The 67428-nt window shown below is 54.5% G+C and overlaps 6 protein-coding genes across 9 annotated transcripts in view; 4 read left to right on the top strand and 2 right to left on the bottom strand.

Moving 5' to 3' along the window:
• Positions 1 to 13347, top strand: part of CLTCL1 (clathrin heavy chain like 1) — a 76866-nt gene extending 63519 nt beyond the window's left edge. Inside the window, exons 23-31 of one of the 2 annotated variants that reach the window (XM_081801605.1) lie at positions 102 to 269; positions 351 to 500; positions 4158 to 4289; positions 4892 to 5002; positions 5287 to 5457; positions 8757 to 8978; positions 11961 to 12036; positions 12552 to 12591; positions 12808 to 12897. In XM_081801605.1, coding sequence (XP_081657731.1) covers positions 102 to 269; positions 351 to 500; positions 4158 to 4289; positions 4892 to 5002; positions 5287 to 5457; positions 8757 to 8978; positions 11961 to 12036; positions 12552 to 12571 — 1050 coding nt within the window. In that variant the 3' untranslated portion in view covers positions 12572 to 12591; positions 12808 to 12897. Of the gene's footprint in view, positions 1 to 101; positions 270 to 350; positions 501 to 4157; positions 4290 to 4891; positions 5003 to 5286; positions 5458 to 8756; positions 8979 to 11960; positions 12037 to 12551; positions 12592 to 12807 lie in introns of both variants that reach the window. The other variant, XM_081801604.1, reaches the window with a different exon arrangement.
• Positions 13348 to 13945: 598 nt separating this feature from the next.
• SLC25A1 (solute carrier family 25 member 1) lies at positions 13946 to 17342 on the top strand. 2 transcript variants are annotated; one of them, XM_081801606.1, is made up of 9 exons: positions 13946 to 14146; positions 14492 to 14599; positions 14763 to 14862; positions 14946 to 15084; positions 15590 to 15674; positions 15848 to 15952; positions 16158 to 16273; positions 16356 to 16429; positions 16555 to 17342. In XM_081801606.1, exons 1-9 carry the CDS (start codon positions 14062 to 14064, stop codon positions 16724 to 16726), a joined length of 984 nt encoding a protein of 327 aa, XP_081657732.1. In that variant the 5' UTR covers positions 13946 to 14061; the 3' UTR covers positions 16727 to 17342. The 2 variants fall into 2 exon arrangements, with proteins under 2 accessions (XP_081657732.1, XP_006745044.1); XM_006744981.2 differs by having other exon boundaries at positions 13948 to 14146; positions 16612 to 17342.
• Positions 17343 to 43079: 25737 nt separating this feature from the next.
• GSC2 (goosecoid homeobox 2) lies at positions 43080 to 44549 on the top strand. Its single transcript, XM_081802553.1, has 3 exons — positions 43080 to 43335; positions 43438 to 43697; positions 44282 to 44549. Exons 1-3 carry the CDS (start codon positions 43080 to 43082, stop codon positions 44384 to 44386), a joined length of 621 nt encoding a protein of 206 aa, XP_081658679.1. The 3' UTR covers positions 44387 to 44549.
• Positions 44550 to 47902: 3353 nt separating this feature from the next.
• On the top strand, positions 47903 to 57806 carry ESS2 (ess-2 spliceosome associated protein). 2 transcript variants are annotated; one of them, XM_031040930.2, is made up of 10 exons: positions 47904 to 48071; positions 49070 to 49238; positions 49329 to 49430; positions 51899 to 52068; positions 52181 to 52298; positions 52575 to 52708; positions 53535 to 53637; positions 54602 to 54711; positions 56708 to 56823; positions 57292 to 57806. In XM_031040930.2, the coding sequence occupies exons 1-10, from the start codon at positions 47937 to 47939 to the stop codon at positions 57569 to 57571; spliced, it is 1437 nt and encodes a 478-aa protein (XP_030896790.1). In that variant the 5' UTR covers positions 47904 to 47936; the 3' UTR covers positions 57572 to 57806. The 2 variants fall into 2 exon arrangements, with proteins under 2 accessions (XP_030896791.1, XP_030896790.1); XM_031040931.2 differs by lacking the exon at positions 51899 to 52068 and having other exon boundaries at positions 47903 to 48071; positions 52215 to 52298.
• Positions 57807 to 59680: 1874 nt separating this feature from the next.
• On the bottom strand, positions 59681 to 60766 carry TSSK2 (testis specific serine kinase 2). Its single transcript, XM_006744983.2, has one exon. The coding sequence runs from the start codon at positions 60764 to 60766 to the stop codon at positions 59681 to 59683; it is 1086 nt and encodes a 361-aa protein (XP_006745046.1).
• A 4863-nt stretch (positions 60767 to 65629) lies between these two features.
• Positions 65630 to 66733, bottom strand: TSSK1B (testis specific serine kinase 1B). Its single transcript, XM_006744984.3, has one exon. The coding sequence runs from the start codon at positions 66731 to 66733 to the stop codon at positions 65630 to 65632; it is 1104 nt and encodes a 367-aa protein (XP_006745047.1).
• Positions 66734 to 67428: the final 695 nt, after the last annotated feature.

Raw genomic sequence — 67428 nt, 5'->3', positions numbered from 1 at the left:
CACGTCAGGCGGGCTGGAACCAGAGTGCATAACCGAGAGAGCAGGGCTGGCCACCCCGGGTGTGTTTGCCCCTACCTCAAGCATGTCTGTTCATCTGTCAGGATCGGGGCTACTTTGAGGAACTGATCTCTCTGCTGGAGGGAGCCCTGGGCCTGGAGCGGGCCCACATGGGCATGTTCACAGAGCTGGCCATCCTCTACTCCAAATTCAAGCCTCAGAAGATGCCAGAGCACCTGGAGCTCTTCTGGTCCCGAGTCAACATCCCAAAGGTAATCTAGCCCTCTTTGAGGTTCTGGCTGCCGTGTGCATGTGGGCACAAGCCCAGCCCTCGGCCTTGGCTACCCTCCCAGGTGCTGAGAGCTGCAGAGCAGGCGCACCTCTGGGCAGAGCTGGTGTTCCTCTATGACAAGTATGAAGAGTACGACAATGCCGTCCTTACCATGATCAATCACCCTACTGACGCCTGGAGGGAAGGGCAGTTCAAGGATGTCATTACCAAGGTAAGAGGGTGCCTGAGCACCAGCTCCTGTCTGCCTCTGCCCAGCCTAGCCTAGGGGCGGGCAGGATGAATGCCAGTGTGTGCGCCCCAGGGTGTGTTTGTGTTTGCCTTCATCTTGTGAGGGTCTCACTGCCCTCTGTGGAGGTCATGGTGATTCTGCGCAAAGGGAATGGATGCTTAGGAAGGGTAGTGACTGGCCTCGGCCCCAAAGCCAGGCTACAGGCGGGGCAGGGCCTAGGACCACTCTCCCTACCTCACTCCCCCACAGGGTCCTGAACAGCCAGACCCTGGTGTTTGCTCTTCCTTCTGCCCTATCAGATTGGGACCCACCTCCAGACCCCGTCTATACCATTTCCTGTTGTACTGTTTCATATTTTCTACCATCTGGCATATTTTTTCTTCACGTCTCTGCCCCTAAAACTGCTAGCCCCAGAGGAGCACGGACACCTGTGGAGGTGGATTCATGAACCCGGATCTGCTGGCCTCTGGGTCCCCACCCTTCCTCGGAGCATCCACCCTCCAGTAGTCTAGTTGGGCTAAACCAGGGTGCTGAACTATTCCACCAGCTGCCAAATACTGTTAGAAGGTGTCAGGTCTGGGTGCAGGCACTGAGCAGGCCTCTGCTGTTTTGTTTCTTGGCTCAGCGTGGGCCCAGCTTCCAAGCTTCTCCTCCTCTGTGAGCCCTGTGTATTTGAAGGTGAGGGGATGAAGCTTTCTGTCATCAGTCCCGGGTCTTTTGCTTTGAGTGTCCTCGTTTTGTCGCAGTGGCCTTACATGAATAACTTGTCCACAGGTCTCTCCCATTTGCTGTATGTCAGTGAAAGATAGCATTTTGACTGTGTGTTGGTCCTGTTGCTCCCAGGAGGGATGGCGGGGGGGCATTGGCTCCTCACCATCTGGGTCAGGGAGTTGTCTACCTTCTGTTCTACATATGGCCGCTGAGGGCAGGTGTGGGTGACGGGTGGGGTACCTAGCCAGGTCTCAGCGTCTGAGGTCACACACATCAGTGCTATTTAGTGTGGTGGTATGTGAAATCGGTGGCCTTCTGCAGACATCCCACCCTATACAGGTCTACAGGTTGCTGATGGAAGAGTGGGCAGATTTCACGTTCCTGTGCCCCCAGCACACAAGAAAAACATGCTGGAAAACCCATACTTGATCAATTCTAGGCATGCTTTTTTCACATTGAACTCAAATGATATCGGGGTGCATTTTAAAGTTGATGACATGCCATGGTTGAGGTGGCAGTGCTTTTTGTTTCTTAGTGGTGTCTGGGGCGTTATAAGCTGTCCAGGCAGCTGATGTGGCCCATGACCCGAGTGCAGTCTACCTTGATGGTGGTCAGGATCAGAAGATTCCTGAGGAGAGGTGGAAGTCAGCATGACATCTTGGGTCCGAGGTCACATGCTCGCAGACAAGACCATGTCTTTTTTTTTTTTTTTTTTTAAGACTTTATTTGAGAGAGAGTGAGAAAGCACAAGCAGGAGAGGAGGAGGGACGGGGAGAAGCAGACTCCCCGCTGAGCAGAGAGCCCGATGTGGGGCTCAATCCCAGGACCCTGGGACCATGACCTGAGCCGAAGGTAGACGCTTAACGACTGAGCCACCCAGGTGCCCCGACAAGACCATTTCTTGTGGCAAAACAGTGTTCATGCAGCTGACAGCTGAGTTCTGTTCTTGATGCCTCTGCCTCTCTGCTATGTGAGAGACCCTTGTCAGTTTGCATGTGGAGGAGGGTTGTAGAGGACACCTACCTGGTGTGGTGGCTGGTGTAGTGGCCTGGCAGAGAGGCCTTGGCACACAACAGGACTCTGGGCACACAACAGGAGAGCTTTAGAATCATCTGGCCACAGGACTGAGTGGTGGAGGGCCAGGCAGGGGTGACACAGACCTGGGTTGCATCTCAGCCATTTGCTGTCTCTGTCACTGTGAGCTAGTGTCATCACTGTGAACCTCAGTGACCCCATCCATAAAATGGACATGTTTCCTGCCTGCCAAGTGAGCAGCAGCAAGTGCCTGGCCTACAGTAGGTGCTTCTCACAGGTAGTGCAGTAACTGTCAGGAGCCAGAGCACCCTCACTGGTCACCCTTGAGCTCATGACAGAATCTTTGAGCCTGTTTCTCTTCTTCAAAACAGGAATAATGCCCCGTCCCTAGTCTTGGGGCAGCGGTGGCCGTCCTTACCTACTGCACAAGTGGGTATGACCTTGTTGGTGCTCCTCTCCTGGTGCTTGGCTCCACAAGAGGGTGCCACACAGACGCCAATGCCCTAGATGGGAGCAGTGGATGCTTCAGAGAGTGCCACATGTCACCAGATCAGTGGCTCAGCCCAACACAACACATGTCTGTGGACCCACCCACCCAGAGTGGTTGGACCTGCTCATGTCCAGCTTCATAGTCACTGCAGTGAGGGAATGGAGCCTGGCCAGTTGTGCTCTGCCTTAAGCTGTCTCAGCAGAGGGATGTGGAGCACTCTGGCCATGCTTTAGTGAAGGCAGCAATGACTTGTTCCAAAGGCGGGGAAAGCGGGTTATCCAGTGTGCCCCTGCCCTTCTACCCCACCTTACGTCCCCACTGCCCTTTCTGCTTGTTAGACATCTAGTCTGGCTAGACATCTAGTCTGATTGGGTCCAGATACCATTAAGTAAAAGGGCCTGGCTGGAAGATTAGCAGGTTCCAGAGTTCTAAAGCAAGTGTGCCCAGGGGAAGGGGGGGGGGCACCGACAGGGACAGCACCAGGGACCCCGAGGCCAGTCTAGGTCAAAATCTGTGGTGACAGTGAGTGCTCTGCTCTGAGAGGGGCAAATCCAAGCCAGGGACTGGAGAGGAGGATAAAGTCAGTAACCAAAAAGAGTACCAGTAATGAGGGGGGCTGTGGGTAGTCCTCTTCCTCTGCCATGTGGTCTGCAGATGTCACTGGGCCCACATTGCTGCTGGCTTACTTGGACCTAGTGTTACTAGAAAGCTCCTACTGTGCCCACCCCCTCCACCCAGCATGACTCTAATGTTGCTACATTTTGTGTGCACCCTTGGACCTCTGCGTGCTCCCTTGGACATGCTGATCACCACAGACCTGGCACACGTCCCTTTGGAGGTAGGAACCACCTTGTTCTCCTCTGAACACCAGGCCCCACTATCAGCAGGCCTAGGAGGGTGGCCTTCCTAGAGACACAGGGTCAGCCTGGAACGACTCAGCCCTCTGCATACCATGGTGTCTTGTCTGAGAGCAGTGAAAACATAATAGGATGTGTTATGGATTTGCTTACAGCTCAGGGTGAGCTTCCAGGGAGGATTGGGGGAATCTTGCTTGGATAAAACCATGTTTTGATGTTCAGGTTTATCCTGGCCTGTTACCCCGCATTCATTCACTCAACAGATACTACCTGAGCATCGACCCTGCATCAGATACTAGGGCGAGGCAGGAAACAAAGGCCTGCCTTTTAGGTCACTGAGGAGAAAAATGTCAGAGGTGGGAAGGGGGGCGTGTTGGGAGGGAGTGTTTGGTCTTGAAAGGGGCAGTCACAACAGGCCTCACTAATAAAGTGCATTTGGGCAAAAACTGGAAGGAGTTATGGTGGAGTGTGCTGCATTTGAGACAGGTGGGTGGGGCAGCCTGGGGATTGACAGGAGCCAACCCTTAGCTCTGTCTCCACCCATAGGTTGCCAATGTGGAGCTCTACTATAAAGCCCTGCAGTTCTATTTGGATTACAAACCTCTGCTCATCAACGACCTGTTGCTTGTGCTGGCGCCCCGGCTAGACCACACCCGGACTGTTGGCTTCTTTGCAAAGGTGAGTCAGCCAGCATCCCAGAGCCAGAGAAGGGTATTGGGCCAAGGTCATCTGAGTGTAATTTCTTAATAAATAATTTATTTTTATTTTTGTTAAAAGATTTTATTTATTTCTTTTTAAAGGTTTTATTTATTTGAGAGAGAGAGAGAACACAAGTAGGGGGAGCAGCAGAGGGAGAGGGAGAAGCAGGCTCCCCACTGAGCAGGGAGCCTAACGTGGGGCTCGATCCCAGGACCCCAGGATCATGACCTGAGCCGAAGGCAGACACTTAATCCACTGAGCCGCCCAGGCACCCCATTCCTTAATAAGTAGTTTTTTAAATTGATCCCCAGCAAATGTAAAGATTAAATGTATCAAACTGCTTTAGGTTTCAGATACAGCTTTGTCTTTCAGCCAAAATATCCATAGACGAAATTGGCATTTACTCAGTAACCCAGACAGCCCTTCATGTGTTAGTATGTGTAGGGCATATCAGTTGTGGCTGCCCGGAAGGAGACCTGGAGCTAGGCTGTACACTTTGGCCCATCAGTGTGTCACAGTGCCCCCAGCTCAGTGCCCTGATGACTTGCCTGAGTGCCCTAACCATTCTCCTGACTTGTCAGGCAGGCCAGTTGCCCCTAGTGAAGCCTTACCTGCGGTCAGTCCAGAGCCACAACAACAAGAGTGTGAATGAGGCCCTCAACCACCTACTGACGGAAGAGGAGGATTACCAGGTGGGTGTGGGGGAAGGAGCCCTATCAGAGGGCAGTGACCTCCCTTTGCCCCAGGGACCCCTGCAGCCAGTGTTGGGCACTCAGGGACTGGAGAGCCCCTCCTCGTACCCGCCCCCTTCTCCGAGGGCTGACCTTGCACAGGAGGGGTTGTGGGCCCCACAAGGCACCAGAGGTAGATGAAGAGGGGCCTTTCTGAGGCCATGGTGGCAGCAGCTGCCAATGACTGATTCCTGGTTGTCCGCTCCACTGTGTCCCTCACCCACGGAAAGGCCGGGTCTTCCTAGGGTTTGAGGGCATCCATCGATGCCTACAACAACTTTGACAACATCGCCCTGGCACAGCGGTTAGAGAAGCACCAGCTGATTGAGTTCAGGCGTATTGCGGCTTATCTGTACAAGGGCAACAAGCGGTGGGCCCAGAGCGTGGAGCTCTGCAAGAAGGACCATCTCTACAAGGTGGGTTTCCCGGTGCCCCACGCGCTCCTGTGTGCTTCCTGATGTTTTGGGGGTAGGGGCTGGTGAGATGGCCACAACCCCCTATCAGGAGATACTTATGGTGGGGACAAGGAGGATGAAGTAAAGGGGGACCTGTTTGTAGAACACAGGGTGAAGATCATTATCTGTCGTTAACACTGAGCTTCTTCACAGTTACTTGGATCAGAAGACTAGCTCCTATGGAGTTGAATCTTTCCCAGCAGGTGTTTGTGACTCTCACTCTCCCTGAACAGAGTGTGGCAGCATTCACTTGGCACCTACTTTACTTTCTATTGATCAAGATATAGGGAATAAAAACACCAAAGTGAAAATCCCATTCACAATACTTGTTTCTGCCATTGAGCAGTGGCTCAGTACCACCCTCAGGTCTTGATCCAGATCTGGGCATCTGCTGGCCAGGGTGGGCTGCTTGGAGAGATCCCAGGCCCTTTAAGGCATTACCTTCGCTCCACCTGGCCTCAGCATCTCCCCAGTGGGGTAAAGTGCAGTTGCATGAGAGGGCCGTTGTAATGTGCAGTGTGGCTAAGCTGATTTCCAAGGGTTCCTCGTGCCATGAGCCTCTGGGGAGCCTTTTCTCAGGCCATGAGCTTGACCTAAAAGGTGTTACTCCCAGAACTGTCCTTGGCATTCCTGAGTTTCTTTCTCAGAAGAGGACAGGCGTCTCTCTCTCACGGCACATGAGCCGAGGCCAGAGAAGCCTGGACATCAGGGACACGTCAAGCTTCATCCCGATTGTTACCTCCAGTTTGGGACTGTTATGTGACATGTCCTCCCTTTTAGTGACAGTGCTCATGGTCCTTCCTGGGGTGCTAACAGAGGGAACTCTGAGACAGTTTGTCAGGGTCCTCAGGCACTGGCACTGGGAGGTGGCAGTGGGGCTCCAACACACCAGAGGGAAACTGCCCCTGGCTAGGGGTTCCCAGTTGTCCCATCCTGCCAGTGTACACACCAGGGTCTTGAGTGCACGGCCCCTTATCGCTCGGGCAATGAGTGAGTGAGTGAGCAGTGCTGTGAGAACTGCCAGAAGGCCACCTGTCCCCTTCTAACCAGCAATCCCACTCAGAGCAACGTGTGCAAGAAAGAATCCACAAGGACAAAGCCACACACAGAAAGCCATGGGCATACTTTCCAGTGCCCTGGTTTTCAGTGAGGGCGACTCTGACCCCCAGGAAATGTTTGGTTGTCACAGCTCGTGGTGCGGTGCTTCATCTAGTAGGTGAAGGCCAGGGTGGTGCTAAAGAGCCCACGATGCACAGCACCCCCCAACACACACACACGTGTCAGCCATGCCTTGGTAGCAGAGCCCACCCTGCATGGAAGTCCTGGGAGAGTGGACGGTCATAGTGTGCCACCTGGAGGGGTTGGTGAGTAGCCACTGCTGGCTTCTGGGACAGTCATAAAGCAATAAGAAGCATGCTTTCCAGATTGCAGAGGTTGGGTGTAAAAGCACAGTGGGCTCTTGGCTGTCAGGGGTAACCACTTTAAGGTGTGTTCACTCTACCTGAGGAGCCAGTGGTGTAGAGGGCGTGGTAACTGCATGTGGGAAGCTGGGATTGTTGAGGAACCAGCGGGACAAGTGGGGCATTGAGGGAATGTGTTAGGGCATGGGAAGGTCAGGGCTAGGGGCCCATACATAGGTGTGTGAACAGGCAGTAGGTTCGTGGACCCCTCATGCCCACAAGTGAAGAACAGGAGCCTGCAGAGATACAGTCGCAGGCTGGGGACAGTGAAGGACAGGGCGAGGGCCTGGAGCAGGGCCGTGGAAAGTGCTGGCAGTGGTTTGGGAGGGAGGTTGAGGAATGGGGACGAGGTAGATGCCCCAGTAGTGACATGGGTCAGGTGTGGTGACAAGAAGTGGGAAGGTGTGGGAGAATCTCAGATTCAAGCTTGGTTCCAGGATGCAGGGGGTGGGCGCAGACTGAGAGAGCATCTGTGGGCCTCATTGCATCTGAATCCTCTAGGAAACTGCCATTGGACAGTTGGAGCACAATGGTTCTGGAAACGTCCACTTTCTGATGATGGCAATTGAGTCTGTAAGAGTTCATGAGACAGTCCCCGGGCCTGTGAAGGAAGAGAAGTGCCCACTTTTAGGTGCACATTGAAGATGAACCAACCAAGGGTGGGCCGCCCTGCTGGACTGGAGGACATGCGGGAAGAGTGCCGAGCAGTGACGGCATTGGTGTCAGAGGTCCAGGGAGACCTGAAGGTGTCCTGGAGCTTTCACTTGAGCCTCCACTGACTTTGCCCTCTCCCCTCCCCCTGCCATTAAAAGGACAGGTGCCTTTGTAGGAACAGCGTGGGGATGAGGCAGGACTCAGCAGAAGCAACAGGCAGGTGGGAGAGGATCCTTTCAGGAGCAGGGACAAGAGCGGCCTCCACAGAGCTGGCTTATAGGACGTTGGGTCCCACGTGGGAGTCTCATGTTGGAGGACTGAGCAGGAGAGGAGCCAGGACCACAACAGCAGGCAGCAATTAGGGGCAACCAGAATGCCTTTGAGACTGGTTGTGCCTCTCAGCCGAGAGGCCTCATCTTCGGGCTTCAGTCTCGTGTCTGGAAGCCCAGGTTGTCCAGGGCTGCGGAGGGCTGCTGGAGGGTCCGGGAGAGCTGGCTGACCACGCACTGGCAGTTTAGGCCGTTTGCTTCTCACCGTTGTGGCTAGAAAATCGAAATCACTAATTTACTGATGACTACTCACTGGGTGGGTATGATTCTTTATGTTTTAGACAAATCTGCAAATATGAAAGTAGCGATCAGGGATTTTGGAGGGGACTTTTTGTCAGGAAGAATGGGCAGATTGCTGTTTCTTGAGCACTGGCTGGGTCCCTTGTAGCTGCTGCATGTTGAGTTGGAAGGATAGCGCTGGCTGTTGAGCCAAGCACAGTGACTCTGACCTTTACATCAGGCCCTGCTAGCTCTGTTACCATCCCCCAGGCAGTCCCATGCACTCCCTCTGCATGCCAGTCTGGCTGCAAGACCAGAGCCCGTCTCCCAGGGTGCCTGCACCTGTGTGTGTCACCTCCCTCTTGGCATTTCAGCAGGTCTGTGAGAGCCTGCTGCCAGGAGCACACTGTGCCCTCCACAGCCCTCCTGGAGGTGGTACTCCGTCCTACCGGAGGGCAGCTGAGCCACAGAGACCCCTCTGCAGGCGAGGATGGCCTTCACGGAGCCTGGCACTGTTGCGTGTCCTACCGACCCAGAAAGTGCCTCCCGGCAGCGCCAGGTAGGGCAGACCTGAGCTGTGCGTCTGCCTTGGTTGCAGGACGCCATGCAGCATGCTGCAGAGTCCAGGGATGCTGAGCTGGCTGAGAAGTTGCTGCAGTGGTTCCTGGAGGAAGGCAAGCAGGAGTGCTTCGCGGCCTCTCTCTTCACCTGCTACGACCTGCTTCCCCCGGATGTAGTGCTGGAGCTGGCCTGGAGACACAACCTCGTGGACCTGGCCATGCCCTACTTCATCCAGGTGATGAGGGAGTACCTTAGCAAAGTAAGTACGAGTTCTGCCCTGGCTCCCTTGCTGCCACGTAGCACGGCTGTGGCTCTAGCCCATGCGTGCAGAGGCCCCGTGGTGGCCAGTGGCCTGTGGGGGACCAGCCCAGGTTGGCCAGCCAGCCCCACCCACCCTGCAGAGTGGCCTCATGCCTTCCCAGTGGTTTGCTGCCCGACATTAACCTATTCTAGAAAATCACCTTGGGGAGCTCTGCGCAGAACTGAGCCCGTCCCCTTGCATTTGCTGTCCCCACGCTGCTAGGGGGCACAACAGCTGTGCTCGCCCACAGCCGAGGGCTCTTGTGCTCTGAGAACAGCGAGGCAGCAGGTAGCAGAGCTCCAGCGCACGGCCCGTGGGCTCCGTCCCTGTGCAGTCAGTTCACCTCTCAGGGCGCCTCTGGTGGAGTTCGGGTTGCATTTGTTGGCAGACCTGTCATGGTAACCCCCCTTTTGCTGAGCACTTAGTAGGAATGGTAACACCTGGACAGGTAGGTAGTCATCCACTCTACAGCTGTAGTCACAGGTTTGGGTCCAAAGCTGACAGGTGAAGACATGGGCTCAGACCCACATCTCGCTGGCCTCAGGGCCATACTCATGTCTCAGTAACTGTTGCTTCTACCACTCCAGATATCACTTGGTGGCCCTAGCATCCTACTCTTTCTTTGCAGGTTGATGAGCTGTTGAACGAGGTGGGAGTGTCTGAATTTAACTCTCCGTGTGTGTTGAAGCCCTAGGAGTTCTGGTCAGGGGCCTAATTGAGGCACCATCCAGAGACCCTTGTCACCTAGTCTGGTTTGTTTCTAAGGCTGCAGAAAAGCTGCCACTCAGCAGCACCTACTGGCCCATCCAGCCATACACCTAATGTTCTTCCAGGCACATGGAGGGCCCACAATGCTAAGAAGCCCCTAGGCTGAGGGTCTCTTTCAGTGGTGTGAGGGGAGGGGCCTGCAGGGGTTAGTGTGGTTAGAGAAGAAATAAGAAGTGCACAGGTGGGGGGTGTCTGGCACTGCCAGCTTTGGCCTGTGAGGGCTTGCTCTTTCTGCCACCTGCAGTGCCTCCTGGGAGCTGCCCAGCCCCTGTCAAGGACTGTTCCATGGGTCATTCAAGACCATCTCCCTGCTACAGGAGGAGGGACTGCCAGAGTGTGTCCTAGTCCCATTCACACAGCACATCTGAGTGGGAGGTGTCCCGAGGTTCTTCAGGGGACAGGAGAGGGGCAGTCCTGGCCATGTGGCCTGATCTGCAGGCTACTAGGGTACATAGACTGGTTGGATTTACAAGAGTCCCTGGTTCCTCAACCACAGTGGATAGCAGCTCCCTAAAGGAAGTGTCTGTGCTGTGTGGAGCTTGTCTTCAGTACCTGTCCCATGGTTTCTGCTTTTCCCATCCCTAAATTGTCTTAGCCATAGTCTATCTGCTGTGCCCCTGCATAAAGAAGGGTACATATGGCTTGAATATCTTCCTAGAGTTGAGGCCCATGGGTTAATGTAAGAGGAACTCACATCGCTCAGACCTTCATTGCTGCAGGTGTTGGGACCTCCAGGGGGCCTCGAGGACTAGGGGGGGAAACACACTCCCTCTCTGTGATGAATGATGAAGGTCATCCTGGCAGCCATGTCAGTACTGCAGCTGCATAGCTACTTCAGGGTGGATCAGTGTGCTTGGGCTACAGCTGCCTTCCTGCTGGAAGGACCTGCTCCCTAACCCAGGGTCCCCAGACACCTCCCCTAGTCCTAGGACGAAGGCAGGGGCTACCACGGCTCCCAGCATCGCTGCTGCTCCACATGCCTGCACCAGCACCAGACCCGATGCCTATCATGTTGGGGATAGGGTGGGCTCAATAGAGGTTTCTTAGGCAGTGGTAGGATGTGGGCTGGTCCTTAGCTGGCCTGGGGCCCAACAGACTAGACTGCTGTGAGGTCAAGAGGCCCAGACAAGAAGGCCACAGCCCCTTCCTGCCTGGAGAACCAGGCCCAGGGCCTCTTGATTCATTTGGGAAGCTTGAGGACCGTCCCTCTGAGAAAAACCCGCATCCCTGAGCCCCCTGGCTCTCTCAGTGGAGGATGCAGGCCTAGCTTAGACCTCAGCTTGGGTGGGAGCCAGCTGAAGGAAGAGAGTACGGATTGCGAGGCCACTGCACTGTCTTGCTCCTTCCTCACCTCAGCTCTTGTCCCAAGGAGGGAAGGGGAGAGGAGTGCAGAGGGCCAGTAACAGGGCTGCTTCTGCTAGGGTTCTGGTGCCTGACCTGATCTCTCCCTGGCCCGAGTGCACACAGGGCACATAATTTTTTCTTCTTTCTGACTCAAGTCCTTGTTTTGGTGGGGCCAGAGCAGGGGGCGGGGGGTGTCCCAGACACACAGTTGCTATCGCCACCACTAGGACAGTGCTGTCTGCCCCTCAGGCCCCTGACACCACCTTGCTCTGTTCCCTCCCCATCTGAGTGTCTGCCCCAGCCTGTGGGTACTGCATGGGGTAGCCCTTGGTGAAGCCTTGAGGAAGAGCAAGGAGACAGCCTGTCCTCAGATGGCTGTCGCTGCCCCCATCTCTGAGGTGGCGCATCCGCTCTGCCAGGTGGGATGTCCCAGATGTCAGGTGACTGGTCTCCTCAGGAAGGGTGGGCAGCGTGGACTGGCTAGATGTAGGAAGTGCTCCGCCGTCTTGGCGGTGCACCTGTATCCAGAGGAGGGCCAGCCCCGTGAGCTGGGCTGCACGTGCAGCCTGCAGTCACCGGCCGTGCTCTGCTGCCCCGGGCCGCCAGGGGCCCGCATGAAAAGTACCGGGCTGGAACAGTGGGAGGGTCACCAGGGCCCCCTTGGGCACTCCATGTCTACCCAGTTATAGAGGCTTCACCTTCCTGTGGAGCAGGGCAGTAGTCACTGGTACAGCGTCTGCCCTCCAACCAGCCCCCGCCCTGACTTTCCTGGAGGCTGTGTGCTGCCTCCTGTCCGGCAGGCACTCCAGCGCTCTCACCTCTTGGCAGGTAGACAGACTGGACGCTTCGGAGAGCCTGCGCAAGCGAGAGGAGCATGTGGTGGAGCCCGCCCCTCTCCTATTTGGTAGGTGGCATCCCCTTACCCCTAGGGAGGGGTGAGTAAGGAAGGTCATTCACATTGCCCTTCCCTGGCTGGGCTTCAGATCAGAGAGGGAACGGACAGGGTGGGGCACGGAAGGACCACAACGGCTGCTGGGTGTGGAGAAGGTCAGTGGACCCAGGAATGTTGAAGAGACACGGCCATTGTCCTCCCTTTTCTCAGGGTACCTGCCTTCTGTGAGGGTGCCCCTGCTTGCTCCTTGTGCCTAGCAGCTGCCCGAGTCTGAGCTGCTGCCGTGTGCTGCTCTGCCTGCTGCTGGCTGTGACTGCAGAGCCTGCCTGGATGGCCTGGCCATTGAGCAGACAGATTAGTTGGTGTCCACTGCACCAAAAGGCTGTTGGGTTCTGGACTGTGTTGCGGGACTAACAAAGGCCTGAGGGTGTGGTGTGAGCACGCAGCACGTCTCCCACCAGCTGTGTCCTCCTCAGGGTCATTGTGCCCCCCTACCACCACCATTAATGTCAATCTGGTTTTTTTAGATTTTGATGGGCATGATTGAGACCCAGCCAGTTGAGCTAAGTAAGTGTCCCATTTCGGGACTAGCTTACCCCCTAGCCTGGCCAGCCTCTGTAGCTGGCCCCACAACAGCAACTCCCACTGCCCTTGCCCCCAGGCACCTGTTCTCCAGTGCCTGAGCCTTGGGTGGTCAGGGCTGGTCTGCCACCCTGCTCCTTGGGCCCCTGGCCACTCGGGGGCAGCAGGAGCTCTGCTCACCCTCTGCTTCTCCCTCTGCAGGCCAGCAGCTGATGCTGACAGCAGGCCCTGCTGCAGGCCCTGCCCCTGCCGGCTTCCCCTATGGATATGCTGCTGCACCTGCCTTCGCCCAGCCTCCTGTGTATGGCTTCAGCGTGTAGCGGGCGCTCAGTGGCAACACGCCTCTATGGGGTTAACCTCAAGGAGTGTGTCATCCCACAAGCACAGAGGACCCTGATGGGAGGCGGGGACACCTGGACATTGTTTATGTTTGCTGAGGCCCAGTGGTGGCAGCCTCTAAGCCATCTCCAAGCCTGGGGAGGCCAGGGTAGCCACTGACTGCCCAAGAAGACCAGCTCTGGTGGACTCTTGCCTCCAGGCCCTCTGGCTGGAGCCAGGCATTCCTGGGGAGTTCTCCGCAGGAATTCCCTGCCCTTGGTGGGAGGGGCACCAAGTTTTCGCTCAGCACTGATGGAGCTGCCACCTCCAGGCCACTTTGCCAGACACAACTGAACGGACTTTCTAACCTGGCCCTGAGCCTCCTACCGATCATGAATATTAAAGTCGGTTTATCAAGGCAAAGCTTCCCTGCTTGGTGCTGGTGTGGGTGGCAGGGGACAAAAGATTTGCTGGGGCCTCTGGAATGGGAACCCGCGTCTGCCCAGGGAACAGGCTGCTCAGGGGGAGATAGCCAGGGTGTACTGGGGATCTTTTTCCTGAGTTCTCTGCATGGAGCTCTAAATACCGTAGCGGGGGGATGGTAGCCGCACAGCCTGTTGGGTGTCGGAATGCCAAACCCTCAAACGTCAGGGATGGGACTAGCCCCATGTGCCCCGGGGGTGGGGGGTGGGGTCTGCCTGTCTCTCCACCCCCGATCTCCGGGGATCCCGGTCGCTCAGGCAGATGCCACGATCCTGAGACCTGCTCCTTCCCGTACTGGATTTTGCCTGATGCCGGGGCGGGTTTTAGAAACTGCACCTTGACCCACAGATCCAGGCCCGAGCACAGCACCGCCTCCCAAGGACCCTGAGCTCGGTCATTGGCTGGGCTATCGATCCCGCCCCGGCGCCTGCCTCGCTCGCCCCGCCCCGGCCTCAGTTTCCCGGCCGGCGCGGGGCGGGCCGGGGGCGGGGCCCGGCTCGGACCACGCGGGGCGGAGCCCGGGAGCTGACGCGACCGCTCCGCCCCCCGGGCCTTAACCGGCCGCCGCCGCCGCCGCGGGCCGAGCGCGGAGAGCAGGGGGCTTGGACCCGAGGCCGACGCCGGGCGCCCAGTCTCCCCGCCTCCCCGCCTGCCATGGCCAAGCCCCGCGCTCTGGCGGCCGCCGCACCCGCGTCCGGAAAGGCCAAGCTGACGCACCCGGGGAAGGCGATCCTGGCAGGTGGGCCCCTCCGGGGCACGGACCCCAGATTTGCCCCCTCCGTTGGCCCCACGGTGCTTCCGGGTGGGCCCGGGACGCCGAGGCCCCGCCCCACTTCCGGGTCGGGCGAGGGGTGGGGCTCGGCCCGGGTCCCCAGCCAGCGCGTGGGGGATCGCCCGGCTCGTCGCTCCTCCGCGCCTAGCCAGGACAACGTGGGTGGGGCAGGGGACGCTGCCGGGCCTCCCCTACACCACAGGCGCGGGACAAAGTCCGGGGCGGGGGAGGGGCCGGGGCGCCAGCAGCGGCGGGCTGGACGGCTCGGCCGCGGGGCTGTGGTCTCAGGGTCCGGGTCCCTGGTCTCCTCAGGCGGCCTGGCGGGCGGCATTGAAATTTGCATCACCTTCCCCACCGAATACGTGAAGACACAGTTGCAGCTGGACGAGCGCTCGCACCCTCCGCGGTACCGGGGTATTGGTGAGTAGGGGGCTGCCGGGGGGACGGGGGGCGAAGGGGTAGGGGCGGTGCGCCACCGAGAGGGCCGGGCCCTGCGCTCGGGGAGCAGCCTTGGCGGGCTGCGGGGAACTGCGGGGGGCGGGTCTCTAGGGCGGCTGGGGTCGCTGAACACCCCCTCCTCCAGGGGACTGTGTGCGGCAGACGGTCCGCAGCCATGGCGTCCTGGGCCTGTACCGAGGCCTCAGCTCCCTGCTCTACGGCTCCATCCCCAAAGCGGCCGTCAGGTGAGGTGGGCTAGGGTGGTCGAGGGAGGGCATCCGGGCCGGGCGGCTGTAACCCCTCTCACCCCACTGCCTCCTGTTCCCAGGTTCGGGATGTTTGAGTTCCTCAGCAACCACATGCGAGATCCCCAGGGACGCCTGGACAGCACCCGGGGACTGCTGTGCGGCCTGGGTGCTGGTGTGGCGGAAGCCATAGTGGTCGTGTGCCCCATGGAGACCATCAAGGTGGGGAGGGTCCCAATAGGGAGAAGGTGTGCGGAGGGGCGCTAGGGTGGCTGGGGTCATCCTAGGAGACCAGCAAGGTAGAGAAGGTCCTGCAGGAGCAGGGCAAGGTGCGCAGGGGAAACTGCCTGGGGAGCTGGGTGCAGGAGGTGTGCAGGAAGGGCCTCCTCTGGAGACTGGACTCTGTCCCAAAGGCAGTGGGACAACTGACATTGGGGTTTTTTAAAAAAACACTTTTATAAACAGAAAACATAAGATAACATGTTTTCTGCCTAAGCTGTAGGAAATACCAGCAAACATAACTGCAGAGACTCTTTAGTAAGGCCAGCCCTCTTGTTTGCTGGGGTCTTTGTGTCCTGCGGTGACCTGGGAGGCCCTGTTTCCAGGTGAAGAGCTGCACCTCCAACCCTGATCAGATCTTTGTGGGCCCTGGGCCTGCAAGCCAAAGGGCCAAGTATGCCCTTCCAGGGGCATCCTGGGAGCTAGGGCCTTTGCTTTCCTCTCACAGGTGAAGTTCATCCACGACCAGACCTCCCCCAACCCCAAGTACAGAGGATTCTTCCACGGGGTCAGGGAGATTGTGCGAGAACAAGGTGAGCCATAATGGCTTCCTCCTCAGGTAGGGCCAGGGACCTTGGCCAGGCTGGCCTGAACTTCCCCTTCCTGCTTTGGTGCTCTGGTGTGCCACTCTCCCCACTCCCCACTCCCCAGTCCCAGCTGGGGCCTGGGAGGCACCAGTATGACTCCCATGCCTGTCTGCCCCTAGGGCTGAAGGGAACCTACCAGGGCCTCACAGCCACCGTGCTGAAGCAGGGATCTAACCAGGCCATCCGCTTCTTCGTCATGACCTCCCTGCGAAACTGGTACAGGGGTATGTATCTGTTGGGTCTGCACCCCCAAGACCCCACTTCCAACCACTCTGGGTTAGGCTCCTCCTCTTCAGTCTTCCCTGCCAGGACCTGGCCTCCTGGGGTCCTCACATTGATAGGCTCTTTTCCATGCTCCTCCCCAGCCCTGAAGAGCCCTCCCCTTTGCCTTCCCATCACTTTCTGATTGCATCTCCCACCCACATCCAGGGGACAACCCCAACAAGCCCATGAACCCACTGATCACCGGAGTGTTTGGAGCTGTCGCTGGCGCAGCCAGTGTCTTCGGGAACACTCCTCTGGACGTGATCAAGACCCGGATGCAGGTGGGGGTGGGGCCAGGAAGGGGGTAGGGAGTTTGTGACAGGGGCTAGCCGCTGAACCCTGTGGCACACTGCTGTCCTGCAGGGCTTGGAGGCGCACAAATACCGGAATACATGGGACTGTGGCTTGCAGATCCTGAGGAATGAGGGGCTCAAGGCGTGAGTAGGGGAGGGGCAGGGCTGTGGTCCCCACCCGCTGCCAGCCCGACTATCCCTCAGGGAGTCCTTACCTTTAGGTTCTTGCCCTTGTCCCTCTGATGTCTGGACCCACCCTCACTGTACAGGGACACTGTTCTTCATCTGCCTTCTCACCTCCTACCTCTCCCTGCCCACAACCCCAGATTCTACAAGGGCACCATCCCCCGCCTGGGCCGGGTCTGCCTGGACGTGGCCATCGTGTTTGTCATCTACGATGAAGTGGTGAAGCTACTCAACAAAGTGTGGAAGACAGACTGAGTCCCCGAGGGGGTCTGCATGGGGGTTGGCCGAGGTGCCTCCAGACCAGTCCCCACTGCCCTCTTCTCACGATTCTAGTGCAGTCGTGCCAAAAGGCCCCTTTTCCCTGTTCCTTGCACTCCATGGCCTGGGTCTGTCCCCTGCAGCCATTGAGTCCACATGTCCCTTAGTGCCGGGTGTCCCGTGGTGTGTTAGGACACCACCATTGTGTCCATGTGTCTGGCCAAGGCTGGGTGTCCCTCTGGCCTGTGAATCTGTGCCCACTTGTCCATGTGCTTACTCATGAGCCGTGTGCCTGTGTTTCATGTTCCGTGTCATGTGACCTTGTGCCCCACTTCCCGGGGTGCCCATGTGGCTTGGGTCCACGGCCCTGTAGCCATGGCCCGGTCCCAGCCCGGTGCCTTCCACCCTGGGCAGCAGGGGCACCTGCCCCGGCCTACCACAGCTGCCTCTGGGCCTCAGCCTGGCCTCACCGCATTCCAGGGGCTACATGCCCCCTGCTTCTCCCGCCACTGGCCTTAACTGGCCCTTGGGCCCTCCCTCCGCCCGGGACAGGGTGGCACCTGCCACTCTCACGACCACCCTCCCATGGCAGAATAAACCGGATCCTGTCGCAGCCTCCTGTCCCTGTGTGGGCCCATCTGTGGGTGGATAATGATTGTCCATGCCTCTGTAAAGAGCAGGTCCACCCCCTCACCAGAGAACACTGGCAGGGGAACAGGGAAGCAGGGCGGCAGGCAGGCTAGTGGGTGAGCCAGCTGTGGCCACAGCATCACACCCCAAGAGGCCTGGCACCATCATGCCGAGGAACATTTGGACTCTGTCCAGGCCATGCTTGTGGCCTGTGAGCAAGGTTCTGCAGGGTCAGCTAGTGGACATGCCCTCAGGATCACCTGGCAGGCAGCACTGAGTGGGCAGAGTGGAGAACTGCCCCACCCCAGGGGTTGGGCCTGGGAGACAGTGCTTCGGGACCCTCAACTGCCCCTCAGCCTGTGGCCTAGCTCACCTTCTACTACTCCCTCACAGTTTCTCTGTGGTCTGCTTGTGGGGAAGTGCTTTGGGGCATCTAATTTCTGAGGCTCTGAGCAGGGGACCTTTGCTCACTCCTTTACCCTGGTCGAGAGACAGCTGCCCTGGGGCAGGATGGGGTAGAACTGCCTGACCAGGACCCCAGGGCCCCTCCTTCCCCCCAGATCCGGAGCTGGGAACCACAACCCAGGGCCAAAGTGGAAGAGCCCCGAGAGCAGGATGGGATAAACCGGGGCCCCTGGCTGTGCAGGGGCAGAAGGCACTTTGCTGTCCAAGTGATCCATGGGTAAGAGTCATTCAAGGCTTTGGTTCAGATTGGGAAATAACTTGCCAACAGAAGCCTCCAACCAAGCAGGTCTGGTCCCTAGAGCTGCTCCTTTTAGGGGAGAGTGCCCTACCCCTGCAAGCTCCCACAACATCCAGATCCCTGGTCTAGGGATCTGGGACAGATCCGAGGGACAATTGTGGGCTTAGGGGTACAAGGAAAATGGTTTTATAGGACTGGGCAGTGCATACTCAGTGCTCTTGGGAGGTAACCAGTCCTAGCCGCAACTGAGGAGAAAGGGCCCTAGAGCAAAGTTTGCCTGCCCACAGGGGCCAGGGGCTGTCTCCCACACACACATACTGGGGCATGCAGACCCAGACACAGGCCACTGGCTCCTTTCTGGGCCTCAGGAGCTTTGCCGTGGTGATAGGCAGTGCTGGCCCATGGCATAGGCCACTGAGGCTAGGGGAGCACACAGCAGACAGCATCTCTGGGCTGTGGTGGGGAACAGAAAGAGCCCTGGCTTCTCATTTGTTCACTGTGTGACCTTGGGCAAGTCACCTAACTTCAATTTCCTAATCTGTGAAATGGGGTGACAGAAAAACCCAGTCCATCCGTATAAAGTGCTTAGAACAATGCCTAACACAGTAAGCCCTTGCATGTGTAGCTTTTTTCTTTGGGTTGTGGAAGGTTATTTATAGTCGGCCAGAGTTCCAGGTAGTTCCCAGAGCAGGCAAAGCCCAGCAGCTGAGCCCTGAGGGGACTCAATGCTCCCAGTACTGACCTCCAGGAATGGTAACCATTCACTGACTACACACTAGCATCCCAGAATCCTGTCCCCTTCACCCTTCACTGGGAGGATGGGGCTGAGACTGCACTGGTCTGAGAGTAGGGCATGGGGACCCCCACCCAGGAGCAACCTAGCCCCCATTCCTCTCTCTTCAGGAGGATCAGGAGCCCTACCATAGTCCAGGTCCCCTCTCCTGTGTCTCCCAGCACGACGTGGTAGCCCAGCCAGAAAAGACAGCTGGGTTGAGTTTCCTGGGGCTGTGGTTACAGAAGAGCCACACACTCTGGTGGAGGCAACTCCACCCCCTTCACACATTACCTGAATTAGTAGGCGGCCTCAGTTCTTGGAGCTGAGACCTGAGGGAAGGGGAGCAGGAGGGGCAAGGTATCCTGTATGCAGGAAAGAGCTTGTGATGTCCAAGCTGAGGGAAGTGAGCAGGCAGGGACCTGGAGGGAGGGAGCCCAGCTGCGTTTAACTAAGACCCCAAAGGCTGCAGAGAGGAGGACAATGGCAGGGGACCCTTGTCCTTGTGGCAGTGGGGGCATAGGGGCAGAGATGTGTGCAGATCTTCAAGGAAATGGGAGGTAGAACAGACACAACTTCCAGCCTGGTCCCCTACCTGGACACAGACCAGTGGTGGGGTAGCGGGTGGGGTGGGGGGAACCCCAGGAGGTGGCTGGATCTGCTTATCAGAGGAGAGATGTGAGCTGAGGAGGGTGGAGACTCCAGGTCACCATGTCCCACCCACAGCCAGAACCTCTGTGCTGGACTGGAAGCCACAGCCAGCCTCCGCTCAGCCTCAGGCAGCCTTCACCATCTAGCATGGCCTTGACCTGGAATCCTAACGTAATGTAGCCAGGAGGGACAATGGCCTCAGAGACAGGGCAAGGGAGCAGAGGGTGAGGTGGTGGCTACTCCTGGGGCAGGGCTTGGCCAACCTCCGGCCCTGTCATCACTGCTGTGGGGCTGAAGAATGGTGTCCTACCCCCTTAGGCAGAGGCCTCAGGCAGCTGTCCTCCAGCTCCCCTGCTTCCTTGAACCCACCCCCTGCCCCTGCCACTACTGCACAGGCGTCCCCTGGATTTTTCCATGTCCTTGTGTAGGTGATGAATGGCAGTTAGAGCTTAGTACACACACAAAAAAACAGTCACTCCTGACAAATGGGTCTGTGTCCTTTTAGCCAACAAAGACAATTCTGTTTTTCGGGTTGTGCCCTTAGCCTTTATAGCAAACACAATCTCAGTTGAGGATGCCAGAGTTATTTCCTTTCTTTTTACTTCCTGCAAGTTTTCAGATTCCCTGGGCAAGGGTCTTTGGTAAGGGGCACAGAATCAGGGGGTCTAGGGGAGCTCCTGCCACATCAAGATCTGGGAACAGGGACTCGACACCCTAGGGACAAGGACTTAGATGCATGCACAGTAAAGAACTGGCCTGAAAGGACAACTGGACGGCCACAGACAACACTCAGGATTGTGGGTGAACTTGACCTAGGCCAACGATGTGGGTGACCCATGGAAAAAAGGTGGCCCCTGGTGTGGTCTTGTTTCTCCCCTCTGCCCACACCCACCTGGCAAATATCCCTGGGGCAAACTCCCCTTCTCCAAACCCCACCCCCACTCATTTTGGGTCAAACCCTGACCAAGCCCCAACTGTTGTCACCTTTGTCTCCTGGCAGGCCATGCCCACCTCCCCACGTAATCCTCCACTGACTAGGCCTGACCTGGGAGGCTTGGCCACAGGGGTGTCATCTCCTGACGTGACCTCAAGGGATAAAGCATCCCACCCCCTCTGCTCTAAGCAGTGCTCAGATGCCTACAGTGGCCTGCCGCCCCGCCCCTGGCTGAAAAGCACTGAAGACGCTGGGGCCTTGGGCACTTTTACCACGCTGACCGGGTCGGTGCGGCTGAAGCTCCCTGGCCAGCCTGTTTATCTGCCCCTGGGTGCCCTACACAGGGTGACCGAAGCCCCGCAGCGCCCGCGCCGCCCGATGGCCTGACGAGGAACGGCCTGCTCTCGGTGTCCAGGAGCCTGCCCCCAATGGCTGTGATGGGGGCAGGGTAAATAAACTGCCCGCGATTGTGACCAGGAGGCTTATCCCGACCAGGTCACGGGAAAGAGGCTGTGCTTGCCAGGGCCGAGTGAAGAAGGGTCCACCCTCATGGTCGTTCGTTTGCGCCCCCAGGCAGGCTGCTAAAGGCCGCAGACCATCAGGGCCTCTCTCAGCACTCGCCGTTAGAGGGACGGGGGCCCGTGGGCGCAGAAGGCACCCAGGGGGGCTTCCTGGGTCCATTTGTGAAGAAGGAACCAGATTTTCCCGGCCTTGGGGACACGCGGTGAGAGCAGGGCAGGCGGTGGCCAGGCCGCCCGCGCGCGATCAGGAACCGCGGCGGCCCGGGACGGGGACACTCGCGCCCGGAAGTCGGGGCGGCTCGTGCTGATGGCGTCACGCGCGCGCTCCCGGCCAGCGTAGGCTCGCTCACGCGCACCCCCGGGTTTCAGCTGCGGGTCAGGGTGGCTGGGGTGTCGGAAGGCCGGTCCCTCGCAGTCAGTACCACCAGTCCCCACCCTCGTATTTCACCGCCAATGCCCGCCCTCGCCTGCAGTCCCCCAACACTCTCCCGAGTCACTGAGGCGCCTGTTCCGGCGACCGACGGCCCACGTTGGACGCTGCCAGCGGCCTCTCCTGACACGCCGGCCGGAGGGTACATCCCCCGAGCTCCCGCACCCCCGCCTGGAGATGGCTGTTTCCCAGGGCTGGACTTCCCCCGCGGCAGACTGCTTTCTGCCTCACCCCCAGACGGGCAGCACGCGCTGCTCCCTCTTCCTCGAACACTCTTCTTCGCCCCCGATCTTTACCTTGTTATTCACACTGTTCTCAGGTCCTGCCAGACCTATGTACAGGTAGAGGGACTGTTCCCCTTTTCCCGCACAGACCCCTCACCTGGTTACCTTCCTGTGTACTCAGACCCGAGCTCCCGGAGGGCAGAGCTTGGGCCTGTGGCTCACCCGTGTCCACTCCGCAGAGCCTGGGCTCCAGAGATGTTTGCCAAGTGAAGGAAGGAAGGACTTGCGACTGTGTCTTTTCCTCCCCACTGCAGGTCTTTGCTTCAGTGCCCCCAGCCTCAGCCATGTGGAAGGAGATAGGGTCAGGGGATGGGACGAAGAGGGCTCCACCAGCCTTTCCACGGCTACCTCCCTTCCGGTCCTGCCTCCCTGGCCAGCTTCAGACCAGCTGTCTGCTGCCAGCCATGGGTTCATGTAAGGCACAGTGGCCTTGCCACATCCTCATGGAGGGGGAGGCCTATGGTGCACTGACACCCCTCTGAGTCTCCCACTCCAGGGGCCTGTCATTAGCAACCCAGGAGGAGGCTTAGGGGCTTGGGGTGTCCCTACGGAAGGCAGCAGCGAGCACAGGCTGTTCAACTGGACAGTGGTGCCTCCTGGCTGGACCTTTCCTCTCAGCCAGCCCTGTTTCCCAGACGGGAAAACCCAGGCAGAGACAAATGAACTATCTAGGACCTAGCTAGTGAGAGAGGGCAGAAGATGACAGCAGTGGGGAGGCAGCAGGTGGCAACATATCAGTCCTGACTGAATAGATCAGCAAATATGCCCCTCAGGGGCCCAGACCCTTAAAAAGGACCCCAAGGGAAAGATGGAGGTTCTGCAAGCGGTGGCTCCTTGCCAATCTCCATCAGCATCCTCCAGTCGGTCACCTGGCTCCTGGTCACGATGGAGAGGGTGTGTGCTTTACTGAGGAAGCCAAGCTCAGTGGGGAAGCTGACGCCCAGGGCTCCACGGGGTGATCAAGGCCAGAGGTGGAGTGGGGGGAGGACAGAAGGGAAGGGTGACCCCAAGGATAGGCAGAGACTGTGTTCCCCGACCTCCCAAAAAGTCTGGCAAAGGTGGAGGCTGGAGCCAAGAGCCTGGCTCCACTCATGCCTAGAGGGCCAGGTCCATGCGTCAGCCCTTTGGCCTGATGAAATGAGGTGTGCATCCTTACCTCTGGTCCTCAGGACCAGGCTTGGCCCAGTCAGCTGGGGAAACCGAGACCAGCCTCTGGGCCTGGACTGCAGAGGTTCCGTGGCTACTCGGGTCAGAAGTGTCCTCCACCGCTTGCGCACTCCCTGCTGACAATTGAGCGGCCAAAGCAGATTAACCCGGGTGCTAATCCCCTCTAATGGCTTCAGAATCCCCGGCGCTGAGCAGCTAAGCCGGCCTTTCTCCGCGGCCGCGGCCGGGCCCTCCCCGGCAGCTTCAGCCCCGCGACCGTGCCGATACTATCTCGGCCCAGCCTGGCCGCGGGTCCCGCGCTAATCCCTGGCGCTTGCTTTCTTCCCCGTCCCGCTCAAGATCGGGCCGATTGGCGTTTGATTACGGCCGCTATCGAGGGCCTCTTTGTGCTATTGGCCCCAAATCCCCTAATTCCGTGATAAAGGAGGCATTAGCGGCGTTTGCTGCCGAGAAAGGCACCGGGATGAAAGAAAGCAATCAGGGGAATCCTGATGGCCTTGCCTGCGGGGCCTGGGAGGGAGGCCAGAAAGGGGGTCCGGGAAGAGGAGGGGATGTGGGAGGAGGGGCTGGAGAAAAAAGGGGTGCTGCCTTAAGGAGCCCGACTCCCCACCTCCACCCTGAGTCTGCCTTGAACTGTGCTGAGGACCCCCTCCCCACTTCCACTCTGGCTGCCAGCTCTGCTGGATGCTGAGGGACCACACACCGCCCCCTGGCACCATCTTTGCACTTGCTGAGACCTAACCACCAAACCCACCCTGGACCTTGCTGGGCCTGCCTTGCACTCCAGTCTTTGACTGTCCAAAGCCAATGATCTCTCAGGGTTCATCAGCAGATCCATTCCACCCATGGCCCCTGAGGTTCCTCCAACCTCTCCCAATCCCCCAGAGGCCCTGCTCTCCCCCCTCCCCCATCTGTCCCTCTTTTTTGGCACTGACCAGCTTTGACCAGTCCTGGAAGCAGCCGGGTCTGCTCTTCAGTGTGGGAAACAGAAGTGAGGGCATCCAGTGTTGACTAGGATTGTTGACGGAGCATGTGCAGAGGAAGATGCCCCGAGATCTCCAGTGTTGCAGTGGGGTGAGTAGGAAGGGCCCCTCTGCAGAGGCCACAATGAACCCCAGGGTGGGCCAGGCTGGCTGTGCACTGGGCTCATTGGGGGAGCTGACCTGGAGTGCAGGCAGCAGGAGAGCAGGCAGAGGCCAATGGGGCAGATGGACAGACGTGGCAGAGTCCAGGGGCTGGAGGACCACAAAGACAAGGGGACTAATCCCCAGGATCCTCTTATCCTGAGAATTTGAAGCAGGGGAGCACTGTGATTGGATTTGTGTTTGTAGAGATCACTGCTGTCTCTATGGGCAGGCTCACTGATTCTGAGGCTTGGACAGCTCTGTGGCAGGTGAGCATTTACCAAGGCGCACAAGTGGGTGGGTGGGCCACTAAACCTGAATGGACAGGTGTGCATTTACCAAGGTGAACAAGAGTCTAGGTGTGTGTTTTTCCAGGTGGCTAGGTAGAAAAGTGGGCCAGGGGGACCAGGGGGACAAATAGATGGATGGGTGTGTGCCATGGGTAGCATCATGGAAACCGCTGGGGCTCTGTCCAGATCCCTTCAGTGGTCAGCCCACCTGTCCTGCTGCTTTGAGTGTTGGCAGCTAATGGAGCACAGCCGCCTCCATCCTGGAGCACTGCCTTTGGTGATGGAGCCTCCCACACTCCTCTGCTCGGGGCAGAGCTCAGCCAAGGATGGACTGGCATAGGGTACAAACGCCTGGTCCTTACTTTGCCTCAAGGCAATTCAGATCTGTGAAGCCACCAGTGCTTCCATATGGGATTACAGGAAACTGACCCTAACCAAGACCACCTTCTTGCTTAGCACTCTCCATTCCTCACCCTGCCCGGTCCTGCTTCCAGGGTAACCGACCATCTCAGTCTCCTGAGACTAAAGAGTTTACCAGGAAGTAAATTTCATTGCTCAAACCAGAATGGTTACTCACCCTATACTTCTTTTGTGTCCCCCAAAAAGAGATGTTGACGTTCTAAACCCCCATACCTGTGAATGTGAACTTAACTGGATATAGGGTCTTTGCAGCTGTAATTAAGATGTAAATTAAGATGAGATTATAGTGGAATAGGGTAGGCGCTTAATCTAGTATGACTGCCGTTCTTATAAGAAGTAAGAAGAGACACAGATGTGGCGTCTGGGTGGCTCAGTTGGTTAAGTGGCTGCCTTCGGCTCAAGTCATGATCCCAGGATCCTGGAATCGAGCCCCACATCGGGCTCCCTGCTCAGCAGAGAGCCTGCTTCTCCCTTTCCCTCTGCCTGCCACTCTGCCTACTTGTCCTCTCTATCTCTCTGTCAAATAAATAAGTAAAAAATATCTTTAAAAAAAAAAGTAAGAAGAGACACAGAGGCAGACACACAGAGAGGGGAAAGCCACATGAAGACACACACGCACACACACAAGGAGAACATGGTGTGATGACAGACATGGAATGGAACAATGCATGTACAGACTGAGGGGCACCAAGGATTGCCAGAAACACCAGAAGTTAAGAAAAAGCATGGAACAGATTCTCACCAGAAGCACTGCCCTGTTGATGCCTTGATTTTGGAACTTTGGCCTTTAGAACTGTGAGAGAATAAATTTCTGTTGTAAGCCATACAGATTGTGGGACTTGGTTAAGGAAGACTTAGCAAACGAATACAGATTTCTTCACTCCTAAGAACACACCCTCAAAAATAAGTCATTTGGATAAGAATCTCAGTATCAGGCTTTGCTTCTAGGGAACATGGCCTTGACCAGAAGTGGGTGGTCCCAGGAAACTGACCCTAAGGATGGCACTCTGAATTTGGATCCCTAGCCAGCTGGGTGGCAATGAGAGACCATCACTGATGGCATGTGGAGACTTGATAGCCCCTGGCACGAGTAGCAGTGTGACAGTGAAAACTGTCACCTGGGAGAACCACGATGGGAAACAGGTGGAGAGGGAGACAGTAGCTGGAACACTGTCTCAGGCACTTGAGAGGTAGGGAGGAAATGGTAACCATAAGAGCAATGGAACTAAGTGGCTGTTGCAAAGTATTATTGATTCCTTAATGAGAGAACATGGCAAATTCAGAGATATTAATCAACAGTGAGTGTCAGAGGCCACCTGACACAGGTCAAGAGACCCTGCAGCCTGAGGAAGATGAAGATGAGGCACTGCAAAGTAGGGCTCTTAACCTAGACAAGCCTCTTTGCATCGATGTCAGGGTCCTAATGGTGAAGAAGTGGGACCCTGACACATGGAGTATGGATATCTGGGTGGATGAGCACTTTGAACCTCAGACTCCCCTGAACCCTCTAGGATTCTTCTGTGGTGAACAAAAGTGACCCCACCTTACACAAGAATTCCGCACACACCTCAGAAGAGGCAGGCACCTTATCAGACAGCGCTTGCTTCTGGGTCACCCCCACCTCCCCTGCAGGCCACCACACCCCAAACTAGGATCATATCTCAGCATAGACTAACTGAATGCTGGGCCCACTGGGAGGGCATGGATGGTGTGCAAGGGAACTGTGGGTTTGTCTGAGCAAAGCTGGCAAGAACCAGGAGAGGATGCCTTAGGATGGACCTTAAGGGCAATGGATCAAGGAGATGGGACACAAATATTGATAAGGAAGAGCTGATCAACATAGGGGTACTCTCCTGTGACCCAGGAGACTCTGGCAGGAACCCTCAAGAAATTATTCTAATATGCTCCCAGGGTGGCCTGTGGAAAAAGTCATGGTCAACAGCAAACAAAATAGAGATGCTAGAATAGCCGTGGAAAAGAAGAGATCAGAAGACTCAGAAAAGGAGCATGTGGAATTGGGTTTATGATTAGAAGATCCACCAGCAGCCGGTGAGCTCCCCCAGATCTTCAGGAGGGCCTGGAGGACACTAAGGAGTGCACTTGTGAAAAGCCGCTGCTGCCCTCTGTAGGTGAGCTGAAAGATGCCATTACAGAACTGGCTTCCTAGTAGGGAAGGGGATGATAGGATTCAGGAGTGGGTGCTGAATTAACTGCTAGGAGCAAGGTGGAAATGAATATTCTATTGATTGCCAGATGGAATAATAGCCTGGACTACAGGATCTGTAGTGATGGCTTAAAGAATAGTATCTAGTAACTTAGATAAGCTTCAAAAGATATTTACTTGAGAGAGAAAGAATGAGTGGTGGGGAGGAGCAGAAGGAGAGAGAGAGAGAGAAAGTAAAGCAGACTCCCTGCAGATCAGGGAGCTCGATGCAGGGCTCAATCCCAGGACCCGGAGATCATGACCTGAGCCAAAGGCAGATGCTTAACCGACTGAGCCACCCAGGCGCCCCCAAAAGATATTTAAAATGAGTGAGAAGAATTCCACTTCTGGTAAGCATGGAGTCACTACAGGAGTGACGAATTTTGCAGTTTTCATTCAGCCAAATTAACTGTCTACTAAAACAAGAAATCAACACTCTTCAGAGGAACATAACAGAAACTATAGTCTTTATGATAGATCACACACAATGTCCAGGATACAATCCAAAATTATTAGACATACAAAGAAACGGGAAATAATGATCCATGTGTAAGAGGAAAGGTAATCAGTGAAGACCAGCCCCAGGATGATCCTAGATTTTAGAATTAGCAAATAGAATTTTTTTTTTAAAGATTTTATTTATTTATTTGACAGAGAGAGACACAGCGAGAGAGGGAACACAAGCAGGGGAAGTGGGAGAGGGAGAAGCAGGCTTCCCGCGGAGCAGGGAGCCTGATGCGGGGCTCAATCCCAGGACCTGGAACCATGACCTGAGCCGAAGGCAGACACTCAATGACCGAGCCACCCAGGCGCCCCGCAAATAGAACTTTTTTAAATGATTTTACTGAGACACAATTTTACTGAGGCACAAACTACTATAAACCACATATATTTAAAGTATATATAGTTTGCTGAGTTTTGTCATATATATACAGCCATGAAACCATCACCCCCAAACGTTTCATTTTATAGACTTTTAAGATACATATAGTATGTATTCTTTTAGGGGGGAAGGGGACTAGTATCTTTAACTCAGAATAATGATTATGAGATTTTCTATGTTGTGCTTATATCAGTAGTTTTCTTGGGACACCTGGGTGGCTCAGTTGGTTAAGCCTCCAACTCTTGATCTCAGCTCAGGTCTTGATCTTAGGGTCGTGAGTTCAAGCCCCACGTTGTTGCTCCACGCTGGGTGTGGAGCCTACTTAAAATAAAAACAAAACAGTTTTCTTTTCTGAGTCTTCTTTTCATTGTATTTGACTCATTTATCATTTCATCTGTTGATGGACATTGGGTCATTTCTTGCTTGAGTCTTACGAATAAAGCTGCTATTAACATTCAAATACAAGTCTGCATCTTCACTTCTCTTGGATAAATCACTAGGAGTAGAATGGCTGTATCCAAAGGTTGAAGCTGCCATACTGTTTTCTACAATAGTGGTTCTGTTTTACATTCCCACCAAAAGTATTATGTCATCTGCAAATAGAGACAATGTTACCTTTCCCTTTTTGATCTTTATACATTTTACGTCTTTTTTTTCCTTTATTACACTGGCTAGGACTTCTAAGACAATGTGAATAGAAGTGGTGAGCGTGGACATCCTTGCCTTATTCCTAATCTTAGGAAAAATTGTCCAAAATTTTACCATAAAGTATGATATTAAAATTCTAGGTTATTAATGAAATTGTTCATAATATTTCTTTATTATCCTTTTAATGTCTGCATAATCTGCAGTGATATCCCCTTTTTCATCCCTGATATGGGCAATTTGTGTTTATTTTTTCTGTTTGAGTGTGGTTTATCAATTTTGTTGATCTTTTAAAAAAGACATGTATTGGCTTTTAATTTTCTCTATTGTTTGCCTAGTTTATATATTATTGGCTACTGCTCTTTGTTATTTTCTTCTTTCTACTTTATTTTTTAAATCTTCTTTTACTGGCACTTAACACAGAACTTTATGTGATTGGTTTTATATCTCCTTTTCTAAAGCTTTTCAATAGTTTCTATTAAAGCTATAAATTTCCCCCTAAACATTACTTCACATGCATATTGCAGATTTTGATATATTGTACTTTTATCACTAAATCTGAAATATCTCCTTATTTTTCTGTTTATTTCTTTTTTGACACAAATTATTTAAACGTATGTTGCCCAGTGTCCAAATATCTGGAGGTTTTCTACATATTTTTGGTTTTATCTATTTCTAACTTAATCCCATTGTTGGGCAGACTATATACTCTGTAAAATTTCAAGCTTTGGGAATTTACTGAGACTTGTTTTATGGCCTGGCATATGATCTATTTTCATGACTGTACCACATGTACTTGGAAAAAATGTGTTCTTCCATTGTTGGGTGGAATGCTCTGTCAATGTCAGTTAGGTCAAGGTGGTTGGTGGTGGTGTTCAGATCATTAATGACCTTACTGATTTATCCCAGTTGTTCTATTAATTAATGTAAGAGGGGTGTTAGAACTCCAAGTATGCTTATCAATTTGTATATTTATCCCATTAATTACATCACTTCTGGCTTAACGTTTTGTGAAAATCAATTAGACACCTAGACATTTAAGATTATACAACTTCCTGATTAAAAACCTGTTTATCATTATGAAATATCCCTTTTTATGTCTCAATAATAGTCTTTGTCTTGAAGTGTAATTTTTCTGATGCGAATATAGTTGCTCCAGCTTTCTGAAGTTTACTGTTTCTATATGGTATGCCTTTTTCCCCATGATTTTACTTTTAGTCCATCAGTATCTACATTTGAAGTGCATTTCTTGTAAGCAGCATGTAGTTAAGTCTTGGCTGCTTCTTAAAAGTTTTATTTAAGTAGGCTCTGTGCCCAGTGTGGAGCACAACTCGGGGCTCAAACTAACAATGCTGAGGGACACCTGGGTGGCTCAGTCAGAGTGTCTGCCTTCAGCTCAGGTCATGATCCCAGGGTCCTGGGATTGAGCCCCGAATCGGGCTCCCTGCTCCACGGGGAGCCTGCTTCTCCCTCTCCCTTTGCCTGCTGCTCCCCCTGCTTGTACTGTCTCTCACTATCTCTCAAATGAATATATAAAATCTTAAAAAAAAAAAAAAAAAAAGAAAACCTCACAACACGTGAGATCAAGACCCAAGCTGAGATCAAGAGTTGGATGCTTAACCGACTGAGCTACCCAGGTGCCCCTTAAATTTTTTTTATTATGATTATTTTTTATTTTAGAAAGAGAGGGAGTGCATGATCATGCACAAGTCAGGGGAGGGGGGAGGGAGAGTGAAAGACTCTCAAGCAGACTCCATGTAGAGCTCAGAGCCTACGTGGGGCTCAATCTCACAACCCTGAGATCATGACCTGAGCTGAAACCAAGAGTCAGGCACTCAACAGACTGAGCCATCCAGGAACCCCGCTCCTTAAATTTTTTTTAAAGATTTTATTTTTTTTAAGTAATCTCTATACCCAACATGGGGCTTGAACTCACAACACCAAGATCAAGACTCACAGGCTCCTCCGACTGAGCCAGCCAAGCGCCCCTAAGTCTTAGTTGTTTTTTTTTTTTAAATTCAGTCTGAGTCTGACAATGTCTTCCTTTTTAGTTGGAGTGTTTGTTTTGCTTAAATTTAATGTAATTATTAATTTAATTGAATCTAAGTCTATTGTTTTGCTATTTGTTTTCTGTTTGTCCCACCTATTTTTAGTCCTTATTCCTCCTTTCCTGTCTTCTCTTGACTCACTTTAACACTTTAACTTTTTTAGAAGTCCATTTTAATTTTTTATTAGCTCTTCAGCTATACCCCTTTGCCCTTTTTACTGGTAGCTATAGGAATTACAATATATCATCTTAACTTTTTGCAGTCTAATTACAGTTAATATTGTACTACTTCATGTAAAATGTAAGAACATTGAGAAATTGTATGGTTCTATTTACTGCCACACCCTTTGTCTTTTTGAGATCATGATTATATGTTATAAACAGAAAGATGAAAATTTATATTTGTTTTATAGTCATCCATTTTTAAAAAGATTTTATTTATTTGAGAGAGAGAGAGAGCATGAGCTGGGGGAGGGGCAGAGGGAGAGGGAGAAGCAGACTCCTCGTTGAGCATGGAGCCCAATGTGGGGCTCGATCCCAGGACCCCAAGATCATGACCTGAGCCAAAGTCAGATGCTTAATTGACTGAGCCACCCAGGCGCCTTTAGTCATCCACTTTTTTAAAGATAAGAGGGGGGGCGCCTGGGTGGCTCAGTTGTTAAGCATCTGCCTTTGGCTCAGGTCATGATCCCAGGGTCCTGGGATTGAGCCCTGCATCGGGCTCCCTGCTCGGTGGGAAGACTGCTTCTCCTTCTCCCACCCCTGCTGCTTGTGTTCCTTCTCTCGCTGTGTCTCTCTCTGTCAAATAAATAAATAAAATCTTAAAAAAAAATAAAGATGAAAAAATATAGTCTTTTATAGTTACCCACATTTTCAGCATTTCTGATATTCTCCTTTTCTTCATGGAGATCTTCGTTTCCAGCTCTTATCATTTCCCCTCAGCCTAAAGAACTTCCTTTATATTTCTTGCAGTGCAGGTCTGCAAGTAACAAATTACCTTAGTTTTTGTTTATTTAAAAATGTCTTTATTTCACCCTCACTCTTGAAGGATATTTTTTGCTGGATATAGAATTCTGGATGTGTGAAACCCTTCTCCACACCCAGCACATTAAAGATGCTATTCCATTTTTGTCTTTTGTTTTTCAATCATTTTTTAAAAAGACTTTATTTATTTATTAGAGAGAGAGAGACATAGTGAGTGAGAGGTACATTAGCAGGGTGGGGGGGCAGAGGGAGAGGGAGAAGCAGACTCCCGCTGAGCAGGCACCCCGATGTGGGACTCCATTCCAGGACCCTGAGATCACGACCTGAGCCAAAGGCAAACACTTAACTGACTGAGCCACCCAGGCACCCCTCAATCATTTTTTTAAAGATTTATTTATTTATTTATTTATTTATTTATTTATTTATTTATTTAAGAGAGAGAGAGAGTGAGAGCACACATGTGCGAGGTGAGATGGGAGGCAAAGGGAGAGAATCTGCAAGCAGACCCCCTGCTCAATCCCACAACCCATAAGATTATGATCTGAACTGAAAACAAGAATCAGTCCCCAACCATTTGAGCTACCCAGGCACCCCTGTCTTTCAATCATTTCTGATGAAAAGTCAGCTACCATTAGTATCATTTCCCTATATATCATGTGCCATGTTTCTCTGGTTATTTTTAGTATTTATTCTTTATTTTCAACTTTCAGTTTGACTAGGATGTGTCTAGGCATGGTTTTCTTTGTTTTTACATTGTTTGGGGGGTGCTGACCTTAGTGAATCTGTCAATGTATGCCTTTCATTAAAATTTTTAAAAGGCTATGGGGCACCTGGGTGGCTCAGTCAGTTAAGAGTCTGCTTTCAGCTCAGGTCATGATCCCAGGGTCCTGAGATCAAGCCCCGTGTCAGGCTCTCTGCTCAGCAGGGAGCCTGCTTCTCCCTTTCCTTCTGCCTACTTGTGCTCTCTCTGTCAAATAAATAAAATCTTTAAAAAAATTTTTTTGTAAAAGGCTAAACCATTATTTCTTCAAATATTTTTCTCTTCCCTGTGGTAGGAAGAGTAATGATCCCCTCAAAGATGCCTACATCCTAATCCCCAGAACCTGTGAATATGTTTTTTAACATGACAAAAAGGATTTTGCAGATGTGACTAGGTTTAGAACCTTGAGATAAGGAGATTATCCTGGAGTATTCCGGGGAGTCCAGTGTAATTACAAGGGCCCTTAAAAGTGGAAGAGGGGGCAGAAGAATTTAGAGTGATGCAATTGTGAGAAGGAAGTGACTCACTATTGCTGTCTTGGAAGATGGGGGAATAAGACAGGAGCCAAAGCAGCCTCTAAAATCTGGAAAAGGCAAAGGAATGGATTTTCTTTCAGGAAGGAATGGAGCCCTGCTAACACCTTGCTTTTACCCCATTTTGGCTTGTGTCAGACTTCTAACCTACAGAAATGGAAGTTAATATATTTGTATTATTTTATTTTATTTTATTTTACTATTTTTTTTTAAAGATTCTATCCATTTATTTGAGAGAGAGAGAATGAGAGAGAGCACATGAGAGCGGGGAGGGCCAGAGGGAGAAGCAGACTCCCCGCTGAGCAGGGAGCCCGATGCGGGACTCGATCCAGGGACTCCAGGATCATGACCTGAGCCGAAGGCAGTCGCTTAACCAACTGAGCCACCCGGGCGCCCTATATTTGTATTATTTTAAACCACCAAGTTTGTGACAACTTGTTACAACAGTGATAGGAAACTAATACATGCCCCCATTCTCCCTCTGCTTTTTTCTTGGATCCCAGTAACATACATGAACTATTGCAGGGTGTCTCAGATCCCTGAGATTTTTTTCATTTATTCAGTCAGTCATTTTTCTCTCCATTGTCCAGGTTGGATAATTTATATTGATCTATCTTGAGTTCACTGACTTTTCTGTCACCTCCCTTCTACTGTTAAGCCCATTTAGTAAATTTTTTATTTCTAATACTGTATTTTTCAATTCTAGAATTTCCACTTTGTTCTTTTTTAATTTTTTTTCTCTGCTGAGACTTCCCATCCTATCATTTATTATGAGCATATTTTCTTTTATATCCTTGAACATAATTATAATAGTTGCTTCAAAATCTTTGCTGCAGCTCTGAAAAACCTGCTTTTATCATCATACTTAATGCTTAAAGACTGAGCGGTTTCCTTCTAAGATTGGGAACAAGGCAAAGAGGTTTGATTTTACCATTTTTATTCAACATTGTACTGGAGGTCTAGATAATTCTGTAAGGAATAAAAGTTATAATATTGTAAAAGAAGTAAAACTAGACAGATGGTATTTCAGATGGTATAATCGTTTATATAGAAAACCTCTATGTAGGGGCGCCTGGGTGGCTCAGTTGTTAAGCGTCTACCTTTGGCTCAGGTCATGATCCCAGCGTCCCGGGATCAAGCCCCGCAGGCTCCTGCTCAGCAGGAAGCCTGCTTCTCCCTCTCCCACTCCCCCTGCTTGTGTTCCCTCTTTCACTGTGTCTCTCTCTGTCAAATAAATAAAATCTTAAAAAAAAAAAAAAAAGAAAACCTCTATGTATCTACAAAAACAAATTACAGAGGTCTATAAGTTAATACATGAAATCAGCAGGGTTGAATTATGTCTCCTCCAAATATATGTTGAAGTCCTAATACCCAGTACTTCAAAATGTGACTTTATTTGGAAATAAGGTCATTGCAGATGTAATTAGTTAAGGTGAGGTCTTACCAGAGTAGGATGGACCCCTAATCCAACATGACTGGTGTCTTCATAAGAATACATCCATGTGAAAACAGACGCACAGGAAGAATGCAATGTGACAACAAGAGCAAAGATTGGAGGTAGGCAGCTGCAAGCCAAGGACTTCCAAATATTGCCAGCAAAGGCCCAGAAGCTACGAAGAGGTAGGGAAAGAATTCTCTTCAGGCTTCAGAGAAAGCCTGGTCCTGTTAATACACTTTTTTCAGACTTCTAGCTTCCAGAAGTGTGAGACAATAAATTTCTGGTGTTTCACATGACCGAGTTTGTGGTATTTTGTTACAGCGGCTCTAGCAAACTAATACAGTTATGATATGAGGTTAATATACAAACATTAACTGTATTTCCATATAGTAGTAACAAATAATTGAAAAATTAAAAACAATTCCATTTACAATAGCATCAAGAAACATAAAATACTTAGAAATTAAACCTAACAACAAACCTCTGAGACAGCTACATTGCAACCTACAAATATTGCTGCATGAACTTAAAGAAGATCTAAATAAATGGAGAGTTCATTGATTTGGAGGGTCAATATTTTTAAGATATCAATTCTCCCAAAGCTGATCCATAGTTTCAATCCAGTTCTAAACACAGTCCCAGTAAGCTTTTCCTGTAGAAATTAACAAGACAAATCTAATATATTTTTTAAGATTTTATTTATTATGTGTCAGAGAGAGACAGAAGACGAGCAGGGGGAGAGGCAGGCAGAGGGAGAAGCAGGCTCCCCGCTGAGCAGGGAGCCCAATGTGGGACTGGATCCCAGGACCCTCGGATCATGACCTGAGCCGAAGGCAGACGCTCAACCAACTGAGCCACCCAGGCGTCCCTAAATCTAATATTTTATAGGAATACAAAGGACCTGAAATATCCAAAGCAATCTTGAAAAGGAATAACAAACTTAGAGGACCTATGCGGAAGTTTCTCAAAACTTTCTGTGAAGTTACAACAATCAACTGTGCTACTGGTCTAAGGATCAATAAGTGGATCAGTGGAATAGTATAGAGAGCCTAGAATAGAGCCACAGGCCATTTACTCCTAAACAAGGTGCCAGTGACACGTAACAGGGAAGGGACAATTATTTCAATAAATGGTTCTGTACCAATGAGGTATCTCTATGGAAAAAAATTTAACTTCAACTCCTGCCTCAGACCACACACGAAAATTAATTTGAGAGCCATTGTAGATCTAAACACAAAATGTAAAATTATCACATTTTAGAAGAAACAGGAAAATATCTTCACAACAAAGGAGTACTTGTCAGTGCTAAGAAGAAAACATTTCTGATTCATACATACAGCATAAGCCCTGAGAGTTGGATTTCTTCTTTTTTGTCATGCAAGTGCCTGATGTAAGCTTCGATTGTGGAGGCATCTCCTTCAGAGATGGTTCTCTCGGATAAACACATTGTCAGCCACACAACTAGGTAAAGAACCAGGCCACCCCCGCCAACAGTCTCCTTGGTTTTAGAGATCTTGGTTGATTTTGATAAATGACCATTTGGGCCTACTGTTTCTTTCTCTTGCCATGCTTTAAATTCCTGCTCTTAGGTTTTATTTTTTATTTTTTATTTTTTTTTTTTGCTCTTAGGTTTTAAATTCGCCAGTAAAGATCAAGCCCCTGAGGGCGCCTGGGTGGCTCAGTCGGTTAAGCATCTGCCTTTGGCTCAGGTCAGGATCTCAGGGTCCTGGGATCGAGCCTCACATCGGGCTCCCTGCTCAGTGGAGAGTTGACTTCTCCCTTTGCCTCTGCTCTTCCCCCCTTCTCGTGCTCTCTCTCTCGTGCTATCTCTCTCTTGTCCTCTCTCAAATAAATGAATAAAATCTTAAAAAAAACAAAAAGACTGAGCCCCTGAAACCTTAGGCCTCCACCATTAACCCCAATAAAAGTAAAGCCCCAGGTGTGCACTCTCTCTCTCTCTCTCTCTATGTATGACCTTGCTGTGTGGCCCTGGGTGTGCCCTGTAAGTTCTAGGTCCTGTAAGGAATAAATTTTTATTTTTTCCAAATTCCCTGATGTTTATGGCTGAAAAATGTCTTGCAATCACAGGAAGAACCATAAGGGCTGGTCTGACCACAACACTGGTTATTGATAGGCTAAGACTGGCACAAAACAACACAATGAGATGGATGTATCTTTTTTTTTTTAAGATTGTATTTATTTATTTATTGTCAGAGAGAGATCATGAGCAGGGGAGAAGGGTAGAGGGAGAAGCAGACTCCCTGCTGAGCACGGAGTCCAATGTGGGGCTCGATCCCAGGACCCTGGGATCATGACCTGAGCCAAAGGCAGACGCTTAACCAACTGAGCCCCCCAGGCATCCCCAGATGGAGGAATCTTAAAAATATTATGCTGAATTCTTCCTGTAAGCAGCCTGAGGTGATTCCTGCAAATGGTTTGCTATTCACTTGACCCAGGAAACCCTACGAAATCATGTAAATCAAGAGGTTCAAATCTTCGTGTTCACTTTAAGAACACACGTGAAACTGCCCAGGCCATCAAGGGTATGCATATCCAAAAAGCCACCAAGTATCTGAAAGACGTCACTTTACAGAAGCAGTGTGTGCCATTCCATCGCTACAATGGTGGAGTTGGTAGGTGTGCCCAGGCCAAACAGTGGGGCTGGACACAGGGTTGGTGGCCCAAGAAGAGCGCTGAATTTTTACCGCACATGCTTAAAAATGCAGAGAGTAACGCTGAACTTAAGGGTTTAGATGTAATTTGGGGGTCATTGAGCACATCCAGGTGAACAAAGCCCCCAAGATGCAGTGAGAACTTACAGGGTTCACAGTCAGATTAACCCATGCATGAGCTCTCCCTGCCACACTGAGATGCTCCTTCCTGCAAAAGACCAGACTGTTCCTAAACCAGAGGAGGAGTTTGCACAGAAGAAAAAGATACACCAGAAGAAACTGAAGAAACAAAACTATGGCCCAGGGGTAAATTCTGCATAAAATAAATGCAAATAAAAGTAAACATATATTATGCTGAACGAAAGAAGCCTTATACAAGAATAGATCATACTGTAGGAGTTCGTTTCAATGAACTCTCAGAGCAGGCAAAATTAATCTATGTTGAAAAACAGAGCTGTGTTTTCCTCCTGAGGATGGAGTGAGGATGGTGATTATCTGAGAAGGAGAATGAGGAAACTTTCCAGAGTGATGGAAATATTCTATATCTCGATAGGGGTTTGGATAGCAACAGGTGTATACGTTTGTCAAAACTCACAAAATGGCACATTCAAGATTTGCATAATTCTCTGTATATAAATGTTACCTTAAAGTTGCAAACAATTATTGAACTCTAGTTAATGATATGCATGCCGAAGATTTTAGGTGTGAGGTGTACTGATGTCTGTAACTTATTTGGGAATGCATGAAAAATCAGATGGACTAAAAAAAAAAAAAGAAAAATCAGATGGACTAATGGATGGATGCATACATAGGTGATAAAGCAAAAATGCTAATCAAAGAATCTAGGTAGTGAGGATATGGATGTTCACTGTACCTACCTTTCAAATTTTCTGAATGTTTGAAATTTTTCATAATGAAATATCGGGTAAAATAATAACAACAACAAAAACAAAACAACCCAATTTAAAAATGAATAAAGGGGGAGCTTGGGTGGCTCAGTCAGTTAAGCGTCTGCCTTCAGCTCAGGTCATGATCCCGGGGTCCTGGGATCGAGCCCCGCATCAGGCTCCCTGCTCAGCAGGGAGCCTGCTTCTCTCTCTCCCTCTGCACCTCCCCCTGCTTATGTTCTCTCACTCTCTTGCGCTCTCTCTCTCTCAAATAAATAAAATCTTTTTAAAAAATAAACAAAGGACTTGAATAGACATTTCTCCAAAGGAGAGATACAAGTGGCCAATAAGCACATGAAAAGACACTCAACATCATTAATCATTAGGGAAATGCAATTCAGAACCACAAGATACTGCTCCATTATGATGATTATAAATTTAAAAAACAGGAAATAACAAATGCTAGCAAAGAAGTGGAGAAATTGGAACTCCTGTGCTTTGCTGGTGGGGATGGAAGATGGTGTTGCTATTGTGAAAAACAATTTAGTAGTTTCTTAAAAAGTTAAACAGAATTACCATATGATTCAGCAATTCCACTTCTAGGTATATACCCAAAAGAATTGAAGGTGGGGACTCAAGCAGATACTTGTATATCCACAGTCACAGCAAGAGTATTTAAAATAGAAGGTGGAGGGCGCCTGGGTGGCTCAGTTGGTTAAGCGACTGCCTTTGGCTCAGGTCATGATCCTGGAGTCCCTGGATCGAGTCCCGCATCGGGCTCCCTGCTTGGCAGGGAGTCTGCTTCTCTCTCTGACCCTCCCTCCTCTCATGTGCTCTCTCTCATTCTCTCTCTCTCAAATAAATAAATAAAATCTTTAAAAAAAAAAAAATAAATAAAATAGAAGGTGGAAGCAACCCAAATACCCACCTACAGATGAACAGATTTTAAAATGTGGTATATCCATTCAGTGGAACTCAGCTAACCAACTAATCCTTAGTTGGCAGGCCCTGGGAGTAGGAGGGAATGGGGAATTATTGTTTAATGAGTATAGAGTTTCTGTTTGGGCTGATGGAAAGAGCCAGAAATGACAGTGATGATGGTTACACAACATTGTGAATATACTTAATGCCACAGAATTGTGCACCTAAAAATGATTGCAATGGTAAATTCTATGCTAGGAACATTTTACCACATTAAAAAAATAAATACAAATAGTAAAAGAGCAAAAGGCTGAGATCACTGAACCCAAGGGACTGTTACAATCCCTTTCCCAATTTCCAGCCAGTTCTCAGGCCCAGACCTCATCTACTGAAGTCTCCTTCACATTGGGAAGGGATCCAGCTGTACCATGAACGATATATATAGTGCTAGGAGAGGGGGATCTAGAAAAGGTGGGGAAGAGGGATCAGATGGTGCCTGGTTACAGGCTCGGGACCAACTTAAGCAACAGGGGCCACAGCCCATCCCCACTAGCTTTCTTTTCCTAGGTATGTCCAGAAATTGTGCCCAACCAGAATCCTGGGGATCTGAAAGCAATGAACTTCATGTGGGGCTGAGTGTGGCAGGGCTGGGGTAAGCGTCCCCAGTGTGAGCTGGTGACTTGCAGCTGACCCTTTCTCTGGAGCATTGGCTGAATGGGAGCCACCCCGGTAAAAGAGGCTGTGCACCCTGACCTTATGAAGGTGGCCCCAGACCGCCCTGGGCTGGAGAGGAACCAGCCTCCCCCTTAGCACTTCCCCCTTCACTCCCCCTCCCTCAGGTGCTCCCCAAAAAACTCCTTCCTGCTCCTCCCCCACCCCAACCACTGATCTGTTCCCCAGATCTGTTGCCATTTCCAAAGTGTCACATAAATGGCTTCACACGGAGCCTTCTGAGACCGACTGCTTTCACTCGTCCCATCTTCTGAGATGGCTCTGCGCTGCGGCGTGTGTCACTGGCTCCTCCCTAGGGTGGCAGACTGTGGCATGTTCGTCTGCCCCCCAGCTGATGGGCATCCGGGTTGCTTCCAAGCTTTGGCGATGATTAATAGAACTTCTCTAAACATGCAGGGGCAGCATTTTGTGAGCATAGAAGTTTTCATTTGTCTAGGGCAGCTCCCAGGACCGGAACTGCTTGTTCGTACAGCAGGTGTCTGTTTGTTAACTTCGTCCGCTGGTTTCTGTGCATGAACATCTCCTTCTTTCAGGTCAGTCTTTCCCCTCTCTTCACTGTAGGAGGCTGAAAGAAGCCAGGCAGCTCCTTCAACGGCCCCACAGGGCATCTCCTCAGCTGGATCATCTTACTCACAGGGGAAGCATCTTATTTCGGGTCCTGCTACTGGTGACAATGTAGCTAAGCTTCTTGCAAAGCCACACCAAGGGTCTCCTTTCTTCCATCTTCTAATAAGACTTTTCTCACTTCCCTCTAAGCCCCCGCTGGCAGTCTGCAGGGTCCTTCCAGCTCCCGCTCGCTGTCCAGTCCCAAAGCCAAAGCCACGTGACTTAGGGCTTGTACCAGCAGCATCCCCTTGCGGTACCTGACCCCATGTGGGTATCTAGAGCCACGTAACAAACCACCTCAAACAAATCACCTCTATTGTTACCTCTCACAGTTGCCAGTTTGCTCTCTCGTGTGGTTGCCGTTGATGACAGCTGGGACAGAAGCCACCCGAAGGCTTCCTCACTCACTCATGATGCTCCGTGCTGCCTGTTGGCTGGCCCTTCAGCTGAAGCTGCTGGCTGGAACACCTCTGCACGTGCCTCTTCCTGGGGCTGCTGGTGGCTCCTCGCAGCCTGGTGGCCGGCTCGAAGAGCAAGCATCCCAAGATGAGTAAGAGAGAGAGGAGCTGTATCACCTAGCTGTCTGAGTTGGCTTCAAAAATCAGTGTCACTTGGGGCGCCGGGGCGGCTCATTTGGTTGGGCGTCCAACTCTTGATGTGGGCTCAGGTCATGATCTCAGGGTCATGAGACTGAGCCCAGCATCAGGCTCTGCGCTCAGCTGCCGGGAGTCTGCTTGAGATTCTCTCTCTCCCTCTCCCTCTGCCCCTCCCCTCCCCTGCTCACGCTTCTCTCTTAAATAAATAAATGAATAAATAAATCAGTGTCACTTCTGCTCCATTCTAGAGGTTAGAAGTCAGTCATTAGGCCAGCCCTCATGTTCTAAGGCAAAAGGAATTAGATGCCACCTCTTCAAGGGAGAAGGGTCAGGGAATTCCCTGACATGTTTGGAAAACTCCAGAGTGGGCCACTCTTCCCCATGGTGGACTGGTGAAGAGATGGGCGTATGCAGAGGTAGACAGGTAAAGAGATGGTGCATTTACCCAGGCGGATAGGCAGGTAGGTGACCCATTTATCAAGGTGGGGAATACCAAGCAAGAACAGATTTTGAGAGGATCTTAAATCCAGCCGGGGCGTGGTGGCTGGGAGATGTTTATAGGTGATCCAAATGGAGACGTGGAGCAGGCACTTGGGAGATACCAGCCTGGAACAGAGGGAGAGGTCAGACCAGAGGTATCCATTTGGGAGTCATTGTCACAATAAAGGTGTCTGAAGCTTCAAGGCTGCAGGAGGTCACTGACCCAGGGTGGGAATGGGGACGGATGAAGAACCTGCCATGGCTGGGGTGAGGAGGGCACAATCTTCCTGACCACCAACTCTTTTGCCCCTATCCTGGCAGAACTCCCACTTTGATTGGCAGTCAATCCCCATGTGCCTCTCTGATCTAATGGCGAGCATGCGGTTCTATGAGGTTCTGTGCTGGAAGAGGTTTCCACAGTCATCCAAAGGGACACATGGGAAGAGATGGAGGTATGGGGCTGTGGCAGCCATCTTGCAACCATGAGGCAGGCTGGGAGCGGCAGAGCCACTCACAGAAGTAATGGTTCCTTCACTAAGCATTCAGATTAAGTCCCGGGCACTTTTATTAAGACTTTTGCGACAGGGGTTGAGTTGGGAGGTTCTGTCACCTGAAGTCCAAATTCTCCTCACTGATACCAGAGTGGAGTCAGCAAAGGGGTCTGAACAAGAGTGTGTGAGGTGGGAGGAGAAGGGGAGGAATGTGAGTGTGCTGCCTTTCAATGGCACCTGCCATGCATGGAGCTCCCACATGCCCAGCCCAGTTCTAACGCCTCATGTATAGTAACCGGTTGAGTCCTCTTGAGTTAGGTTGCTATTATTATGTTACAGATTGGGAAACCAAGGCACAAGGGGCTGAGGGAACCTATGGAAGGTCCCACGGCCAGAAAGTGACGGCTGGGATATAAGCCAGACAGTCTGTTGCTCTTTCCTGTGAGCCAAGGATATCTTTTTCAGAGGTCCAGAGAAGAGGGTCTTAAACTGAAGTGTCTGACTGGCTGTTCAGTGCTACTTGCTTAAGAATGAACAGTCTTCACAAATTTGGTAAAGTACAGGTCATCAGCAATGTTGGGCAGTGGGACCTGGGTGGGGAGAGTGTAGACAGTCGGACTGGCCTGAAGAATAAGGAGGTGGAGAGCCTACACAAGTCAGCTCTTGAGAAGCATGGCTGTGGTGAGGGTACAGCAAGAGTGTTTCACGTTTTTTTGGAGGGGATTCTGGGACATATAGGAAGCAGGAGGAGGGGTCGCTCCAGAGCTCTGGGGTGGGGCCTTGGAAGGCTGGAAGGCTCTCCTGACCCAGTAGAGAAGATAGAGACTTGGGATCATGAGACAATGGGGTTTCAGGTTTGGTGATGAGCAGAGAAAGTTTCCTGCTCCTGCCATTTCCTCCAGGAGGCTGAGATCCCGGCTCTGAAACGGGTGGGAGGTTTGTGGCCAAAGAGCGGTGCGATCGTGGGGTTGCCAATGGAGTTGGGTCCCATTTGAGGTCGGAGCCCAGCAGTTTGGGGGCCAAGAGATGGGCAGTTTGGGTGGCTTTCTCCAGACTTGCCCATTCACCTCTGTAGGGCCCCAAGGTGACGAGGAGCCAGCCCTGGTTGCGGTGGCTACAGGAGGAGGTACCCAGGGGCTGGGCCGGGAGGCGCCAGGGCAACCAGGGGGCTGCAAGGTCGGGGTGGCCTCCGGCCACTGCCCCAAAAGTAGGGTGAGGACCTCCAGGCCCGGTGGTCAGGGGGAGGCGGCCCTCCGCGCCCTCCCGGTGGCATCTCCCTGCCCGTGAGTTCTGCCAGCCCTTCGGGGACAGGAAGAGCAACGCGGGGCGGAGGGCTTCCTACCGGCCCCCTCCCCGCGGCCCGGCGGAGCCCCCCGCACGCCGATGCGGAGCAGGATTTCCCGCCGCCGCAGTTGGGGATTAGCGCGCCTCTGGCCGGCGCAGCGGGATTAGCCCGCGTGGACTCGGCGCTCGGCCCGGGGATTACAGCGCGCTCCCCCCGACGTATATATTCCCGCGGCGGCGGCGGCGGAGGGGCCGGGCGGGCATGGCGGCGGCGGGGGGCGCGGCGAGCCGCAGGGGCCCCGGGCGGCCCTGCCCCTTCTCCATCGAGCACATCCTCGCCAGCCTGCCCGAGCGGAGCCCCCCGGCGCGGGCCGCCCGCGCGCCGCAGCCCGCCGGCCGCCAGAGCCCCGCGGAGCCCGGGGAGCCCGGGGCGCCCGAGGCCGCGCCCTGCGCCTGCTGCTGCTGCTGCGGGCCCCGCGCGGCGCCCCGGGGACCCCCGGAGCCGGCCGCCGGGCTGGGTGAGTGGGAGCGGGGCGCGGGCGCGGGGGTCCTGCGGGCGCGGCGCGGTCGGGGCGGAGCTCGGCCCCCGCCCCGCGCCTCACCGCGCCCTCGCCCCGCAGGCGCGCGGCTGCCGTGGCCGCTGAGGCTGGGCCCCGCGGCGCCCTTGCCCTTGGCCGCGGCCAGCGGAGGTTCGGGGGCGCTGCCGGGCGCGGGCGGCCCCGGCCCCGGCCCGCAGCGGCGCACGCGGCGCCACCGCACCATCTTCAGCGAGGAGCAGCTGCAGGCGCTGGAGGCGCTCTTCGTGCAGAACCAGTACCCCGACGTGGGCACGCGCGAGCGCCTGGCCGGCCGCATCCGCCTGCGCGAGGAGCGCGTGGAGGTGGGTGCCCGCCCGCGGGACCGCCGAGGGGCCGAGCAGGCTGGCTTCCTTCCTCCTTCTTTTCTTGAAAAGACGGCCCTGGCGCGATGGGAGGAGGCGCCAGGGGCCCGGGGACCGCTGTGGGGCGCAGGGCCGGTTCCGGGGGGCGGGCGGGGACAGGCACGTGCGGGGAAAGTGTCCCTGGAACTGGAAGGGAGGTAAGGCTAGTTGTCCTTTGGTTTAAACTTTTTTATTTTCCCTGACTAATGAGGCGCGCGTTCATGTGCCAGAATTTGGGAAGCTTGGAAAGGGCAGGAAGCTGCAGAAGGGGCGTCCGGGGCACCGCCGGGCGGAGGTGGGGGGTGGGAAGGCGTGCAGAGAGATGGCTGGTCCGGGTGGGAAGGGGGCTCTCGTCCCCGCGGCCCGAGCCGCAGCGCCTACCTGCAGCGGTTAAGAGCTGGTGGGTGCCGCTGCCGCGTGCCGGCCCCGCAGCCCTCGTCTGCCCACATCCCCATCGGGAAGCACCCCGCCTGGTCCACCTATGGGGTGGCGGGGGGGTACGCGGGGCCTGGGGCAGGGCCTGAGCGGTGCTTCCTGCTCCTCAGGTCTGGTTCAAGAACCGCCGGGCCAAGTGGCGACACCAGAAGCGCACGTCAGCGACCTCGAGGCTCCTCCCCGGAGCCAAGAAGGCCCCAAAGGAGAGCTGCTGATGGCTCTGGTCGCTTACTCCTGGACTTGGCCGCGTCTTTGGGGGCCGACTCAGAGAGAGGACAGATTTACCCGAAATCGAGCTGAGAGGGGACACCAGCCTCTTCCCGTCTGTCTGCAGGGCTTCCTGCATCCTGGAGCTAGTGGTCAAGGCGGGAGCCGACCGCTGGAGTGTGTGTTACCTCCCCAACCCCATCTCCCCCAACCCGTCACCTGCCCCGTGAAAGGAGGAAACACTGAGCATCTCCATGTGCTCGCTTCTCCAGTGACTAAGGGTCGGGAAGATTCCCTGGGGGCTGGTGGGGCTGGGAGCAGGGCACAGAGCAGGTCAGCTTCCTCAATTCCCCACCAACTCCAGGACAGGAACCACCCCTTGTCAGGGGGGCCCAGAATCTTCTCCCTCCCCGGTATGCTGGCGCCCCTCCTCTCCTCAGCAGGCACATAGTTCCCTTCCCCGGGCCCCAGGAGATTTCTCTGCATCCTGGGCTTGTCAGCTTGCGTGCCCTGCACTGGGCCTTGGCGTCCAGAGCTATAGGATAAGAACGTTGGGTGAGGTCATCTCCAGAAGCCACTGCCCCGCTCCTTAATTCTGTGAGCCTTGTCTGGATCCTGGGAAATAAACAAGCAACTGCAAACAGCACAAAAGCAGTCCAGAGTTCCAAGTCCGCCATGGCCCCCACTCCCCCACCCAGGGAGTGGGGGCCATCTTGCTTTGGGGAGCACAGCCCAGTGAGTCCTCAGTCCCTGTGTTCCCCAGCACAGCAGACTACCCCACGGATCATGGCCTAGCACCCTGGGGGTCTGCACTTGCCTGGAGGTACTGCTCATGGGTGGGGGGATTCCATGCTGTGTGTCTGCCTCCCTCTCTGCCATCGTGTTGGGACAAGAGGAAGTTTGACTGGGGAGGATGCACCCTGCCCCCCCCCCCACCCCGCCCCGCCACTGCCTTGGAAGATGTCTGTTTTCCTCTCCATCATCCTGGCCCCAGGGTGAAGGATGGTGTGAAAACAAGGCTTTGATTCCCCCAGTAGGCCTGTATGGTGGACTCAAGGCATCTGACACCATCATCTGGCTTGGGGACCATGTTCTGCCTCCTTATGGGTCTTGGAGGAGATGGGCCGGGGGTATCTGAAAGGAGACACAGTCCATTCAGTAAAGGCGCAGAAGGCAAGGCTACCGCCCCCAGGACTCCAAGACTGGCTAGATCAGATAACACAGAGCAGGCACATGTCCCTGCGGCGCTGCTCTCACACCGCGGGGTGCCTCCAGGACAGCAACACCCCCCTCCACCCCTCAGGATGCACACTCTGGTTGTCGCAAAGCTCTTTGCCCGGGGGCGCCTGGGTGGCTCGGTAGGTTAAGCGTCTGCCTTCGGCTCAGGTCATGATCCCAGGGTCCTGGGATCGAGCCCCACGTCCGGCTCCTTGCTCAGCTCCTTGCTCAGCGGGGAGCCTGCTTCCCCCTCTGCCTGCCACTCCCCCTGCTTGTGCTCTCTCTCTCTGTCAAATAAATAAATGAATAAATGAAATCTTAAAAAAAAAAAAGGCTTTTTGCCCTGACTCCTGGCCTTATCCTTGGATACCGCACAGTCTGCGCGCAGAGCTTCCCTGCAGGCCAGATGCCTTCATCTCACTGGGCTCTGGGACCCTAGCTGCCGGGTGGCTCTTTGTCATTGTATTGGGCAGCCATGATCAGAGCTCCACCCTCAAGGGACCAGTGGTCATACTGTCCTCCTTTCTCTCCTTTCTCTCTAGCTGCTCCTTGGCAGGCTCACCCCCTACAAGCTGCCCATTAACATAGCTGTCCTGCAGGCCGGGCCCCAGGCATGCTCCTCTCCTCTCCATTCTCTCCTTGCTTGATCACTTCCACCTTCAGGCCCCAATTCCTATCTCTCTGCCACATTTACATCTCCAGCCTGGACCTCTTCCTGAGCTAGATATTTATGTCCAACTGTCCCCTTGACTACTCCACCTGGAAGCCCACAGTATCTCAAAATCACCTCGTCGGCAGCAACTCTTCCCCTGTACAAACCAGGTGCATGAGCCAGAGGACTGGCAATTACCCCCACCTCCCCTCCCCCACCCACCATACCCAGGCCAGCAGCAAATCAAATTTTTTTTTGTTTTATTTAAATTAAAGTTAGTTCACATATAGCAAATCAATTTTGCCTCCAAAAACAATCCCAGAAGCTATCTTCTGCCCAGGTTCAACTGTAGCAACCTGATGAAAATGCTGTCATCCCTCACCTTGACCACTGCAGCTGCCTCCAGTCTTGTCCACCTGCAGCCACTCTGGTTCCTCTGTAATTCCTTCCCCATAAAAGGCAGGGTGCAAGTGTGAACCTGCCTCTTCCCTGCCTACAGTGCTCTAAGGGCTTCCCGTTGTTCCGAAAGATAAAACTCCTCACTGTGACCCATGAGCCCAAACACAGCTGGCCCCTGCCCCTCTGGCGTCTTCAACCTCACCGCTCCTTGAACTCTGTATATCCAAAGGTCTTCTCCCTCCTGCTGCGAGACCTTTGCACCTGCTCTTTCCCTCCACCTGATCAATGTCCATTCTCTGGGTCTGCAAGCACTTCCTGACCCCGGGGGAAACTTCCCCTGACTGACCCCTAGTACAAACTCTTTCTTTGCACTTGTTCACTGCAGGTTTATGCTTGTTTGTGGGATGATCTGACTAGCGTCTGTCTTCCCCATTTGACTGTCAGCTCCACAGGGCAGGAACCATCATCATGGAGTTCCCCACTGAATGAAGGAATGACTGCCTATTATACTGAATTGTTCTGGGGCAGAATTTGTTTGACATAATTCACAACCTCCTTTAGGGAAGAAATTATCATTCCTGAAAAATGGTTGGACAATTTTCTGGTCCATTTCAATGAGAGTGACCCTCTTCTGGGAAACCCCCTGTGGTGTTCAGGGACCAAAAAAATTTTTTTTAATCAAACCATTTTATTGAGGGGCTTCCCGGAAAGGTCGAGGAGGAGGAGGACAGGGAGGGAGATCCGACGTCCTCGGCCCGGCCGGAATCTTTCCGGCCTCACAGTCGTCGAAAGGGACCGAATAATTTTTAACCAGACATTTCTTCATTGGACCGCGTATTTTTTTTCTTTTGTTAGGTAACTATCAAGAAGAAATTGTCTTAGGGTTCTTTTCTTGTAGAAAAGTTTGAATAAAAACATTGAAACCGCGTATATAGCCAAAATGCGTTTTTGTTAATAATACAGAAGCACACGCAATAATTTGCGAGAAACTGGAATCCCAAGGCCTTTCAATTTCGCAGTTCTAAAAATTTTCACGATTAGCGTGACCGACACGCCCCTTAGTCTCTCCCACCACGACGCCCCCTGGTGCCAGTAGCCCAGACTCACAGGACCAGAGCAGGGCGGAGCGAAGACTACAACTCCCATAAGGGGGCGCGGGCGGGCCTCGAAACGCACAGCTCTCCCATTGGTGGACTGTTGCAAGCGCCTGCGCATTTGGCACAGTCCCGCCCCCACCGACTCCCGACGCTGTTACGTACCTGCGTCGCCCGAGCGGTCCTGGGATAGCGATGGAGACGCCCGGAGCATCGTCCCGGGTCCTGTCGCTTCCTGCCGCGTCCGGGCCCCGGAGGAAGCGCGCGGCAGGGGAGGCCCGGGCTGCGACGAGCAAGCAACGGGTCCTGGACGAAGAAGAGTACATCGAGGTAAGACCTCGATGCGACGCTAGCGAATTCTGGGTCCCTTCCCCGCCTTGCGCTCTTCTCGGGTCTCTCCTCTCGGGTCGTGGCAGACTCGTACCCTCGCGGAGGTGGAGCAACCCGAGTGCGTGCTCTTGGGTTGTGGACGGTCGGGGAGCCAAACAAATACTGTGCAGAGAGAGGTGTCCTTGATGGGGGAGGCAGCAACAGTGCTGTTAGGGGAGAGAGGGGGCGGCTTTGTTTGTATGTCGGGGGGTGGGGCGCGTCAGGGAAACAAGGTATTAAAGCGTGAAGAGGCGTGTGGGAGGATGGTGGCAAAGAGGACTTTCTAGAGAGTTGTAACAGCAAATGCAGAGGCTGGAGGTCTTGGAAACAGTCTATGATTGTGTCAGCATCATTGAGTTAGTGCGCGTCAGAGGATCCTTCAAGTAGGTTTTAATACTACAACAGACATGCAGGAAGAGGAGCTGGCAGGGAGATTGAAGAAAATCAGTTTGGTTTTGGACTGGTAAAGTTTGGGAGGCCTCGGATAGAGAGGCAGCTGGCATTAGGGGATAGCTGGGTGCACAGATGTGCAGCTTAGGAGCAAGGTCTGGCTGGAGGTACAGACTTGGGAATCTCAGCCAGTGCTGCTGGTGGGGGTGACAGGCTGAAGTCATCCAGGTAAAGGGTTCCGATTGGAAATAGGAGGCCTTGGATGGCATGAAGGGGCAACACCCACCTTGGTCCAGCTGGTGTGGAGATGGAGCCAGCAAAGGAGATGAGAGGGACCAGTTAGTGGGGGGAAAAAGAAAAGTTTCATGGAAACCAGATGAGCGTTTAGTAATGTTAGATGTTGAAGCAAGATCTCAGGGGGTGCTCATCCTCATTAGAAAGTGCAGCTAAACTCGGGATCATTGGGTTGGACAGAGGTTGGGGGCATCGGCAAGGATCTTAGCATGTACATTGGTAGACTGAGAGCAGAGGCAGATGTGAACTCTGTCTTTTATTCTGACTTCTGATAGGGCCTCCAGACAGTCATCCAGAGGGACTTCTTTCCTGATGTGGAGAAGCTGCAGGCTCAGAAGGAGTATCTGGAGGCTGAGGAGAATGGAGACCTGGAACGGATGCGTCAGATCGCCATCAAGTTTGGCTCTGCCCTGGGCAAGATGTCCCGAGAGCCCCCACCACCCTGTAAGAGCGACAGTGGTGGACCGAGAGGGGAACTCCTGCTGAACTGATGCCTTAGGCTGACTCTAATCCCCACCCCCTTCCTCCTTCTAGATGTGACTCCAGCCACATTTGAAACCCCTGATGTGCACACAGGCACCGGAGTGGTGGGCAACAAGCCCCGGGGCCGGGGCCGAGGCCTGGAGGAGGGTGATGGTGAGTGAGCGGCTGGGTTTGCCTGCGAGTCTCATCCTGTGTGGCCCTGAGGGGCTGGCCCAGAGGCAGATCACATCTTGTCCCTGAGGGCTCTGTTTGCCTGAATGGCAGCCCATGGGGTCAAAGAGCACCGGTCTGGGAGGCAGGCATGGGGCAGTTCTCTGAGCCTCTGGCCCTCCTCTGGAATGGGAATCTCGCTGCCTCTCTCACCGGCCTGCTCACTGTGTGCCAGCCCCTGCCCAGTGAGCTTCATGGGCCTCGGAGGGCCCCTTTCCCGATGTCATCTTAGAATGCCTCGGGGCTTCTGCACTTGTTTAGTGAGTTAGTCACTTCCCCTGGATAGCTGCACGGCTCACACCTTCTCTCCCCTCAGACCTCTGCTCAGATGTTACCATTCAGGAAACCCTTTTCTGACCCCTTCTCACCACCCCCAGCATGCCTTCCTGCCTGGCTTTGTTTTCTCGCTGTAGGACCTGGCACTTAAAAAGGCGTTTTTTGGGGTTTTTTTTAAAGATTTTATTTATTTATTTGACAGAGAGAGAGAGCACAAACAGGGAGAGTGGCAGGCAGAGGGAGAGGGAGAAGCAGGCTTCCCACAGAGCAAGGGAAGCCCGATGTAGGACTCGATCCCAGGACCCCAGGATCATGACCTGAGCCGAAGGCAGTCGCTTAACCAACGGAGCCACCCAGGCGCCCCAAAAGACATTTCTCTATTTTTTGCCTCTCCTCACCACGAGAGCTTCTCTCTCTTGCTTCTGTGTATATATTCTGCACCTAGGACAGCACATGGCATGTTGTGGGAGTAGAACAAACAAACAGGTTGTCTTCTTCCACACATGGATTGGGGTGTCATGACATGGTCCAGCTTTATGAGGGAATCTTTCTAGGAAAGAGCATTTTGAGCCCTGTTGGACATAAGTGTACTACGTGCAGTGGGACTTTCTCACGATCAGCGGTCGATCTCATCAGTAGAACATCAGTGCTCAAACAGACAAGATGCTTGTTGTTCTCTCCTGGGTCCTAGTCTATGGCATGCTAACACAGATGCCCTGTGTGCTCACACAGACGAGATATTTTCTGCTTCAAAATGCAGCTCATTGTGGCATTACTGTAGTCCATCGTGATGTGTCTTTGGAGCTTGATCAGGGGAGCTTGATCGCAGCTCCAGTGTAATGTGGCAGATGAATCACAAGCAGTTTACAGATTCTTGTTATTTATTTATGTATCAAAATTTTACTTTATTTGAGAGAGCAAGCGCGTGTGCAAGTGGGGGGAGGGGCAGAGGGAGCGAGAGAATCTCAAGTGGACTCTGTGCGGAGCGCAAAGCCCGACACAGGGCTCGATCTCACGACCTTGAGATCACGACCTGGGCCAAAATCAAGAGTCAGATGCTTAACTGACTGAGCCACCCAGGCGCCCCTCAGATTTTTTTTTTTAAATATGCCTTGTTGGTAAATCTAGGAATCGTTTCAGTAATCTCAGTGGTAGGTACCATCAGAACGGGGTTTGAGTCCTTAATCTTTCTGACTCTGGGTCTTGATTAGCCACTGTGCTTTGTGCAGTCTAGCAGGTCGTAGGCGGTCAAGACTGTCAGTGGAATGGAAGACAAGGCTATCCTTCTGGTGGCCCCGCTGAAGGGGGCCCCACTGTGCACAGTGCAATGGCACCCCTTCAGCGGGGGTACCCCCTTCTTTTTTTTTTTTTTTTAAAGATTTTATTTATTTATTTGACAGAGAGAGACAGCCAGAGAGGGAACACAAGCAGGGGGAGTGGGAGAGGGAGAAGCAGGCTTCCTGCCGAGCAGGGAGCCCGATGCGGGGCTCGATCCCAGGACCCTGGGATCATGACCTGAGCCGAAGGCAGATGCTTAACGACTGAGCCACCCAGGCGCCCCGGGGGTACACCCTTCTATGGTGGTGGGGCGACAGCTGGCGTTGTGACCCAGTGCCTGTGTGGCCCCATCTGGAGCACTGGATCCTCCGGGGTCCCTGCCCTCGGAGCCTGCTAGCAGGTTGGGAGGCTTAGGTGACAGCCTCCCCCTGTGGCACAGGCGCCAGGAAGGGAGGAGCAGGCAGGGAAGGAAAGCCCAGGTATGGAGGGAGAGCTTGGGGCATCGGCGAAAGGTCCTACAGGACCGGCCCAGTTTTGGCAGGGCAAGGCTTACTAGGACCATCTGCCTTTTCTCTCACCTCTGGATGCCCCTCTTCCTGAGTCAGACACACATTTCACTTGACATCCAGCAGCTGAGGAGAGCTCCTGAGTGCTCCCTGGGCAGTGGGGTGGGGGGGGGGGTGATTCTGCCCCCAGGTGGGGAGTTGTCTGGCAGTGTGGGCTCTCACCCACAGATGCACAACCAGGGTGGGGGTTCCAACCCTGCTTATGGAGTAGCACGGTTCCTGGGACTGAGTGACCACAAAGTGTTCATGCTGTTTGTGGTTCCGTGTCACTCCACCTCTGCCCCTGAGCAGGAGAGGTTGGCGAGGAGGAAGAGAAGGTGCCCCTGCCCAGCCTGGATGTTTTCCTGAGCCGGTACACAAGTGAGGACAACGCCTCCTTCCAGGAGATCATGGAGGTGGCCAAGGAGAAGAGCCGGGCACGCCACACGTGGCTCTACCAGGCCGAGGAGGAGTTTGAGAAGGTGTCCTTGGGTGCAGCAGCACGGGCATCCTCTGTCAGGGTGAGGGAGTCCTGGGGCCAGGGGCACAGTGCCTGGGGACCTCTCTGACCCTCACTTTCCCCCTGTGATGCAGAGGCAGAAAGATAATCTTGCACTTCCGTCGGCAGAGCACCAAGCCATCGAGAGCAGCCAGGCCGGCGTGGAGACCTGGAAGTACAAAGCGAAAAATTCCCTCATGTACTACCCAGAGGGTGAGCGGGCGGGGCTGGTGGGCAGCATGGGGTGGGGCCGGGTGTTTGGATCTGGCCTTCAGGGTGTGTATATCTGTGCTCCCTGGCATACCAGGCCTCCGAGGGGTCCTGCTCTGCCTCTGTCAGTGAGGGAGTGAGGCTGCCCCCTGCTTTGCCTGGCTTCATGCTTCTGTTCACCGGGGGATGACTTGGCCTCTCCCTCAAGCCTTGAGCATGGGGCGGTGGTGGGGCCTCCCCACCCTCTGACACCGCTGCCATCTCTCCTCGATCCGCCAGGTGTCCCTGATGAAGAGCAGTTGTTTAAGAAGCCGAGGCAGGTGGTGCATAAGAATACTCGCTTCCTCAGGGATCCCTTCAGCCAGGCCCTGAGCAGGTCCCAGCTGCAGCAGGCTGCCGCCCTCAATGCCCAGGTGAGTGGCCGCGGCTGGCTGTGGGCAGCCACCACCCCTCTGATCTTGCTTTCCTTTCTTAAATTAGTACGTTCTTGGGTTTGGCGGAGCCTAGCATCATGTGAGTATTTGGGGCTCCTGGGCGGCAGGGTCCTGAGTCTTTTCTTGACCTGTATGGGCTTCCACTGGGGCACTGTCTTGGCCAGAGACGTTCTGTGGGTCAGTTCAGTGCCAGCTTCCTGGCGGACAGGGACATGAGAGAAGAGAGGCTGCTGGGAGCCAGCCCAGGCTGGCCAGACCCACACCCATTCGCCGAGCAGGGCAGGGGTAGATGGGGTGGGTAGGCTGGGGTAGGGTGAGGCTTGGTAGGGCAGACAGCAGGGATGTCTGAGCTGGGGAGTCACGGTGCAGTGGCAACTCCAGTGGTCATGGGGTTAAAGTGGGAGAGGCAGGAGGTGGGGAGACTATTCCGGTGGCTTCTGCAAGTGCCTTGCGGGAAAGAGGTCAGAGCACATGTGCCAGTGGTCAGTGTGGCTTCCTGTCAGGGCCTAAGTCAGTAGCTGCTGAAAGCAGTTTGTGTGGGGTGTGGACTGAGGCCAAGGACCCCGGTCCTGCCCTGCATGGAAGGAGGGGGAGCTTCCCTTGCTCTGATGCCTGCTCTGACAGGTCCTCAAGGTCTTTGCAGGGGCCGGGGTCCTTCCTTTCTTTCTCCAGCCCCCAAGCTCTGGGTCTGGATTTGCCAGGGAGGGGAAGGTTTGCCAGCATGTTCCTGTGCATTTGCCCATCAGCTAGCTGGGGGGTAGGTGGCTTGGGCCCCCCTGACACCAGTCTCTCTTGTTTGTTCTAGCACAAACAGGGCAAGGTAGGCCCTGACGGCAAGGAGCTGATCCCCCAGGATTCCCCACGAGTGGGCGGATTTGGATTTGTTGCAACCCCCTCTCCTGCCCCTGGTGAGACGTGAACCTGCTGGCAGGCGGGCCCCCTGATGGGACTGCTCAGGTGGCTCTGGGCACTGTTGACACTTCGCCGTGTCTGCCACATGCCTCGTGGGACTCGGGGACCCCGTGTCCCACCTGTGCAATGTCAGGGCTGAATGGGGCTGTGGCGGGGCTGGACTCTCAGGTAGGGCTGACCTGAGATGCATGGGGCCCAGCCCATTGAGTTGGGCAGTCTTCTCGCCTTGCCCTGAGCTTGGCAGCACAGACTGGCTTTGCTGGGAACCAGGGGTGTTGGGGCTCTGCTGGACAGATGGGCTATGGTGAGCATGCTGAAGGGCACAGGGGGAGGCCAGGCAGGGGGAGGCTGGGCATAGGGGCATAGGGAAGAGGCTCTGGGCTCCAGCCCTGCATGCCCTCACACAGGAGGTTTATGAGTCTTGGGGACAATCTCACGGTGCAGCGGTGCATGTGGTGTCCTTCCCCCCGCACCCTCCACCCCGAGCACTGGCCTCTGTGTTGGGCTACTGGTTCCTGTGACACAGGCCAGGGTATATGGAGGCACTACAGGTTTACCCAGGGTCCTGGGAGGTTTGGGTGCTCTAAAAGCCCCCTGGGTGTCCCCTCCTTTGGGGTGGGGTGCCATAGCAACCTCCAGGAGGCCCTGGTGGCCATGTGCTAGGACGGGAGCCTAGCTGAGCCAGCCCAGCTTCTCTGGGGAGCCCCCTTCCCGGGCTAAGCCCCACAGCTGTCAGGGCCCAGGCCTGCTTTGGGCCTAAAGTAGCCTTAGTATTGTCTTCTCAGAGGACAGAGGAGCTGGGGTTCCAGAGTCCCAGGGAAGGAGAGTGGGCCAGCTGCCAGCCTTCGTGTTTGTTAGCTGGGACATGCATGGTGGGAGCTGGCTGTCATAGGAGGGAGGACCTGGCAGTGCCCTCACCTGCATCCCCTGGCCTAAGGTGACTGAGCTCTCCATCTGCAGGTGTGAACGAGTCGCCGCTGATGACCTGGGGGGAAGTTGAAAACACTCCCTTGAGAGTTGAAGGATCTGAAACCCCCTACGTGGACAGGACGCCAGGGCCAGCCTTCAAGGTGGGTCATGGTGAGGGGAGCTCACATGGGACCCTGAGTAGACACATGGCCTTCGGAGCACTTGTAGCTCGATGCACAGAGGATGGTCTAGCTGCCGCTGGTCAAAACAGAACCACCTGAGGGGTTAAGCCGTGCTCCAGGCTGCACACCCGCGCATCACTGCACTTCTGAAGAAGACCAGGGCACTGAGGACAGGTGTTGGGGGGGAGGGAGGAACTTGGGCGTGGGGCCAGGGCACCAAAGCCATGGCCCTCTGAGCCTGCAGGCTGGTGGGCCGGGAAGGGCCCTGGAGCCCCAGTGTTCCGTGGGCTGTGGTTTGTGGTTTGTGTCTTCAGAAGGATTGTGTGCTTGCAGAGGGAGGCCTCTGGTTACAGGAGAGCATGCATCGAGAGGCAGCAGTTTTATAGAAGTTGTCAGAGGGTGGGTCGTGAGACCTGGAGCAGGTAGGGCAGGGAAGCTGGCTGCCAGGTGGTTTGTGGAGATGGGGTAGTCTAGGATGACCCCAGAGAGGCTTTGAGAAGGCAAGGCACTGTGGTCTGCGTGGTTTATTGGGGAAACTGAGTGACTGGCGTAGTTTGGAACAGGAAGGAAGAGAAGTCGCTGGAAGCTGAGAGCATGCAGTCCTGTTCTCAGGGTGCTGGGCCAGCACTCCCAACTTGGAGTGCTAGGAAATTGTAGGAGGTAGAGGTCAGTGTTGTTGCAGAGAGCAAAGGGCATGGGGTAACATCATCTGCTTGAAACCCCAAGGAGTCGGGCATGGAACCTGGAATTAATGTAGGTCTGTTGCATGGGGAGCTAGGTTCGAGGTTGTCTTGAACCAATCCCTCTAAACGCTTGCAGCGTATAGTTTGAAATGCAACAGAAAAAGAGATCTCACTCACTGTAGCAGCAGAAATTTAGAACATCTAACAATACCTTAGCTTTTGTGAAGAAACCAAAGGCTAGTGCTGCAGGCTCGCCTAAGGAAAATCGGAGGGTGTGGGCCACACCATGGGGCCTCCCCGGTACAGTACCACTCTCGTTCTGGGAGGAAACGCATGTCCACACAACGTGTGCAGATGATTTTGGCACCTTGGTTCTTAAATTTGTCTGGGACACGAGGATAACCAAGAAAAACCGGAGAGAGGAGTGCCGGCAGGCGTCTGGGCATGCCGCAGGTACGGGGTTGCCAGAAGTCTGCCCCGGTCCTGGGGCCTACCAGGCAGCAGGGAAGAGCTTCTGAACAAAACCTCAGTCCAAATCTGAATTCAGGGTACGTGAGAGACGACAGTTCAAATTGTGCTGAGCAGTAGAGTATTTGGATATAAAGTGCCTGATACATGTTGCAGAACGAGTTCCTCAAGGGGAAGGGTTAAGTATAGAAAACAAAGTGTAAACAATGAAAAGAAAATCACAGTCACCGCTTAACCTGGCATTAAGGTAGGAAGGGATAAAGCGAAGAGAGCCGGTCACAAAGGAAGCAGGGGGTGGATGATACCATACGAAGCGGTGGACTTAAGTACAGCAGAAAAGCCCGTCGTAAATAACACTGAAAGCAAGTAATTGAGAAGGCGTTTGCATGGCAGAGCTTAACGTAACTGGGGGGAAGCTGGAAGGAAACAGACGAGCACTTGGATAGAAAAATAGGACAAGGACCCATTTCAGGAAGTTTTGGAAAGAAATACAGAAGGTCGATGGAGGTTAAAGTCAGCAAACGGTTTACTCCAGTCATCAGAGGGAAGCAGATTCAAACAAGACCCCCTTCTTCCCTAGAAGACTGTCGGAGGTTCATAAGTCGGCAGTGCTGGCTTGCAGGGAACTGTGATGACAGGTGGGAGGCCCAGGCCCTTGGCGGGTGGGCAGTTCAGGTGAGCCGGTCAGGGGCTTTTGGGGGCTTTTAGGGAGGCGGCAGTGGGTTGTGAGGATCACGGGGAGCCACGGGAAAGAGGCAGGTGCCGCAGCAGCAAGGGACTGGCTGGCTCGGTGGCAAGCCACCCACACACCTGCTGCCTTGTAGATCCTGGAGCCTGGCCGCAGGGAACGGCTGGGGCTGAAGATGGCCAACGAGGCCGCCGCCAAGAACCGAGCCAAGAAGCAAGAGGCCTTAAGGAGAGTGACGGAGAACCTGGCCAGGTGAGGAGTGCCTGACCCGCACAGGTGGGGGTCTCTCCCTGTTCCCATTTGGCCTGGGGGTTCTGTGGTGGGTCCTGTGGCAGCTCCTCTGGTCCGGACGTGGCCTGTATGAACCAGGATGCAGGGCCCCTCTCCGTCTTTTCCTTCTTCAACCATCTCCTTAGCACATCCCTAAGAGGCACCTTTGGGCCCCTTGTCCCGCTGTAAGCTCCTGTCAGCCCTGTGGAAACAGGTGTATTGTTCTCCTTGGAGAGAGTTGGGGTCCATCCCAGCTCCACATCCAAGGGCAGCACCACCACTTGACCTTAAGTTTGGCTCCACAGCTGTGTGCCAGGCCATCGGGTGTCCTCAGCCCATAATGACCACGCATCTCCCATGTTATCTTTGTGGGGCCGTGGGAAGCCCCACTGCTGGCAGTGCCTGGTTGGGCCTAATGGTGCCTCTTTCACCCACCCCCTTCCACCCCAGCCTCACCCCCAAAGGCCTGAGCCCAGCCATGTCCCCAGCCCTGCAGCGCCTTGTGAGCAGGACGGCCAGCAAGTACACAGACCGGGCCCTGCGGGCCAGCTACACCCCATCTCCAGCACGCTCGACCCACCTCAAGACCCCAGCTGGTGGGCCTCAGACCCCCACGAGCACACCGGCTCCTGGCTCTGCGGCACGCACCCCCCTCAGCCAGGACCCAGCCTCCATCACGGACAACCTGCTGCAGCTCCCTGCCCGGCGCAAAGCCTCAGACTTCTTCTAGGGTCAGGCCCGGGCCAGGCCTACGGAAGCTCCACTCGGCAGAGGACTCCGGCCTTCTGGGGACCCAGGCCCGGGCCAGAAATGGTGACTGTCCCAGGAGCCACCGAAAAGAGGCCCGCTGGCACGAGACTTGCCCCCACGGCCCTCAGGGTATATCCCAGGGCCTTGTTGATACTGTTTTCTATATAACCCCTGCCTGTTTCTATCTAGTTGTGATTAAAGAGCACGTAAGCACAGTCTGGCAGGACCGTCTCTCCGGCCCACGCCGCACGGCCCTCAGGCTGCCCTCGTGCCCACATCAAGGTCTCAGGACTGCAGGCCTCCCTGGGAGGAAGCTTCTGGGTGAGGTGAACTTGGAAGTTCAGGGTCTCTGGGCTTTCCTGCCACTCCCTGCATTGCTTTCTGTGGCCCCCCTGGGGCTTGGAACCTGCCTTCTGCACTGAGCTCACAGCACATTGGGCCCTGCCCCCCAAGTTCTGTCCCCCTGATGGAAGGAGAGAGCCCTTGGAAGTTGTGCCCCTCAGGTTCCCCTGGCGCTCTGGGTCCAGGCCCAGAGCCTCACCAGCTGGGCCTAGCCCACGTGGTTTGCTGGTGACAGGGTTGTGTGGGTCCTATGTGTCAGACAACACATCACGTGTGGCACCTTCAAAGTGGCCTCAGAATCACCTTCTCCAAGCACCTGGTCTCCAGCTCAGGTGGGGCGGAACTGTCTCACTTCCTGCCTTTCCCTCTCCCAGTGCTCCAGGCACCACCTTCCATACTCAGCTGAGTCACCAGCAGGAGTCGTGGGTAACAGTAACCTGGGCCACAGTGTCAAAAAGCAATGGGGCCAGGCTCTATGCAGACCGGAGAGTGTCACGTACACCACAGGCCACACTTGCCCATGACCTTGAGGGCTTTGGTGACATGGGATATCCAAGCTGGCTTCCAGATGGGTCTCTTCCGGCCTTAAGTGGGGTCAGGTCGGATCCTCTGAGAGGCTTGCACTGCCCAAGGAGACAGCCTGGAATCTGCTCAGACCAGAGTCTTTCTTGTTTTGAGCATACCTGGCCCTGCCCTGGCTTGGGTATGTCTTGGGTTGTCCTGCATGTTTCCTCGCCCCCTCCATGAGTGCCGTGTTCCCTGCAGGCTGGCTTGGGGCCAGTCATCTGCCTAGGCACCCACTACTCTGTGCTCGACTGTGAGTTCCTGCCAGTTTCCAGGGGGCCAAGCCCCAGCCAAGCCCTGTAACTCACCAGGGGGCTGGGACTGGGCTCAGCGGGTGGGACCAGGACCAGGACCGCCCCAGGGGGTCAGGAAAAGTGTGGCCTTTGGTGCTTTTCCCCCATAGGGAAGGGGGGGCGTGGGCCAGAGCAGCATGAAGGCAGAGAGGTCTGAGTGGGTGTATGATGGGGAGGGAGACGCTGTCCAGGCAAGGCCGCTTAAGGCCAAGCGCTGGCCCCCCTGAGTGCTGGCTGGTGTATGGGGTGGATAGGAAAGGGTGGGGAGGGCGTGGGTGAGAGGTCTGGGCTGGGGCTGTTCTGGCAAATGAAAGGGCACTCAAGGGGCCAAGGCCACTGATCTCAACTGCAGGAATGGAGGGAGCGGAGTACATGGAGAAAGGGGCTGTCGGAGGGAGCGGGATGGGGTCGGGGTCGGGGTCAGGGTGGGCTGTGCTGTGCCTGAGCTGGAGAGACACGTGCAGCTGGCCAGCCCTGGAGGCTCTGGGCCCGGGGTGGGTCAGAGGGAGACTGTGGGGGCTTGGCTGTGGGCTGCGGCTGAGGTCTTCTTGCCCACAGGGCCTCGCCAGGAGTCTGCCCGTGCCGAGCACCAGTCCTTGCATCCTTATGCTGGAGACCCCTGCACCGCAGGGAGGGTGGTTGGCTGAGTCCTAGAGAAAAAGACTCCTCACGGGGCACTCTTGATGCTTGTATACACTTTGTGGTTTATTTGGTGGTCAGTAATTAATGTCTTTGTTGAGTGAAAGAAAGCTAATAGAACGTAATCAAAATAGTGGTCTAATTGACGGATTTTACTTGTTCCTTGCACCTGTGCCTTCTTCAGCTCCTACTGCCTATTTAGTTTATGTGGGTGCACACCAAGCACCACGCCCCCCAGGCCCTCAGCACCGCTAGGTGCTCGCTTTCCCCACCTCAGTTCCAGTGACATGATGATCTTTTGCCTTGGAGGTCTCGGCCAGCCTGTCCTCCATCCTGTCCTCGTTCTCGGGCACCACCAGCAGCCGGTGCTGGGTTTTGGCCCCCAGCTTGTCCGGCCGGTGCTCAGGCCGGTGCTCGGGCCGCGAGCCTGGCCGGGTGTCCGGTTTGCACTCGGTCCGGTACTTGCCCTCACCCTCCTTCTTGAAGGAGGCAGAAGACATGGCTTTGGGCTTGGGGGGCTGCAGCCACGAGTGGCTGAGGATCTCATCGATGTGTAGCCGCCGGTTGACGTCCGGCTGCAGGATTCGGTAGATGAGGTCCTTGCACTCGCCCGTCAGGTTCTTGGAGCGGGGGAAGTCCACGCGGTGCTCCTTCTGGATGCGCAGCATCTTCTTGATGTCGGAGTCGTCGTAGGGCATGGAGCCACAGACCATGATGTAGAGGATCACGCCCAGGCTCCAGATGTCGTACACCTTGGGCTGGTAGGGGATGCCCTGCAGCACCTCGGGGGCCGCGTATGCCGCCGACCCGCAGAAGGTCTTGCTGAGGATGATGCGGCCACTGCCGTCCCGCAGGCAGCGCTTGGAGAAGCCGAAGTCAGACAGCTTGATGTTGAAGTCCTTGTCAAGGAGGAGGTTCTCGCACTTGAGATCTCGGTGGACGACGTCCAGGTCGTGGCAGTACTTGACGGCGGAGGAGAGCTGGCGGAACATCTTACGAGCCACATCCTCATGCAGCGCCCCCCGACACTTGATGAACTCAAGGAGGTCGCCCTGGACCCCGAGCTCCATGACAATGTAGATGCGCCCATCAGAGGTCTCAAAGATCTCGTAGGTCTTGATGATGGAGCGGTGGTTGACGGTTGCCAGGATGTCCATCTCCCGAGGAAGGAATCTCTCCACGAAGTCGGTGGGCGTCTTCTTGCGGTCGATGATCTTGACTGCCACGTTGAACTTGAGGCGCTCAGAGTAGGCAGATTTGACTTTTGCGTACGAGCCCTTGCCAAGATTGATGCCCACGATGTAACCCTTCTTCCTTAGGACCGCGGCATCGTCCATGGTGCCAGGAGCAGCTAGCGCCGCTGTGCTCTACATCCCCTCCCTACGTGGGCCAGCAGGCATTGTCCTCATTTACACTGTGGGGAGCCGTCTGGCTGGGCTGGGCCTGGACTTGGAGGGGTGGAATGCTCAGCATTGTCCCCGCGTGACTTCAGCATGTGAAGTCATAAAGCCAGCTTGTCGGGAGTAGGGACTGAGCTGGGGGAAATGGGGCCCCTGGAACCCTGGAAGCCAGGCTGGCCTGGCAGGAGGGCCCACTCCCCCCTGCCCACTGGAAGGAAGCCGGCACCCAGAACTGCAGTAACCCTCCCTGCTCCTCCTTCTCTCTGTGGCTTCCTTGTCATGAGTCAGGCCCAAGGGAGGGCCACCCAGGTCAAGCCAGAGTGCCGGCCCCATGCCCATTTCCTTCTCCTGGCTGTGTGGACCCTGCATTGGTCCATGCCCCACTAGGGCCGATTTCCTGCAGCTTCTTTGGGGTGTGAAGAAAACCCTCTCTAGGACTTGTGTCCTTGGAATGGGTGGTGCCTGGGAGGAAGGGCGCTGGTCTGGCCAGCCTTGTGAATGAAGAGCAGCTCCTGTTCAGGGTAGAAGGCTGAGTGCCACTGTGGCAGGCAGGGTGTGTGTGGGGTGGGAGGGCCGGCAGGGCCCTGGGCCCCAGACTGGCAGATGCGTGTTCCAAGGGCTGGGGCCTGCCTGGAGGATGGGCCATGCCTCAGGTAGAGGAGGTGGTGAGGCATCCAGGCAGGGAAGAGCCTGGGAGAGGTGACGGCTTGTCCTGAGAATCGCTGAGTCTTACAGTCTGGAGGGAGGGTGGAGGAGAAGGGAGGTGGTGGGCAGCCATTTCAAGGCCTGGGGCCAGAAGAGTCATGACCCAAGTCACATTTTTTTTTTAAAGATTTTATTTATTTATTTGACAGAGACACAGCGAGAGAGGGAACACAAGCAGGGGGAGTAGGAGAGGGAGAAGCAGGCTTTCTATGGAGCAGGGAGCCCAATGCGGGGCTCGATCCCCGGACCCTGGGATCATGACCTGAGCCAAAGGCAGACGCTTAACGACTGAGCCACCCAGGTGCCCCCCCAAGTCACATTTTAAGATCGTCCCTGACAGAATGCCTAGAGAATGGGCTTCAGGTGAGTGGAGGCCAGTACCCTTGACCAGATGAGAGGAGGCTGGCCCAGGGTGGGCCTGCAGGGACTGGGTGGCAGAGGGAGACAGAGGGTCTGGTGCACTGACCTCTGAGTGGGCAGGGCCTTGGCCAAAGCTTTGGTGCTGGGGGTCCTGGTAAGAGCAGGCTCGGGGATTGGGGGGGGTCCTGAATTATGTCACTCTGGACCTTTGTGAGGAGCAGGCATGTTGTGGCCTGGTGGATCCCTGGCATTTGCATCTCTCAAGCTGTCTTGCACTGAAAGCAATGTGAAAACCCTTTTGTTTTTGCTTTGGGGACTGTGGCATCTTATTTGTGTCTCCTTGGGTACTTTGGAAGCCGTGCTGCTCATCTGTTCTCCATCACAGGCATCCTGTGCCCACATGTGGGCGTGCCATGTGCTCAGTGTTCAGGGGAGAGGGGGAGGAGGAGGCCTGCCTCTGTGTGGGTAGTCGGGAGGGTTGGTGATGGAGGAGCCAGAGTGCAGAGGATCCATAGGGCCCTGCCGGGTTGGTGAGGGGTAGGACATGCCAGGCAGATGTGTGGACCCAGCTGGGGCACATGGGGAGCTCCCTGCATCTGGAGGTTCACGGGGAAGATCTCCGGGGTGGGGTGGCTAGAGTTCAGATGCCAAGTAGGAGTAGACTGCCCTCTAGCAGCCACGGCCTCCCTGAGGCCCGCTCCTGGCTCTTCAGAGCTTCTGTTGCAGTAGCTTTGGCTTGATGCCCGCTCTCTCCTGGGACGTCTCTGGAAGAAATGACCAGAACTTCACTCCTTTGCCTCCCAGAAGGGACTGGCTCTGAGGATTTGCAGGCCAGGACCCAGGAGCATGACAGTCTCCTCTGCCCTTCTCCTGCACTCCCGAATGTTCTATCTGGGGCGCCCCCTGCATGTCTGCCTTTTTGGCTGACTCTGCTGACCCACCCACTTTCCCCTTTTTTGTGGATTCCGCTTCCTCATACTCTGCCCTTGCCTGGAACAGTGTGGCCTCTTTGGTTCTCGGGAACGCGGTAGAGGAGGCACAAGCTGAGCTGCTGGGGTGGCGAGCAGGTGGCTTAACCCAGCATACGCATGCCGAGGCAGGCCCTCCTGGTGTGTCCCTGGTGGGAAGTGTTCCACTGGACCTGGGGCCTCCAGGGGGTACTCCCAGCCTGCAGCCCTGTGCGTGGGAGACCCACGGACTCCGGCAAAGCCACTTCTCTCTGAGTTTCGGTTTCCTCCATTTCTCTACTCACCCTATAGCATTTGAGGGTTGGTTCCAGATGCTGGGGTTCACTGATGAACTAGACAGGACCCATGCCTTCCTGAAGCCCAGAGGACACAGGGAGCTCCCGTGTCACACCAGTGGTGGCTGCGCCATGACACAGGAATGCGGGGCGGTGAGGGAAAAACTGGACTGGGTTTGGGGATGCTGGGAGGGCTGAGGTCTGAGGAGTTAGCTACATGGAGGGGGACGAGGACCTGCTAGAGCTCGTCATGGCTTGAAAGGACAGAGTGGTGGGAGTGTGCAGGGGTGGGACTGTGGAGGCCATGGTGAGGGTCTTGATCCTAAAGCCTTGGGGAAGGTCCCTGACGGGGTCTGAGTCAGGGCTGACCCTGGGAATGGCCCCAGAATGTGAGGCCATCTGGGAAGGAGTGGGCTTCAGTCACCTGGGCTGCCACTCTGTGCTGTGTGATCTCAGGCAGTTGCCCACCCTCTCTGAGCTGTCTCTCCACCTGTAAAGCACACAGAAGATGCTCCTTTGTGGGGCCCCTCCTGCCCAAGGCTTGCCTTCTGGCTAGGCTATAGTGAGTTGCTCCCAGGCCCCTCCTGCTGCATGTTGCCCGCTGTCCCCAATGACCACAAGCCACAGATGACCAAGGCGAGGAGGTTCACGAGCCTCTCCTCAGGATGTCCCCACTCCAGCCACCGGATGATCTGTAGGACGCTGGGTTCCTGGGGCCTCTGGGAAAACTGGGTGGCCCCTCCAGTATTACCCAGGGCCGATTCTGCACCTGGACCTCAGCACTCACAGGCCTGCCCCAGCAGAGCTTATAGTGATGGGCTGCCGAGCTCAGAAGGCTTTGTGGAGGCCATGGCCCCTTGGCTGATCCTGGAGACATGGGTAAGGTCTGCAGGGATGCATCTATGAGCATGATTATGGCACGTGTATGTGGGGGTGTGAGGATGAGGGAGGGGGCTGGGAGGCCAGGAGGAGGCCAGACCTGGGATGCCGAGGCCATGCACTGGGATCCTTCCCGAGGGCAGCGGGATCTGGACTGTATGCAGGAGGGAGGTTCTGGCCACTGGGGGAATCATGGGGCAGGTAGAGGCCTTGAAGGTAGCTGCGCTGCGTGTTCACGACAGACTCCCAGGAGCACGGAGATAGGAAGACATAGAATGTGTGAAGATGGCTGTGGGTAGGGTGGGAGCCAAGTGGAGAGGTGGTGTGGATGTGTGGAGGGGTGCAAAGAGAGTAGGGCCAGGGCACTCACTGGACCTTGCTTCTCCCGGGGCCTGGAGTTGGAGTCTTTCTAAGACACCGACATGGGGTGGGGGGTAAGTCTGAAGGTGCTTGTCCTCTTGATGTGTCAACCCGCAGATCCACATGAGGTTGTCCAGAGTGAGTGCAGAGCAGGAAGAGAAAGGGGCTGCCGTGGCTGAGGTGAGAAGGAACAGCCCGAGAATGACATGGGTGGGCCGCGCAGGGCAGGGCAGCCAGCGATGCTAAATGCAGGGCTGTGCCTTCTAAAGGACACCGATGGCTGCAGGGCACAGGCCTGCATAGTGAGCATACCTGTCCTCTCTCCTCGCCAATGTCTGCTTATCCACTCTGGCATGGAGCATCACCGCTGGGGACAGACTGGGACTAGAGGGGAAAGGGATGTGGTCGAGACCACACAGTGACTGTGGGGCACGTAGGCTGGGTGGGGCTGGGCCATCCAGCGGCCTCCCCCCCCACCCCCCGCCCCCGCCACCACCACTTCTCCTGGGCAGGGGGAATGATCACAAGCAGGATGACTCAGGGCGTGCCCAGAACTGAATGCTGGTTGGCCATGAGGGAGCCCTGGTGGACAGAATGAAAGAAATGAGTGGCATCCCAGGGTGGGGAGCTCCAGAGGGGCTGAGAGGCTGGTCCACCTGCCCCCTGCAGGCCCCCTTCCCACCGGCAGCCTTGTGGAGGCAGTAGCGCCGGGACATTGAGGGCCCAGATCCTCAGCCCCAACTGCAGGGGAGCCCCTGTGTGCCCCTGCCCTTCTTGGTCTTGTCCTCTCTGTGCCCCCTTGCCCTTCCCAGCACCGCACTCATGGCCTCCCTCTTGAAACAGCGTCTTCCTTGCTCAGCTCTCTGCTCTGGTCCGGGGCCTGAGGTCACAGTCAGGGCTGGGCACACGGGGATGTATTTTCCCAAACTGGAGGCGAAATGCGGTGCGATCCGAGAGTGGGGAGCCGGCGGGGGCGGGGTGCGGCAGGGAGTGCAGGGTCCTCTCCCTGGATGACCGCAGTCAGCTAGGGCAAAGACATTCACCTTAGGGTCTGCACTAATATAGTGATTTATTGCTTCTTTAGCCATGTGGGTTACCAAGTTCAAAGGGAGGGAGAAGAAACTGACGAAAATAGTGGCTCATCCGGGACCGTCTTCCTTCTTTGGCTTGTCCCTTGGTTTCTTTGGAGCTCAGGCTCAAAGCCATGAACTCTGCTTCATTCTCTGCTGGCCCCCTGGGCCAAGAGGGGCTCGCTAGGTGTGTGTCTCTGAAGGCTGTGGGAGGACCTCTTCTGTTTCCCTGCCAGGCATCTCTCCGTTAAGACCCGTGGTGTCCAACTGCCTTGACACCGGCACTTGCAACGTCTCTTCCTCGTTGGGTTTTGGCTGGGACTGTGTCTCGGGCTGTGCCTCTTCCTGGGGCTCCAGCTTGGTGGCAGACTTTTTGTCAGGGGTCTCAGGGGTCCATGAGGGCTCAGGGCCCCAGGAGGTCTCCCCCTCCTTGTTGGTGGCCTCAGAGGACTGGCCCCGTGCCATGGGCTGCACCCAGCAGTGGCTGAGGATCTCGTCGATGTGCAGCCGCCGGTTGACGTCCGGCTGTAGCATGCGGTAGATGAGGTCCTTGCACTCGCCTGTCAGGTTCTTGGAGCGGGGGAAGTTGACGCGGTGCTCCTTCTGGATGCTCAGCATCTTCTTGATGTTGGAATCATCATAGGGCATGGAGCCACAGACCATGATGTAGAGGATCACGCCCAGGCTCCAGATGTCGTACACCTTGGGCTGGTAGGGGATGCCCTGCAGCACCTCGGGGGCCGCGTATGCCGCCGACCCGCAGAAGGTTTTGCTGAGGATAATGCGGCCACTGCCGTCCCGCAGGCAGCGCTTGGAGAAGCCGAAGTCAGACAGCTTGATGTTGAAGTCCTTGTCAAGGAGGAGGTTCTCGCACTTGAGATCTCGGTGGACGACGTCCAGGTCGTGGCAGTACTTGATGGCCGAGGAGAGCTGGTGGAATTTCTTGCGAGCGTCATCCTCATGCAGGGCCCCCCGGGTTTTGATGAACTCGAGGAAGTCACCCTGGACCCCGAGCTCCATGACGATGTAGACCTTGCCATCTGATGTCTCGAAGATCTCGTAGGTCTTGACAATGGAGCGGTGGTTTAGCATGGCCAGAATCTCAATTTCCCGGGGAAGGAATTTCTCCAAGAAGTCCATGGGGGCTTTCTTGCGGTCAATGATCTTGACCGCCACGTTGAACTTCAGGCGCTCAGAGTAAGCAGATTTGACTTTTGCGTACGAGCCCTCTCCCAAATTTATCCCCATGATGTAGCCTCGCCGCTTGAGGACAGCAGCGTCATCCATGGTGCCGGGAGCGCCCAGTGCCTCTGAGGCTGCCCTCTACATCCCTGTGGGACATGGGCCAGCAGCGTCCTCATTTACACTGTGGACAGAGAGTCCTCTGGGCTGGCCGGGCCTGCTGTCCCTGCCTCCTAGAGGCCAAGACTCTGGGGTGGAATGTTCAGCATTGTCCCCCAGGTGACTTCAGTGGGTGAAGTCATAAAGGAGGAGTGCCCTGGGGGAATGAGGCTCTGGCCTGAGCCACTTGGACTTGGGACCCTGGAAGGCCAGCCAGGGGGCTGGAGTGGACCAAAGGCCAGCGGAGAGTGGCCTTGCACTTGGCTGAGACCGAGGTGGGAGGGGGCTGTGGGGAACACATCGGTCTGCCGGTGCTTCCAAACAAGGAGCCAGGCCTCCTTGTGGGGTTGATTATTACAACATGGCATCCCAGGAAATCCATGGTGGATGGTCATATTAGTCCGAGTCCCGGCAGGAAACAAAAGACATACTCAAGTTAGGGCAGTCTGAGAAGAGTTTAATAAAGTCATCTTACTTACAAAGGTGGGAGTGGAGTGTAGGGTACCCCAAGGGTAGTAACAAACCCCTGGAAGAAGGGAAGGTTGGTCACTGGAAACTAGGAAGAGTGTAGAGGCAGTGACTCCACAGGGAGGGAGCTGGGGAAAAATAGCCCTGACCTCTTTTCTCTCCCTTCAGCCCTA

This window comes from Leptonychotes weddellii, chromosome 13, assembly GCF_054177405.1.
Source record: "Leptonychotes weddellii isolate Sample4059 chromosome 13, ASM5417740v2, whole genome shotgun sequence".
Classification (NCBI taxonomy): domain Eukaryota; kingdom Metazoa; phylum Chordata; class Mammalia; order Carnivora; family Phocidae; genus Leptonychotes; species Leptonychotes weddellii.
Note: the sequence above shows the minus strand (reverse complement) of the source record. Positions and strands in the feature narration are given on the sequence as shown.

Coding starts and splice junctions, on each gene's coding strand:
- TSSK2 (XM_006744983.2), bottom strand. CDS start 60,766: ATGGACGATGCCGCGGTCCTAAGGAAGAAGGGTTACATCGTGGGCATC.
- SLC25A1 (XM_081801606.1), top strand. CDS start 14,062: ATGGCCAAGCCCCGCGCTCTGGCGGCCGCCGCACCCGCGTCCGGAAAG. Junction 14,147..14,491: donor GGGGAAGGCGATCCTGGCAG/GTGGGCCCCTCC, acceptor TGGTCTCCTCAG/GCGGCCTGGCGGGCGGCATT. Junction 15,953..16,157: donor CCTGCGAAACTGGTACAGGG/GTATGTATCTGT, acceptor ACCCACATCCAG/GGGACAACCCCAACAAGCCC.
- TSSK1B (XM_006744984.3), bottom strand. CDS start 66,733: ATGGATGACGCTGCTGTCCTCAAGCGGCGAGGCTACATCATGGGGATA.
- ESS2 (XM_031040930.2), top strand. CDS start 47,937: ATGGAGACGCCCGGAGCATCGTCCCGGGTCCTGTCGCTTCCTGCCGCG. Junction 52,299..52,574: donor CCTCATGTACTACCCAGAGG/GTGAGCGGGCGG, acceptor TCGATCCGCCAG/GTGTCCCTGATGAAGAGCAG. Junction 53,638..54,601: donor AACCCCCTCTCCTGCCCCTG/GTGAGACGTGAA, acceptor CTCCATCTGCAG/GTGTGAACGAGTCGCCGCTG.
- GSC2 (XM_081802553.1), top strand. CDS start 43,080: ATGGCGGCGGCGGGGGGCGCGGCGAGCCGCAGGGGCCCCGGGCGGCCC. Junction 43,336..43,437: donor GGAGCCGGCCGCCGGGCTGG/GTGAGTGGGAGC, acceptor CTCGCCCCGCAG/GCGCGCGGCTGCCGTGGCCG. Junction 43,698..44,281: donor TGCGCGAGGAGCGCGTGGAG/GTGGGTGCCCGC, acceptor CCTGCTCCTCAG/GTCTGGTTCAAGAACCGCCG.